General features: G+C 57.6%; 4 protein-coding genes across 6 annotated transcripts in view; 2 read left to right on the forward strand and 2 right to left on the reverse strand.

Moving 5' to 3' along the window:
* Positions 1–11,017: 11,017 nt before the first annotated feature.
* Positions 11,018–27,184, forward strand: TTLL12 (tubulin tyrosine ligase like 12). Its single transcript, XM_044228549.1, has 14 exons — positions 11,018–11,218; positions 14,558–14,730; positions 16,574–16,772; positions 17,404–17,563; positions 17,650–17,783; positions 19,836–19,912; positions 21,242–21,358; positions 21,449–21,643; positions 21,950–22,061; positions 22,753–22,904; positions 23,298–23,379; positions 25,231–25,299; positions 25,788–25,926; positions 26,183–27,184. The coding sequence occupies exons 1-14, from the start codon at positions 11,039–11,041 to the stop codon at positions 26,332–26,334; spliced, it is 1,941 nt and encodes a 646-aa protein (XP_044084484.1). The 5' UTR covers positions 11,018–11,038; the 3' UTR covers positions 26,335–27,184.
* A 3,830-nt stretch (positions 27,185–31,014) lies between these two features.
* On the reverse strand, positions 31,015–41,158 carry TSPO (translocator protein). Its single transcript, XM_044227951.1, has 4 exons — positions 41,087–41,158; positions 33,535–33,748; positions 31,792–31,930; positions 31,015–31,283 (listed from the first exon to the last, which is right to left on the reverse strand). The coding sequence occupies exons 2-4, from the start codon at positions 33,714–33,716 to the stop codon at positions 31,095–31,097; spliced, it is 510 nt and encodes a 169-aa protein (XP_044083886.1). The 5' UTR covers positions 33,717–33,748; positions 41,087–41,158; the 3' UTR covers positions 31,015–31,094.
* Positions 41,159–47,280: 6,122 nt separating this feature from the next.
* Positions 47,281–55,744, forward strand: MCAT (malonyl-CoA-acyl carrier protein transacylase). Of its 2 annotated transcripts, none has more exons than XM_044229337.1 (4): positions 47,281–47,709; positions 49,303–49,390; positions 52,067–52,284; positions 54,112–55,744. In XM_044229337.1, the coding sequence occupies exons 1-4, from the start codon at positions 47,290–47,292 to the stop codon at positions 54,523–54,525; spliced, it is 1,140 nt and encodes a 379-aa protein (XP_044085272.1). In that variant the 5' UTR covers positions 47,281–47,289; the 3' UTR covers positions 54,526–55,744. The 2 variants fall into 2 exon arrangements, with proteins under 2 accessions (XP_044085272.1, XP_044085273.1); XM_044229338.1 differs by lacking the exon at positions 54,112–55,744 and adding an exon at positions 51,210–51,407 and having other exon boundaries at positions 52,067–52,123.
* A 551-nt stretch (positions 55,745–56,295) lies between these two features.
* BIK (BCL2 interacting killer) overlaps positions 56,296–67,729 on the reverse strand; it is a 19,012-nt gene continuing 7,578 nt past the window's right edge. Inside the window, exons 2-5 of one of the 2 annotated variants that reach the window (XM_044229339.1) lie at positions 62,540–62,680; positions 60,986–61,093; positions 60,161–60,278; positions 56,296–57,728 (exon numbers count right to left, since the gene is read on the reverse strand). In XM_044229339.1, the coding sequence (XP_044085274.1) occupies positions 57,582–57,728; positions 60,161–60,278; positions 60,986–61,093; positions 62,540–62,673 (507 nt within the window). In that variant the 5' untranslated portion in view covers positions 62,674–62,680 and the 3' untranslated portion in view covers positions 56,296–57,581. Of the gene's footprint in view, positions 57,729–58,958; positions 59,503–60,160; positions 60,279–60,985; positions 61,094–62,539; positions 62,681–67,729 lie in introns of those variants that run through there. The other variant, XM_044229340.1, reaches the window with a different exon arrangement.

Consider the following 67,729-nt stretch of genomic DNA (forward strand, 5'->3'; position numbering starts at 1 on the left):
GATCTTTTTGTTACGGCATTGCAGACCCTTTTAAAGCAGAAGGGGTCTAAGCACTCAAAGAAGGCCTTACAGCAATTTTTTGGTGTGGTGTCTGATCTTTGTCCTTGGTTCCCTAAAAGAGGAACGGTAAATTTACAAATTTGGCAGAAAGTAGGGCAAGAAATTAAAAATCAGTTGAGAACTAGAGGGCCATGTGCTTGCCCTGAAGGAACCATGAAAGATGGGGAAAATATTCGAGAGACTTTAGATCCGCAACATTCTATAGAATTAACCTCTATAGCTTCTCATGATTCTCTTCGTAATTTGGCCATAGATGAATTGGAGAATGAGTATGAACAGCTCGGTGCAGGTATTTCTCCTGAGTTAGCTGCTGGCCTCGCCGATTCTCATCCCGATCCTTTTGATACTCGTGGAGACGGAGTGCCTCTGAACGATGATAAAGAAGTGTTCCTTGCCTCTGCCCTGTAGGCCCAAGCCATTCTGTTTGTCAGCCAGAGTATCCCCACTTTGGAGAAAATTTCGAGTCTATTGGGACTCAAACAACTTCTACGAGACGTAGACAAATTCAGACTGAATCCCTTAAGATTTCTGCCCCTAAGGCCTCGAGTGTAGGATTTCCAGTAATGCAGCATCCTCAATCTGGCGTACCTTACAAAGATGGGGAGCCTATGCCTAAAAGTACATCTCCCGTAAGCCCACACTCAATTGTTTATCCAAAACAACTTCCTGAAAGAGCTGAACCGCTAAAAACGACGCCGCTACAGTGGACACTTTATCTAGCCCAACAGGCAGGAGAGGATACCTCCGCCTTTTCCGCTTACCCTGTGACACAACTGCCTGATGCCCGAAGGGCTTATAATACTGTAAATTTTAAAATGCTAAAAGAAATTAAAGCGGCCACTTAACAATATGGGCCTACTGCTCCATATACCTTGTCTCTACTGGATAGCGTCGGCTTAGAAGCCTTGTGCCCTGGAGATTGGAAAGTCATAGCACAGGCATGTCTGTCAGGGGGAGATTATCTTTTATTGAAGACAGAGTTCTTTGAAAGGGCTAATGAAATGGCTATAACAGGAGAACTAATACTCCTATATCCCACGAAATGTTAACAGGAGATGGGGCTTATGCTGAGCTACAAACACAAACTGATTACCCCGAAATTGCCTATCAACAAATTTCACAATGTGCCTTAAAGGCATGGAAGCGTCTTCCTTCATCAGGAGTGTGAACTGAGGAATTGTCAAAAATTCGGCAGGGCCCAGATGAACCCTATCAGGATTTTGTAGCCCGGCTCTTAAAGGCTGTTGGTAGAATTGTGGTAGATGGGGAAGCTGGAACTATTATTGTCCAATAATTGGCCTTTGAGAATGCTAATTCTGCCTGCCAAGCTGCTGTCCTCCCATGGAAGAAAACAGGTACTTTAGAGGATCACATTTGCTTCTGTGCGGAGATCGGTCATCCTATATCCAAGGGGTAACTTTAGCGGCAGAATTGAAGGGTATTTCGCCAATAGAAATGCAAAAACGTATGATAACAAAGGGGCAATTACAAAAACGTCTTTGTTTTCAATGTGGACAACCTGAGCACGTTAAGGCTCAGCACCCACAATCGAGAGTAAGAGAGTAATTCCTTCAGGAACTTCTTCCTCCTTTAATATTGGAAGGAAGCCTGCTCCCAGTGCCTTATGCCCTCGTTGTCAATGAGGATTTCATTGTGACGAGGGAGCAGGAGGCTGGCTGAGGACAGAGCAAAAGCTGGCGCCTTGCACCCCCTCTCCACCTGCTCCCCTCCGTAATCTGTGTACCATTCCTCAGGCACCCCTGACTGCCATAAAACGATAAATAGTTAACTTGCAGAGATTACAATCCTGCAGAACAGGAATCTCCCTTGCTCTACAGATGTCCTAGATATCTACAAACAGGGAGGTTACCTTATCAATAGCACAAATTTCCAGAGGCAAATAACTCTCAGTTCCTGAAGCCCTAATGTCTCCCTCCCCACCATAAACTGGAGGAGGCTAAGGTAGAAGGGAATGCAAATGATCGCAGGATCATAACACCCCACCAAGAATCTCCCAACTATCTTGATGTTAATGCCTGATCTAAAGACATTGGTCAAGCCATAAGGGCAAGGCCTTCCCCCCAGCACCTTGTAGGCCCTCCTTAACATGTGAAAACTCCCCTTGAAACCTCCCTTCTCAGGTACATAACCTGCCAATCCCTCACAACCAGGGATAGCAGCTCTTCCTGCCCACGGGTCCTGTCCCCGTGCTTTAATAAACCACCATTTTGCACCAAAGATGTCTCAAGAATTCTTTCATGGTCATTGGCTCCGGACCTCAGCCCACCGAACCTCACCTAGGTTCTAGAACTTCATCAATTGGGCAAATGATTGTCATTCCCAAAGGGACAGATTTGGGAACCCTTTCTCTGCCTCCTGGTGGCACTTTGTTCTGTTCCTCACTGTCGGGAAACAAGAAGAGCGCCCCCCACCACCAGACCTAACACCACCCCCCACTCCAGATCTTCCCACCTGTGTCTCCGAGAAACATTCGAAACGGAGTGGAACCAGGTAGAACGTAAATCAGTATTTGAACTAAGTTAAGTTTATTGGGTTAATTAGGATAAACATGTCTTTTGAGTTAACAGTAGTAAAGGTGAAACTTCATAGTCTTTAACTCAAATAAGCTCATGTTATTTGTTAGAATCTGGGTTAAAATCTGTTAGCAAAGAGATGACTAAACTGATGATTAATTGTCTCAAAGTTTTAATGGGTAATTGTTAAAGTAGCTTTCCAAGTCTTTGCTAACCTGAAACTTTAAATCAAATGGGATAAAATGCAAGAGCACTGGACGCTGGAACTAAGTTTGTGCTTTTGAAATCTGTTGGTAAACATCTTTTGCGTTTAACTGAATTCTGTTGTAACAGCCCCGGGGCCACTGTCTGAGCTAGACCCATTCGTAAAGAAAGGAAGGGGAGACTGATCACCTCCCATTAGCCAGGGATACCCAAAGGGGATGGTGTCCAACCCGTCTGAACCTGCAGAGTGCCTGGCTGTGTGAAGGTGCCTGTGTGGCTCCACCGCTTCGGCTACGGAGTCTGAGCGGGCTGCACCCTGAGTCTCGCGAGGCGTCATACGGCATAACGATCATCTACTCCATCTACTCCACGGAGTAGCCTGGTCCGGGGTTTATACAGACAGACCTTAGCTAAGACGCTCCTAAGTTCCCGCGAGGGACGCGAGCAGGACAGCATCTGAAAGATCCCCCTCCCTTTGTCTGCGACATCATTTACGATGGGAGGGAAACCCAGAAAACTCAGTCTTAGGAAGAACAAAGGAAACACTAGTATAGAAAGGCTGGTTTTCTTTTTTTTTTTTTTTTAAAGATTTTATTTATTTATTTGACAGAGAGAGATTACAAGTAGGCAGAGAAGCAGGCAGAGAGAGAGAGAGGAGGAAGCAGGCTCCCTGCTGAGCAGAGAGCCCGATGCGGGACTCGATCCCAGGACCCTGAGATCATGACCTGAGCCGAAGGCAGCGGCTTAACCCACTGAGCCACCCAGGCACCCGAAAGGCTGGTTTTCTCTGTTTTAAAGGGCCAAGTTTTCTTAGGTCAGTTGATCTATAAATGGTTTTCTCTTTGCCCCCCCAGAGTTGTAAATGAGGCCTCTTTGATTCGAGGCTTTTCCTTGATATGCTAAGTTACTCAGTACTGCTAAACCAGGGATAAACCTCGCGTTACATTTCGGTAACCGCCCTAAAGGAAAGTCAAATGGGAGATGTTCGGGACAAATACAGGTCTTTGATATGTTAAAATCCTGGGAATTGAAATGGGTAAAAATTTCCAGAAGTAAAAGCTGCTTTCGGAGTAAAGCAGAATTAGTAACATGGGACTAGATGAACGGAAGGAAGTTGTAATGTTGTGTCTCTTAATGTTTGTCTTATTTTAAACATTGCTGGTTCTTTAATGTTTGCTCTTCCAGACTAGGGATATTTTTCTTAAGATATCTGTGACTTAAAAAATGTAAAAATACTTACTTGCAAACAAATCAGAACATTCAATGGACATCCCCTATAATTCACAAGGACAAGCCATTGTTGAAAGAGCTAATGGTACCCTTAAATAATATCTCAAAAAGTTAAAAGAGGGGGAGATAACTACAGGGAAAAGTAAAATATTCCCCATATATGCATTTAACTTTAACCCCGTATGTTTTAAAATTTTTAAATGTGGATGATACCGGTCGGACAGCGGCTGAGCGCTTCTGGCACCCTGATTTTTTCTCCACTTCATACGCCCGGTGGAAAGATCCTTTGACCAGAGTATGGAAAGGTCCAGAACCAGTGCTTCAATAGGGGCGAAAGTTTGTTTGTATTTTCCCACAGGATGAGGACACCCCGCGATGGCTCCCAGAAAGATGGTGCCGAATCCTCACGTCTCCGACAGAGGATGGCTCGCCTCACGTTGAACGGCCAGAACAGTCGGAGAAAAAGACGTCTCCCCCCTTACAGCCAGAGGGATGTTTCATGCAGAACTCTGGAAACTGGTTGCTGCCCTGGGACCAATCGGACTGCAAATAGCCAGGAGTGGTTATACCGCCACAAAAGACGATAATCTGACTTTGTGGGCCTGTGTTCCTGGGCCTTTTTTACTGGTAGTGGGCTCAGGATCAAAAGTTCTCACCTCTTTCCTAGGGGGACATCTATTGTATAATATCTATTGTGACCATTGTGTGTTAACAAATTGTCCACCTGTGTCCCTGCCTTCGGCAGGCGCAGGTCCCATGACAGTGTTTGTAACGATGCAGCCTCCTTATGTGCTCCTCCCGGTGGAAGTGGAGCATTCCTGGTATGCCAGTTGCGGGTATCAGTTGGCCTTAGAATTACAGGCACAGGTGAAAAGAGTTAGGTGCTTCATAGGGTTACTTACTGCTGTGATAACTATATATATATATATTTTTTTTAAAGATTTTATTTATTTATTTGACAGAGAGAGAGATTACAAGCAGGCGGAGAGTCAGGCAGAGAGAGAGAGAGAGAGAAGCAGGCTCCTGCCAAGCAAAGAGCCCGATGCAGGGCTCGATCCCAGGACACTGAGATCATGACCTGAGCCGAAGGCAGCGGCTTAATCCACTGAGCCACCCAGGCGCCCCTGGGATAACTATATTAATTTCTCTAATTGCTACGGCAACTGTTTCTACCATCCCTCTTTCGCAATCTGTACAAACTGCCACACATGTGAGTTCTTTAGCCCAAAATCTCTCTCACGCGTTGGCTACTCAGGAGCATACAGACCAAAAAATTTTAAGCCGGTTGGAAGGAGTGGAAGAAGCAGAATTTTGGGGAGGGCAATTATCGGAGTTAAGAACTCCAATGTCTTTAGTATGTCAGGGAGGATTTCAACATATTTGTGTCACTCCCTTGAAAGCCTTGAACTATTCTTGGGATGCCGTTAAACATCATTTGCAGGGAATATGGTTTCATAGTAATGTATGTCTAGATCTTGCAGAGTTGCAAAAGGAAATTGCTAATACAGGGCACTCACAACTAGATGTACAAAATCCTGCTACTATAGTATCTCAGATTTTGGATGGGTTGCACAGGTTTAATCCTGGAAATACAACGAAATAGTCCTTTCGGATTTTTATCATTATATTCATTGTCTTGGCTATATTGATTGTAGGATGGGGAGTTTCCTTGTTTGGTACAGGACAACAATGACTGGATACTCAGGCACAAATTCATATGCTAGCTTTATTTAAAAAAGAAGGGGGAGATGTTGGAGGCTACGGCATGGTCGGAGTCCTGGATCAAAACAGGCCCTGACTTGAGTCTCCTTCAAAGTCCGGACACCTTGATAAGGAGTCAAGGACCAGAAAGTAAAGTGACGTTGAGAAAGGGTCTGTGCTATGTGTCGTGCGCTCGTCTGTGTGACTTCCCACACCCTCTCCCTACAGAAGGGAACAATGTGGTCAGGGTCATGAATTCTTAGTTGGTCCTTGTTGGTCCTGTATCTCCATACCCCACTCCCTGGTTGACTGTCTTGCTAATGGCATTAGCCGAGACTACCTGGCTTCAGGAGGTTTGCTTGTAGTTCATGTAAACTTGTTACAGAAACTTGTGGTCATCTGACTAGGGACTTCTATTGTGGTCTGCCTTATAAATGCTTGTAGGATGTGGAATAAAATCGGTACTGTTGGACATCATCCTTAGTGCTTCTCCTGTTCCCATCTCTTCGTCTCTTAATTTCTTCTCATCATCCTCTTACCCTCACGTTTCCTGTTCGATTTCTCGCGCCGGCCGCGACAGAAGATGACGCTGCCTCTTCAGTTGAGCAGCAGATAAAGGGGCGCTTAGGCTCCTGGGTGTGCTCCCAGCACAGCCCTCCCCAGGAGAAGCTTTCAGGGGCCAAAGTTCACCCTAGGCTTCTGATTTTCCAGATAGAAGTTCCTTTTTTCCTATTTCTCTGTTCTTTTTTTTTTTCCCCTGGGAGTGAGGGAAGCAGAGACAGAAGTTAATGTCAACCAGAATGCACAGTTAATGGCTCTGTAAGGGGACACCCCTTCAGCTGAGACCCCAGAAAGGAGTTGGAATCCAGGAGGGGAGCGGAGGGCAAAGGCCACCAGGCAGAAGGAGAAGCACAACCCCCAAGACGGAGGCTGTGTGTCCCCCTGCAAGTGCTGGAGATGGCCAGAGCGGCAGGAGTCAAAGATAGGGAGGAGGCTAAGAGGAGGCTGGAGAGGTCAGCAGGGCCTCTGAGGCCCCACGAAGGGCTGGGCTTTTACTTCCAGGCACTGGGGAAACACAAGATTTCAAGTGGGGACCTGATACTGCTGGGTTTGCATTTGATGAAGAGAATGCGAAACGGGCCTGCCCGGTCGGGGGATGGGTCAGCGATGTTCATAGGACCCAACAATCATGCAAGAGAAACACAGACCCTCAGGCTCCCCTTCCCAGCAGGAGTGACCTCTGAGAGGAGACAGGCCAGGGCTGATGCAGCTGCTTTATGGCTCCAAGGGGGCAGCCTATCAGAGAGGACAGGCAGTGCACAGAAGAGCAGAGCTGAGAGAGGAGACAGAAAAACTGGATCCTTGTGATGCCTGTGTGCCCCTCGATCAAGCCGGACCTGAAGCCTGCATGAAAGCCTATGTGTTGCATGGTTCTGGCTGCCGTGACAAAATGACACCATGTAACGTAAACTATAGAAATTCGTTTTCTGGAGGCTAGGAAGTCCAATATCAAGGGGCCAGCCCGTTTGGCTTCCTGGCTTCTCACTGTGTCCTCACTTGGCAGATAGGCAGATACAGTTTCCCTTTCTTGTAAGGACATCGGCCCTGTCAGATAAGGACCCCACTTGTTTGACCTCATTTAACATTTATCACCTCCTCGCAGGCCCTTTCTCCAAATACCGTCACACTGGGGGTTACGACTTTAACATTCGAATCTATAGAGATACAAACATTCAGTGCATAACACGGTGTGAGTCAATAAATACCCTTTATCCTTAAGCCAGTCCCAGTTGGAGTTACTGTCCTTGGAGTAGATAAACTGCAGGCTAGGGGAGGGGGGCGGAGATGGAGGTATCAAAGAGGACAAGCAGGTTTTCAGCTAGTACAACGTACAGCTGCTCATAATATAATAACGTATGACACACGCTATCTACATAGGCACCAGACTGTAATGCACGATAAATAATACCATACAGTTGTTATTCATGATGATCAGGTCAGCGAAATGGATAATTCTTAGAGTTAAAATACCGTTATGTACTCAATCTTCACTGGGAGCTGCCCCCGTCGTCTATCCGCTGCCTCATTTGTGCGCTATCCTGTGGGCTGCAAGGTGCATGAGGCTTCGGGGAAAATTACAGGGTAGTTGTGCACGCACGAGACGGGCGGGGGAAACAGAGGCTGAGTGGTCCTGCCCCGGGGTGTGCGGAAGAGTCTGAACATTTTGCGGCAGCAGATTGGCCCGTGTATGGTAGAAGATTTTATTTGTATTTTGTTCCGATTGGGCAGTCCATCCTCAGGAGCAGGACACTTACAGAAATGGCGTCCATGTTTCATTTAAAAATCGGTTCTGAATCTCCATTTCTCAAAGCCAATTATGAAACCGAAACCTCCACAAGATATTTGTTGGCTTTTAGCTTCCACTGTGGGGGCCGAAGAGACGTCACTAGTCACAAGCCTCACCAGACGACACAATTCTGACTCCAAAGCGTCCTATTTTCACAAGTCAGTGATTATTTTCAAAGACGGTGTCCAGAAATGGGTAAACGGGTACAGCTGCAGTAGCTGACCCGCCCCTCCTGAAGTCATGACTTTGTTTACAGCATATGACTTGTTCTACACTCATTTCACTCGTTTTTCTAAAGTATTTTTAAGATTTTATTTATTTGAGAGACAAGAGCATGATCAAGGGGAGGAGCAGAGGGAGAGGGAGAAGCAGGCTCCTCGCTGAGCAGAGAGCCTGAAGCAGGGTTCGATCCCAGGACCCTGAGATCATGACCTGAGCCGAAGGCAGAGGCTTAAGCCACTGAACCACCCAGACGCCCCAACTTCCTTATAATTTGCAGCCCTTGATAAACCTGAGACAGCAGAGTATGACATTCTCAAGGAGTTCGCTACCATCGAACTTTTTGCTTTGCTAGAAGCAAAAAGCAACTTTAGCTGGACAACCACCAGAACTTCAGGATCCTTTAAGTCTTAGAAACACATGAATACCCATTTGAAAATTCCTTTACCTCTACTCCCCTTCCAACTTAAAAGTATATAATTCATCGCTCCTCAGGACCCCAGTACAGCTCCTTCTGCCCACAGGTCCTGCCCTGTGCTTTAATAAAAACACCCTCTTGCCCTGAAAACATCTGAAGAATTCTTGACCATTCACTCCTGGCCCACATCACATCACACAACCTTTTTGTGAATGCTAAGCAGCTAGGGGTGCCTGGGTGGCTCAGTTGGTTGTGTCTGCCTTCCGCTCAGGTCATGGTCCCGGAGTCCTGGGATCGAGCCCCATATTGGGCTCCCTGCTCAGCGTGGAGGCAGCTTCTCGCTCTGCCTCTGCCCCACCACCTGCTTGTGCTCTATCTCTGCCTCTCTGTCAAATAAATAAAATCGTTTTTAAGAAAAAATGCTACTCAGGGGCACCTGGGTGGCTCAGTGGGTTTTAAAGCATCTGCCTTCCACTCAGGTCATGATCCTAGGGTCCTGGGATCAAGCCCCATGTCTGGCTCTCTGCTCAGCAGGGAGCCTGCTTCCTCCCCTCTCTCTGTCTGCCTCTCTGCCTACTTGGGATTTCTGTCTGTGAAATAAATAAAATCTTTTAAAAAAAATAATTAAAAATAAAAAATGCTACTCAGCTAAATTCAGTTAAAAAGGTGAACACAAAAGCCTTTTTTTTTTTTTTTTGCAATGATAACGCTCATAAAAATTTCAATGGGGGTTTGCCTGGGTGGCTCAGTGGGTTAAAGCCTCTGCTTTCAGCTCAGGTCATGATCCCAGGATCCTGGGATCGAGCCCCACCTCCCGCTCTCTGCTCAGCGGAGAGCCTGCTTCCTCCTCTCTGCCTGCCTCTCTGCCTACTTGTAATCTCTGTCTGTCAAATAAATAAATAAGACTTAAAAAAAAAAAAAAGTTCAATGAGCACAGCACAAAGGGACCAAGGTTTTTACTAAAGTAAAAACCCCACAGGGGACGCCTGGGTGGCTCAGTTGGTTGAGCAGCTGCCTTCGGCTTGGGTCATGACCTGGGATCGAGTCCCACATCGGGCTCCTTGCTCCGCAGGGAGCCTGCTTCTCCCTCTTACTCTGCCTGCCACTCTGCCTGTGCTCGCTCTCACTCGCGCTCTCTCTCTCTGACAAATAAATAAATAAATAAATAAAATCTTTTAAAAAACCCCACAGACCAGAAGTGTACTTGGAACTGGATGTGGTTAATAATTTCATCCAAACAGGCTGTAAATTACAGCAATTGAATTTGAGATCGTAGTTGTCAAAATTCACATTTTTTCATAATTAGAGTAATTGAAGTACAAAATGTCCGTGACAAAGCTGGTGGCAGATACATAAAAGTACTTGAGCGCCGGAGGAACTTTTTCCCTGTGCCCTCACCAAGTGTGCTTTGGAAGTGTGAACCTTTGCACACCAACGTTACGTGTCCCAGTGGGATTGAACAAGTCCCTGGAACCACTGCATTTTATCCAAACACAACTTAAAACTTTTAATCAAAGTATTCAGAAACGAAAGCACAAAAAAAAAAAAAAAATCCGCCTTCTCGCTTTTTAGCAAAGGTTGCAAAGTTGCAAACATAAGTGAAACGCGGGACACCTTGAAAAAAACAGAACGTCCGAAGCCTGGTTTTGAAATTCTGCTAACTGCACTTAGAAATGCCTCCGCAACACCTCCCCGGCCAGGAAGCAGCGCGGGCTTCGCTGAATAAACACGCGCTGCATCCAAACGCACAGAAAGTAAGGAGGGCCGCGACTCTGCAGCTCCTAAATCTGGTGGATCATTCAGAAGCATCAGGGATCCCCTCCCAACCCCTGCGAGGGTCTGCGAGGCGTCAAAGGCGAGCCCACGCCCTGAACAGCACAGCTTCCAGGCCGAACTCCGGTCCCTTTTCCGGACTGTGCGTGGACTCTCTTCCGTTTCCGACCGCGTGGACGCCGCACAACCTGGCTCCCGGCATCCTCCGGGGCAGCCGCGGGCCGCGAGGGAGGAAGCACCGCCCCCAGCCGGCGCGCGTGCGCACAGGCCAGCAGCGCCAAGCTCCCTGCGCGCCGCACGCCCGCGCACCCCCCGCGCAGGCCCGCGCGTTCACGCATCGCGCACGCGCCCCTCGGCCGGCCGGGCCTCCGGGCTCCGGGTCCGGCTCCCGGAGCTTGGCTCCCGGCGGCCCGCGCGAGCCGGCGCCGGGCGGGCAGTGGGCGGGGGCCGCGGGGAGCTCGTGAGGAGGGCGGGGCGCGCGCGGGCGGGCCGAGTCGGAGGGCCGGGCCCGCGGGCTGCGGCGGAGTGGGACTCGGCGCTGGCGCTGCCGCCATGGACGCCGACGCGGGGTCGGAGAACCCAGAGAACGGGGAGCGCCGCGACCCGCACCGGACTGCGGAGGAGGACGCGCGGGCCCGGGCCGAGTTCGCGGCGCTGCACGGCCCGGCGCTGCGCGCGTCCGGGGTCCCCGAGCGGTACTGGGGCCGCCTCCTGCACAAGCTGGAGCACGAGGTGCGGGCGGGCGAGCCGCCGGCCGGGAGGACCGGGGCGCAGAGCGGGGCCGGGGGAGCCGGGGCGCGGGCGGCGCTGGGCCCTTCTCCCGGGAAGGGCGTGGCTGCGGGCGGGCCGCTGGCCGAGAGCCGCGGGGGCGCGGCGCGGGGAGGCCGGGCCAGGGGCGCTGCGGGGCGGCCGGCGGCCCCCGGGACGACTGGTGCGCACGGGGCTGGGAGGGTGTCCGGGGCGGGAGGGGAGCGCGCGCCTTGCGGGGCGCAGAAGCCTCGGCCGGGGTGCGACGCGCCGGGGGCGTGTCCGTGTTGGGACGCGGCGGGAGAAACGCACGGGGGTGGCTGTGAAGAGCGCCAGTGCCCTGGTGACCGACTTAGACGTCGCCTCCTCGGCGGTTTAGGAGCTTCTAGACTTTGGGGCCTAAGAGTGGCAGCAATGGCCCAGCACCTGTGGCCCCGGTTCCGCCAGTGTCTGGGGCTGGCCGGGCTGTGTGTGCGACTCCCCTGGTGTGTCGGGACCTACCCTGAGTTCTCCGCACCTCTGCGTCCCGCAGCTTTGTCATCCCCATTATGCGGTTGAAAAAACGGGAGTCCCAGGAAGAGGAAGTGAGTTTCCCAAAGCCTGTCTGAGTTGGGAACCTGTCCCGCGCTCTCAGCCACTGCCACCTCCAGGGAGAGTAGATGCCCTGAGAGTTTGTGTGGCTTTAACTGTTCGGGTCACAGAATTATTTCTTGTCTCATCATTTGATTGGATCCCCGGTCACCCTCATTTTTGCAGATGAAAGAAAACAGATTGTGGGAGACGGAAATCTAAAGAAAAATGTTCCCATGTTTCTAGACTCTGCCCTTTTGTGGGGACTGCTCCCTTCTGCCCACCAGCCTTCTCTAGCTGGGCCTCCAGGGGGGTGCCCCGTGGGTACTGGCCAATGAGCAGGCCCTGGTTTGGGGTCATTTGCCCAGCTGCTGAAGTCAGAACACATACACAGGTCCATTAGGGAGGCCTTCTTAGCTGGAACACGGCTCTTCTCGGGTGGGGGGCTGCCTTGGGGACCTAGACACCCTGGGACAGGCGATGAAGCGGAGCCCCAGAGCCAGGAAGAGGTAATAAAAAAAGACAGTGTCCGTGACACACAGTAGGTCCCTGCCTCTTGTGAATCTCCTTCCCGTATGGCTCGCCCTCCACTCCACCAGTGTTTGCTGAGCCCTTGGCTCTGGTCCCAGGCATATGCTGGGAACCTCCTCCAGTTTGTTAGGATGAGAAGAAGGTCCTCATTCTGGGTGAAAGGCACACAATGTGGGAGCCCCCCAGGCCTAGCCAGCCTCTGGGCAGTAAAACCTCATTGGGTAACACTGGTCCATCTGAGCTAGAGTCTCCTTCTGGAAAGCCCAATGGTGGAATAGGGCCCCAGTTCTCATAGTCTTAGAGGGGACCGGTTGGGGAGGCCTGAGACGAGCATCAGCCGGCACCAGCACATGGAGGGCAGTCACCAGAGGGCAGCGTCCCCTCTGCCTTGGCTGCTATGGCACTACAAGGGGGCAGCCAGTATTTTTCCATGACCCTCCCTTGCCGTGAGGGGTTATGGGCAGAGCTGTGAGTCATCACTTTACTAGACCCAAAACCTGTATCCATTGTTCTCGGTGAAACCTGCCACTCTCCTCTGGGCCCAGGTGTGGGGGAGGGCACCTGCCAACAGGAATGGGGTACCTCCACCTCCCCGCAAGGCCAGTGACCCTGGTACCTTGCCTCAAATCAGTTGGAAAGGATGGGGAGTGTTTGAAGATAAATTCCAACTCTTCCAGCAGGATCTTCCCAGCTAAAGCCATTCCCCTTCGATACCTCTTAGGGGCTTTTTCTCCATGGAGGGATTGTGGTCCCCCTCATTTCACAGCACGGGGAAGGGGGAGGCAGGCCCTCTGTCCCCAGGACCTTAGGCTACCTCACTGTGTGCCCCCTCCCTCCCATATGATCTGGGGATGAGGACTGGGGATTGGGGTTCTGGATTGAAACCCAGAGTGAGTTCTGGTCCTCTCAGCAGCTCTGTCCTGGAGGGAAGGTTGCACCCCAGCCCCCCACCCCCGGTTCTGACTGCTCAGGGATCCTGGCTTGAGGCAGCTCCCCTTGTCTTCGGAGGGCCCTGGCGTGCTCCACCGGTTCCACAGCCTTCCCTGCCCTCAGCGTCTGTACCCTGGCCTGGGGTCCTTGCGGGTCCTTGTGCCACTGCCTCCAGCCACGTGTTCAGATCTTCCCCCGCTGTGCCGCTCAGCTCCCGTCAGGCCCCAGCACCGGGGACCTGCGCCTCCCACCTTGCTCCGCCACCGCGGCCGGCTCCCTGGGCAAGATGGTGAGTGGTTCCCAGGCTGGAGCCCGGCACAGAGAAGCAGTGTGTGCCTGAGTAGGGAGCTGGTTTGCATCTGCGTGAAGCTTGCTTCCGTCAGGGTCCTGAGAAGTGGGTTTTGGGGAACTGGCTTTTGTTGAGTCCCTGCTCGTGCCAGGGACTGTCAGCGCACTGTTTGTCAATTGAACACTCAGCTCTCCCGGAAAGCCGCGGACGCTGCTTCCCCCGGGAGAGGCTGCTCTCAGCAGCAGGACCGTGGTGGCTCACAGGGCACGGGCCGAGCTGAGTTTCCTCCAAGCCTTGGACGTCTGTTCATCCTTTCATCCTTCCCACAACCCTGGGAAGTCGGTGCTGCTGTTCCCATCGTATGGATGGGGAGACGGAGGCACGGCGTGGTTCAGTGACTTGTTCAAGGCCCCACGGCCTGGCTCCAGCATCTGTCCTGAGGCCCCTTGCCAGGTGGCGGCAGACACGCAGTGCGGGAGTGTGGCTGAGGGAGGCAGGCCGGCTGGCTGCATGTGCGTGTGGTTGGCAAGGAAACTCAAGGACAAGGTCCTTATCTTTCTGACCCAGCACCTCAGGAGGCCAGACCAGAGCACACGCTGTACAGGCCCGAACTGCTTCTCGGCAGGGCCGGCGCCGAGGCTGTGGGAGGTTCTCAGCCACCTGTTTTCCTTCTGGGGCGCCTCTGCCGTCCTGCTGGAGGACTGGAGTGAGATCCCCGGCCCCGCCAAGATCCCAGCTCTTAGACTCACCTCTGGTCTGGCCACGCGTGCCTGCAGCCCGCTTCTGAGCACACCCGGGACAGGAGCTGGTGACCCTGGTTAGGTCGCGGTTCTGGCCGATCTCCAGGAGCCTCAGTTTCCCCACCCGGACGATGGGTGGTTGGTTAATAAACAGGTCCTGCGTCCCTGAGGAGTTGGATTGGTCCGTGAGGCCAGGGTGTGGCGCTCTGCGAGGCGGGGGTTCTGGCCTGGGGAGCCCGCCAACACCCCTGCTCGTGGCCGCAGGTTTTCGATGCCGGGGAGATGTTCGGGATAATGCAGGTGCAGGAAGTGGAGGAGGAGAGTGAGGGCGAGGAGGCCCGGGAAGCACGGAAGAAGCAGCCCAACCCTGGCGGCGAGCTCTGCTACAAGGTCATCGTGACCAGCGAGAACGGGCTCCAGGCGGCCGACCCCAACAGGTAGGAGCAGCAGGCCTGTGGTCTGTGGTCTGTGCCGTGGTCCTCAGTGCGGGCTCCTCTGGAGAGACGCAGCCATGGCAGGCCCTTGTGTTTGCCATGTCCCGGGTGCTCGTGGCCACCCAAGGTTCCAGCCGGGCCCTGTGGTCGGGTTGGCCCCGACAGCTGCTGACGTTCCCGTGTGAGTCATGTTTCAGGCAGACCCGAGCGCAGCCTCCCCAGCACCTCCGCCCCACCAGGAGGGTCCCACAGTTGGGGGGTGATGTGTGCCGATTTTCTCAGTGAGACGGGAAGGACCTGCCCAAAATCACAGCCGGCCGAGAGCCGGGATGTGGGACGCCAGGCGGCCTGACTCCGAGCCCGGACTGTTCGGAGGACCTTCCCCCGGGCCTGCTGAATCCCAGTCTCAGGGCTGCTCAGGGATTGTAACAGGTTCTCCCAGGGCTTTATGTCCAGGCTGTGAGCAGTGTGGTCTCTTTGATTCCTCGGGAGGACACCAGGGCCCAGAGCAGGCCTGGCGTGGCCCTGGGCCTCGGTGTACATGGGGCACAGCTAAGACTGGACCCTGGGATTCCTGCCTCCAGCCACGGCAGGCCTGCAGGCTCGTCTGCCAGACTTTGTTGGACCCTTGGAGAGGACACTTGCCAGCCTCTCAGGGTCCCCAGGCCCCTGTGTCCAGAGCTCTTCAGGGAACAGCAGCAGCCGGTCCCCTCCGCCAGCGGGCTGTCTGACTCAGAAACTTGCAGGCTCACCAGTCACATTCAGCTCAGTGCACCTGCTCTGGGGCCTGGGCCCCGCAGCCACCTCCGGGAGCTCGCTGCCCCTCCACACCCTTGAGCGAACACCTCCGCCAGGCGGGCCCCGGAGGGGACGCGAGCGGAGTCCTGCCTTTGGTCTCAGCTCCTCCCACTCCACAGCCCTCCCCGCTCCCGGGCCTTTCTGCCTGCAGAGCTTGGAGTCTGCCCTGATTGCCACACCCCAGCTTCATCCTCTCCCCACTCCTGCTCTCTACGGCACATACTCCCAAGCATTGCCCCACCTTGAAGCGCGGCTTCCTGTAGTCAGAACCACTGAGCACAAGCACTTGCTTTGCGCCTGCAGACGTACAGTCCTAGAAGCCCAGGGGAACAAGTGCTGCCGATTTTGCCCCCCAGCCCAAGAGCCGGAGCCTTTGCTGTCACCCGGGGGAAGGGAGGTGAGGGTCGCTTTGCTCGGCAGGCAGAACACACCCCTGGGTGCCAGAGCTTCCCGTTCCGGCAGGGCACTGGAGGGTGTCCAGGAGCCCTACCCTGAGGGGCAGGAGGGCAGGTGTGGCCCTGGGCCTGCCGTGGGAATGCCTGGCTGGTCCTCTGCGGTGGCCCCACCCCTGGGCTCTTCCAGAGGGACTGGGCATGTGGGCCACAGAGGTCCAAATGCGTGGGGGCTTGCTGTGCCCGCCGGGGCCGGAGCCGCCCCTTTGCATGCCTCCCTGCCACTGGCTTCCCGTTGTATGCGGCATTTGCTTGTCCTGAGCGCCCGCACCTGAGGTGGCAGGGTGGGGGGCGCGGCCAGGCCAGCTGGTGCAAATGCAGCTGGAGGCACTCACCGCAACAGCAATCGATGCTAACGATCAGCGAGAACACAGGGACTTGGTCCAGGCAGCAGGTTGTGTGTTTTGTCTCTTCTGAGTCTCACACTGGCCCCCAGACAGGAGGTATGGACCCCGTTGGTTTTTGCAGAAACTGGTAGAGGGCGTGGAAGCTCGCCAGGCCACAGCTGCAGGCCTTCCCCCTCTCCTCCCCCTCGTCACCCAGGCAGACCCCCCACCACCACCGGCCCTCACCCCTGCCCTCGGCTGTGCCCACAGCATCTTCCTCATCGACCACGCCTGGACGTGCCGCGTGGAGCACGCACGCCAGCAGCTGCGGCAGGTGCCCGGGCTGCTGCTCCGCATGGCCAACCTGATGGGCATCGGGTTCCACGGCGAGCTGCCCGGCGCCGAGGCCGAGGACCTGGTGCTGGAGGAGATGTGGCGGTTCAACCAGACCTACCAGCTGGCACATGGGGTGAGCAGGGACAGCCCGGGGAGCCAGGACCCAGCCCCAGGGGCCGCTGCCCCGGAAGTGAGCAGACTCTCCTCCTAGGGCCCCCCTTCTTCCCCAGGGCTCCCTCATGGCCCTGTTACTCAGCCTCGGGCCACCCGGTTCTCAGAGCCCTTGAGCTCACAGGACACAACCTCAGACCTCTAGACATGGGCCCAGTGACTCGGTTCCTGTGGCCCAGTGCTGTCGGGTTCTGTCATCCCCTGAAAGCCTCAGGGTTTGCTCACATCCAAAGAGTCCTGTCCCTTGAGCACACGTCCTCGGTGTCCATCACCACCTCCTGCCAGCCTCCCCAGACCCAGCCTCATGCTCTAGCCCCTCACCATTTTTAATGTTTCTCATGATCTCAGACGTCACCTCCTCCAGGAAGTGCCCCTCGCCCTCTCCCTGCCACACACACCCATGTAGCCGGTAGGCTGTGTGTCTTCGTCCAGACCCTTGTACTGTGTGACGTCCAGCCCAGTTAAGGGGCTTGGGTGCCTGGTAGGTGCTCCAGGATCCGGGAGTTGGGGGCATGGGCCGGTGGGAGGGTGCCTGAGAGAAGGGGCAGTGGCTGGACCGGTGGACACGGTTTCTGTGTGTGCTCTGCCTGCAGACGGCCGAGGAGAAGGTGCCGGTGTGGTACATCATGGACGAGTTCGGCTCGCGCATCCAGCACTCCGACACGCCCAGCTTTGCCACCGCGCCCTTCTTCTACATGCCCCAGCAGGTGGCCTACACGCTGCTGTGGCCCCTGCGGGACCTGGACACAGGTGGTAAGTGCCACACCCGCCCACCCCAAAGGACGGGCCCAGGCCCTGCTTTCCCGCTGCCCCCTGATGGGCCACGTGTCTCGATGCAGAGGAGGTGACCCGGGACTTTGCCTACGGGGAGACCGACCCTCTGATCCGGAAGTGCATGCTGCTGCCCTGGGTCCCCGCCGACCTGCTGGACTTGAGCTCCTCCACGCCCGAGCCGCCCGCCGAGCACTACCAGGTGTGACCGTCTGCCCCTGACCTCGGGGCCTGGTGGCTTCTGGAACGTTCTTTGGCCACCAAATGCTACTGGGCACCAGCTGGCTGCCCTGTGAGGGAGTGAAGCGTTTGTGAACATTCGAGAGACCAGGGTCTCCAAGCTCAGGCAGTGAGCCGGGGCCTCCTGCGGCCGCCCAGCCCAGGTGCCAGAGCCCGAGGCCAGGGACCGTGCTGTCCGAGGGTCAGAGCTGGGTGCTGGTGGTCAGTGCTGCTCTCTCCGTTTTCGGGGACTCCTTGCCAGGACTGGGGGAGGGGGGCACGGTGTGGGCTGCAAGGCTTGGTTACAAATCCCAACTCCGTACTGTTTCTTCCTCCCCGGGGATATGAAGACTCTGTTCGAGCATCACACGGCGACTTCTCTGGCACACAGTAGGACCCCAGCGAGTCCCACCATCATCGGTGCCGCGGTTCCCCGCACCAGCGGCACTTTTCATCTGTGGCAGCCAGCCTCTTGGGCAAATCAGGGCGTCCGGGTTCGGGGGCCCCGGGCCAGGGAGGAAATGGAGCCTCTAGGAACATGGCCACTAAGAGACCAGGCAGGGCTGGACAGGGAACACCGTCCCCTGCCTTCTGGTCTCCTGCCACCGCCTCCCGTTGGCTGCTCGCACTTTGGAGCCCGGCCATGAGCCTGCAGTTGGCACCCGTGGGCGTCTGTGACTCCAGGCCTTGTGGCATAAGGGCACGAGGTCCTGTTTGTCAGTCTTCACTGAGGATGAGGAAACAGGCATAGAAAGGTTAAGTAACCTGCCAAACGTCACACAGCTCATAGGAGAGCTGGGGTACAACCCCAGGGGGCCTGCGACGGCCCGTGGGCAGAGGCTACAAGCCTTGCCCCACTGTGAAATCTGCCTGCCCACGCGGGCACATCACACATTCGCTGAGGGCCTCGGCAGGTGATCGATCAGAGGAGCAGCCCAGTTAGCTCGAGCGAGAATGGGAAGCACCGTGGGGTGTCAGCCGGTCTGTGGGTGCTGTGGTTGGGGAGAGGCTGGGCCATCATGGTGGGACCCCCTGGCACCTTCCGGGAATTCCATGTAAGCCGGTAGTGGTTGGACTGTCCGCACAGGAAGCTGTGTGGTCGCTTGTCTTGAGTCCGTGGCCTGTTTCAGAGCCCCGTAGAGTCGTGGTACCTGTAGGTACTTAGTAAATGGGTGCGTGCCGAGGCGGAAGCCTTCGGAGTGGCTTGGGGCCGGAGGCTTTCTGATCTTGGGTGGCTCCAGCAGGCGGGGTGGGGCGGGGCCAACCCTGGGTGTCCCACTGAAGGCCGAACTCGAGTTGCCCGAGCATCCTGGTTGCTTGTCCCCATCTGACATCCAGCTTGGGCCTGTGCTCTGGGCTTGGGGGTCGCTGGTATGAGTTCGGGATCATGGGATACACAGCACACGTTTATCATCCCACGTGCTTTTTGTGGACAGGAGGGTGGGATTTGGCCTCGGAGCCCCTCTCGAAGCGTGGCCGGGCTTGTCTTAGAGCCCAGGAGCTGAGAGAGAGCTGCGGGGCCTTCCCCGCATAACGTCTCTGTTCCCGTCTCTGCACCCGAGGGAGCAGCCCCTTCGGCCCCACCCACACCCACGGGGAGATGAATTCCTTCCGCCTCCCGGAGTCGCACAGTCTGGGTGTGTTTTGAACCATCACATGGCGTATGTTGGAACCGCCCTCTGGCGCTCCACCAGCATCAGGCACCCGCCCCCCGCCCCCCGCCAGGCAGGCTTTACGCCTTCCCAGCTGCCCGTGTTGGAGCGAGCGGAGCGCGGAGATTTTGAAGATTTTGAACAGTGTTTCTGTTTTTCTTTGACACAAATGGGTCGCTTGGCACTTGAGGGGCCTTGAGCCCCAGAGTCCTGGGGCGAGGGTGGTCCGAGGGCGGTCCGAGGGCTCTGGCTGCTGGTGGGCCTGTTGGAAGGCTGCACCTGTGGTCCGGGGTGCCCCCTGATATGCCAGGATTGGGGGGTGGCATGTGTGCCCGTGCTCCTGTCTTGGAGGTCTGTTTCTACCTTCAGTGCTTTCTTTCTAGGCCATTTTGGAGGAGAACAAGGAGAAGCTGCCGCTCGCCATCAGCCCAGTGGCCTATCCCTGCGACCACGTCTTCAAGTGCGTAGCCCCCCTCGGCTCCTGATGAGCCTCCCCGCACCCCCCAAGCCCCCCCCACCAGCTCCGAGAGCGACGCCTGGCACAGGGAGGCGCTCAGAAAGCCTGCTGTGTCCCGGTGGCACAGCAGCAGTGGCAGGGGCCCAGGGCAGAGTCCAGGATCACAGAGAGAATGCTGTGAAGGTGACGGGCTGCTGGGTTTTTTCTGGTCCTGGGGTGAAAACAGCCAGGCCTGCCCCCGGACTCAGGGAGCCTGAGCCTACCGTGAAGGCGTGGGGCGCCTAGTGGAGGTGGCCAGGCTGCCGGGAGGGGCAGTTTGCAGGCACCAGCAGGTGTGGGCTGGCAAGTGAGGCAATGCCAGGCAGGCTGAACGCCAGGTGGAAGCAGACACCCCGTAGTATTGGTGAGAGGTGGGTGTGCCGTGCTCGCCCGCTGGATGTGGCACAGGCTCAGAGGCGGGTCCCAGCCTGGCTTCTGCCTCCATGGGAGTCCCTCCCTCTGGCTACTACGCAAGCCTGGTCCAGCCAGAAATGGGCAGCCCAGCCCGCTGCCCCTTCCCTGAGGCCAGCCCAGGGGTCCTTTCTGGTGCCCAGGCCCACTACCCAGTGTCCATCCACCCTCAGGGTCACAGGCCCCACTGAGGCCCACTTAGTCTTGGCCTCCGGCTCCTAGTCCTGCCCCAGGCTCCAGCCACAGACCGAGGGCTTCATGCCTGCCTTGCCCCTGGCAGTCACCTCAGCTCTTCCCCTGGACTGTTGTCCCAGGCTGGGCCCCCCTCTTGCCTTCATCTGCCACCCCCTGAGCTCCTGGGCTCTGTCCTCACCTCTCCCCGGGGCCAGTGGGGGCCGGGCGGGGCCAGTGGGGGCCGGGCCGGGCCAGGCCGGGCTGGCAGCAGTGAGTACTGGTGTGGAACAGGGCCTTGCCCGGGGCACCCATCTTGGCTACACACATCCACACAGGCCCCTGGACTCCAGCTGCCTTCCCAGCCAGCGGCGCTCAGTGTGTGAGCGGGAGGCTGGCTGTGTCCGTCCTGGTTCCATGTGGGAGGCAGGCTTGCACCTGTTAGACAGTCGGGTTATCCCGTGTCACCCCAGTGACAAGAGTGAGTTGGGCTGTGATCCCATCTTAGAGGCGGGGACGTTCGGGTCAGAAGGATCCTCGTCGCCCCACCCTGCAGGCCGGCAGAGACGGTGGGGCCAGCACTGCCTGTTGTGCCTCAGGGCCCGAGCCCATCCGTCCGCCCCCTTCTCCTCCACACCAGCCCAGGCTGGGCAGCGCCCGGGTCCCTGGGGCGCGGGGGGCACGGCCGGCTCAGCCCAACTCTGCCCGCAGGGTCTACACAGACATCCAGCAGGTGCTCAGGCACCTGACGCACCCGCGCTTCACCTTTGCCCAAAGCGAGGCGGACGCGGACATCCTCTACAACTTCTCCCACTTCAAGGACTATAGGTGAGCACCCCCCCGCCGGGCCTGGGCTTGGGGAATGCCCCCAGAGCCCCTACCACCCCTGACCCGCGTGCGTGTGCCTCGGCCCCACAGGAGGCTCAGCCAGGAGAGGCCCAACGTGCTGCTGAACCAGTTTCCCTGCGAGAACCTGCTGACGGTGAAGGACTGCTTGGCCTCCATCGCGCGCCGGGCTGGGGGTCCCGAGGGCCCGGTGTGGCTGCCCCGCACCTTCAACCTGCGCACCGAGCTGCCGCAGTTTGTGAGCTACTTCCAGCAGCGGGAGAGGCGGTGAGGGCCCCCGTCACTCCTGCAGCCCCACCCCCCCGCCTCACCCCACCCAGCTTGCACCTGCTGCGTGCTGGCCATGGCACCGAGAGCTGTGGGCACCGGGCACGGCCGGGACCACGGCCACGGACATCTCCATGTCTTGGCTGGAGCAAGTTCTTCCTCACTCCGTGAGGTCAGCCCCTGATGGCCCTGCTGTGACAGCTCCTGCTGCTCCCTGGGAGGGGTTGGGTGTCCTTCTCCAAAGGCGACCATGGTCCCCAGAAGGTGGGTGCAGGGCACAGCCTAGCCGAACCCATGTGCTCTCAGGGGCCAGGACAACCACTGGATCTGCAAGCCCTGGAACCTGGCCCGCAGCCTGGACACCCACGTCACCAGGAGCCTGCACAGTATCGTCCGGCACCGGGAGAGCAGCCCCAAGGTGAGGCCATGCGGCGGGGACTCAGGCGGGCCCGGGGCCGCTCGGCTCCTGGTGTCTCTGAAGCCCAGACCCTGCTCCTTCCAGGGCCCTGGCCAGCGGGGGTGGGGAGGGAGAAGCCCTTGTCCAGAGCTGTCCCAGGTGTGTCTGACCTCAGAGTCCTCACTCGCTGCACCACTCAAGACCGCCCAGCAGGAGGGAGGCAGCCAAGCCAGGGAGCCCCGAGAACAGGGTGCTGTGGTGACACGGAGCCCGGCAGGGACGGTATCAGGGTGGGGGGTGGGGGAATGGTTATGGGTCGAGGAAAGCGTGCCAGTGGGATGATGGCTGAGCGGGATTCCAGGCAGCGGACGAGGAGTCAGGATTACAGCGGAAAACTCGTATGCGGTTGTCAAAACCTGAAAACTGTTAGGACCTTTTCCTTCAGCTCAAGTGAAGGTGAAGATTCAGAACTTGCCGCAGCCTAGACAGGGTTTGAAAAGTCAGAGAGGAAAGAGCCCCTGCAGGGCACAGGCTCCTGGGGACGGAGCAGGAGCGTGTGCCTGTTTCTCCAGGATGTAGGGACTGTGTTTGGATGTCCCACAGGCGTGAGCCCCGTCGCCTGTGAGGATAGATGCCGATGAGGCGAGGTTGGGGTATCTCCGGGCCCAAGTGAAGGGAGAGCTGCCCGCAGCCCTGCATCTGTGTCTTCTAGGTTGTGTCCAAGTACATCGAAAGCCCAGTGTTGTTCCTTCGAGAAGATGTAGGGCCGGTCAAGTTCGATGTCCGCTACGTCGTGCTTCTGCGCTCGGTGAAGCCCCTGAGGCTGTTTGTCTATGACGTGTTCTGGCTGCGCTTCTCCAACCGGTAACTGGGAGGCTGGCTGGGGGGTGGGCGACTGGGGCCCCCTTTATCGGGGGTCGGAAAGCTGGTCCCGGAGCTCCTTCTCCGCCACACACCTGGCGGGCGGCCCAGCTGAGCCCAGATCTGTCCTCCAGTGGGAGTTCTCGCCCCGCCTGCATCAGCCACGGGTGGGGACCTGGACGGCACCTGTCACTGTCAAACGGGCACCAAGCGGAGCAGGTCGTGAGGACGTTCATGGGCCGTCTGGGTGTCTTCACAGACAAGCTCTGAGGGGCTGCGGGGCACCGCTCACTCCGATGGGGGGACCAGGCGTCCAGCGGGGTCTCTCAGAGCACTGTCCCTGCTGGGACGCGGCCGTGCTCAGGACCCTCCTGTGTCTGTGCGCTCCTCCTGCAGGCCCTTCGCACTCGACGACCTAGACGACTACGAGAAGCATTTCACTGTCATGAACTATGACCCGGAAGTGGTGCTGAAGCAGGTGGGTTCACTTGGATGCAGGCCAGACCCAGACCCCACACTCCTCGGCCTGTCTTCTGGGCAGACTGTGCAGACCAGCTGCCTTCTGGTACCCGTGTTAATCTCGAAGCAGGAGCCTCCCCACGTCCTGTGGCAGGTCTGAGCCGGGCAGGTCTCAGCTGGAGGCACAGACTGCCTTCCGTCCGGCACCCCCCGAGCACAGGGACCAGTGAGGGTGGGCGGCACAGGGGTGCAAGTCACATGGCCCCCGGGGCAGGCCGCTGCTGGACCGTGACCCTGCCTGGATCCTGGGTCCGTGCTGTCCCCCATGCTGTCTGGGCACTTTGGGCGAAGGGACATCAGGGCAGAGCTCCTTCCGAGGTGAGGGCCTCAGACCCTGGCTGGCCAGCAGTGCACCTGGGGTAGGTAGGCTCAGCCCAGGCAGAGGCAGAGCCAGCTCTGGGTGGAGGAGAGAAAGGCTGCCTCACACATCGTCCCAGAAGTGCTTCGTGGTTGTTTCAGGTCAACGGGAAGTAGGGCTCACCCTCCCCACCCCCTCACCGGCGCTGCTCACCCCAAGGCCTGCAGGTGGCCCTCTCGGTGGCCGCTCTCCGAATGTGAGAATTACCCGTTCCAGGCGTGTTTCGATTCTTTTCAGCATGAGTATATCCTAATACTGTTCAGATGACGATTCTGCTTATGTATGTAAGGTTTTGCGTGAATGCTGTCCTGCTGAGCAAACCTTTCTATGGTTTTATTCTTTTCTGAGCATCACATGTGTACATTCGTCCTTGTTCTTTTTATAAAGTTGTTTTTTTGTTTTTTGTTTTGTTTTTACATTGCTAGAGACACAGCGAGAGCGGGAACACAAGCAGAGGGAGTGGGAGAGGGAGAAGCAGGCTCCCCACCAAGCAGAGAGCCTGATGTGGGGCTCGATCCCAGGACCCTGGGATCATGACCCGAGCTGAAGGCAGAGGCTTAAGGACTGAGCCCCCCAGGCACCCCAAGATTTGTCATTATTGTTAAATGGGGCTGGGGGCATTCTTGTCCTGGGATGTTCTTGTCATTCACCTGTTAGTAGACATTCAGGTCATTTCGGGTTTTCGCCATTAGTATACATGCTGCACTGAACACTCCTGGGGACGCCTCGCTGTGCCTGTGTCTCAGCAGCCCTCGAGGGTGGAGCCCTCAGAGCGCCTGTGCCCTTGCTCACGCCCAGCCCCGCCGCTGCTGCTTGTCCTGGGCTGTGTTGCAGGCGGGTCCCTGGGGCGCTGCGCCACCTGCAGGGCCCTGGGACGTGGTTGGAAGTTGTCTCTGAGAGAACGGAGTGCCTCCCTCCAGCACCCCAAGGGTCGTGTTTTCCTGGAAGCTCCCGGGTAGGGGGATGTGTCGCCAACAGGATGTGAGCATCAGGCTTCCGCAGGGAGCCCGTCCTGGCTCCTCCTTCGAGGAAGGCCCCCCAGCTCGCTGCCGGCTCGCACCCATGTGTTTTGGGGAGCGGTGAGCTCGGTTCTGGGTCCAGCCTCTGCCTCTGGCGCACTGTTCTGAGACCCACGTGGTGCCGTGTCCGTCCAGCCTCCCGGTGGCCCCACCGATAGCGTGCCAGTCAAGGGGCACTGTCCCATTTCACAGATGATGACACTGAGTCAGACAAGTAAATCTGCTTGTCCTGAGTCACAGAGTAAGATCCAGAGCTCAGACTCCAGCTCCTGCCTCCCATCTGTGCCCAGCTGCGGGGCTGCTCGTAGGCTGCTGGCGCTGACCTGTGGCCCCAGCGAGTGCCAGAGCCCCATATGAAGGCAAGGCAGGCTTCCCCGCTCCCTGCCCCGAGGTAGCCCCAGGCAGAGCGTGACGGGCTGCGTGTCTGTCTCAGGTGCACTACGATGAGTTCATCCCTGAGTTTGAGAAGCAGTACCCGGAATTTCCCTGGAAGAGCGTCCAGGTGAGTCCTGGGCAGAGCTGCAGAGGCCAGGCCTTCCCTTGTGGGCGGGCGTGGGCTGTGGGGGGGTCTTGGCCTCGGGATGGTCCTGCTCCTCCCACACCGGGCCTCGCGGGGTGTTCTGGAGGGACTCAGAGCACGGCTGGGACCGCCCGCTGGCAGTAGGCCCTACCTGGTCCCAGAAATGGCAGACCTGAGGGGACAGGGGCACAGCCGGAGATCCAGGTTGGTCCCCGCAGGCGTGCACCTCTGTGCAGAGGAGACTGCGGACTCGGGGGCAGTAGCCAGGCAGCTTAGCAGTCAGACACCAGGACAGGTGTCGGAGAAGGCGGTGGCAGCCAGGGGTGCAGACATGAGGCTGGAGGAGGAGGGCTCGTGGGCTTTGAGGCCACAGCTCAGGTACAGGCAGGGAGGCGCACAAGGAGCTGCTGGGGGGGGGGTGTCCCGGCCTCAGACCCGCGCAGCCCCCAGCCGGCCTCCCTGTCCTCCAGGCTGAGATCTTCCAGGCCTTCAGGGAGCTGTTCCAGGTGGCGTGTGCCAAGCCGCCGCCCCTGGGCCTCTGCGACTATCCCTCATCCCGGGCCGTGTATGCCATCGACCTCATGCTCAAGTGGGACGACTGTCCAGATGGTGAGGGGTGCCCCCGCCCCGTAATCCAAACCACGCCCCCCGCCGCTTAACCCAAAGCCGATCATCCAGCCCTCCCCAGCCCCCGGGCACAGAGACAGATCTGAGATGGTGTCTGCCTCGGGTCCGCCAGAGATCTGGGGCGGGGGGCACACCGTTAGGGGGTGGCCTTCAGGTCGGGACAGAGCGTGAGGGGGAAGGGCAGCGAGCCGCGGCGGAGCCCAGGGGGAGCTCATGCCCCGTGCTCTGGTGCCCTCAGGGACGCGAGTGATGCAGCCGCAGATCCTGGAGGTGAACTTCAACCCGGACTGTGAGCGGGCCTGCAGGTACCACCCGGGCTTCTTCAACGACGTCTTCAGCACCCTGTACCTGGACGAGCCCAGCCACTGCCACGTCACCCGCCTGGTCTAGGTGCTCGTGGCTCCGCGCTGCCTGCCGGCCCCTTCCGGCCTCAGCGGGCAGAGCTGCTTCCGCGAGCCCCTCCCCTCCTCCCTCGGGCACAGCCTCGTCTTGGAGCTGTCATTCCCGGTGCCACCTTGGGGGGCTCAGGGTCCTGCTCCCTCCGAGGTCAGGAGCAGGGCCAGGCAGGGTGTGCCAAGCACTGAGTCCCAGGCCCCTGTCCGTGCTCCCCTCACCGCCATCCGTGCTCAGCTGAGGGCTTTTTCTGGAGAGTCTGGTTCCTGGGCTGCTGTTTCCCAGGGGATTGGCGGCTGCAGGTTCTGGGGAGCACGAGGTTTCCCCCAGCAACACCTGCGGAGCCCACCTACGAACGGGGAGCTGGGTGGGCTGCTTCTCCAGGGGCCCTGCTTGTGTATCGTGACTCCGCTGGGGCGGGGGTGTCCGCACCCCTGCCCCTCAGAACAGCTGGGAACCTGCTTCCCGGACTGCGCCTTCTTGGTTCCCACTCGACCAAACCTTTCCCAGCAAGCTTCCCGTGAAGTTCCCGGCCAGGAGGGCCGTGGCCTTGGGCTGCTGTTGCCTTTCCACGTGGCAAGAGCAGGCTGTCCTCCTCTGACCTCGGCAGACGGGGCTGCCCGCCGGGCATGGCAGAGCTGTCCCCTCGCCTGCCGTCGGCTGGGGCCTCAGGGACAAGTGTGGGTGGCGGAGCCCGGCAGCGGACGGCCAAGGAAGACGATTCCAGGGAGAACTTGATGTTACCGCCAGGTGTCACCTTTCACCTGAGTCTAGCGTCAAAATGTTGGATTTTTGTTAGTTTTTCATTTATGGGAGGAATATATAAAGATTCTTGTTATTTCCGTAACTTTGTTTCTGAAATTTGGAGTCAGATGCTGGTGTGTTTTGTGTAGCCCCAGTGGCCCCAGGCCCAGCTGACAGTGGGGTGGGGATAGAGTTTGACCCCCCTCCTTGGGGGGTGGGGGTGGGGCACGGAGCTTCATTCACTGTGAAGCCAAGAAACAAAACTGGGCTGGGCTGTGCTTCCCGTCCGTGTGTCCACTTGGCTGTGTGTGTCCATCTTCTTTGTCACCCAGAACCTCAGCTGTCGGCTGGGGAGACGCCCCTTTCCTCCAGCCAAGCCGTGATGTCGCGAGCAAGACACACGGTCTCTGGTTTTTCCCCTGGAGAGCTGCTGGCATCCTGCCCTCTCCTTGACGCGACCTGTACCGTAATAAACGAGGCCTTCTTGACCTTGGCCTCCCTCTCTGTGGAGGCCCCAGAACCACAGGTCCGGCGCCGTGTGTCAGCTGTCTTCCTGTTCGGTTGTCGAAGAAAACCAAAATATCTAGATGTCCTCTTGGAGAAACGAGAGAAGATGGCATTTGGGCTGCCAGGTGCCCGTCTGGGCCGTTAGGGCTGCGGTAACAACACCACAACCCCGGACCTCGCCCGACAGAAGTTCCTTCTTCACAGTTCTGGAGTGGGGGCGTCCTGGGATCGGGGCGGCAGACTTGGCGTCTATAAGGGCCCTCTTCCTGGTTCGCGGATGGCCACTGTGTCCTCATGTGGGAAGGGGCAAGGGAACTTTGTGGGGTCTCTTGTAAGGACACTGGCCCCATTCTGAGGGCGCCACCCTTGTGACCTGATCCCCTCCCGAAGTCCCCACCTCCTGTGACTGTCACACAGCGGGAGGGTAAGATTCAACATAGGGGTTTGGGGGAACACTCAGACCACAGCAGTTTCCTCCCCCAAAGCTGGATTCCCCAGCACTGGTTCCATTTCAGAGCAGAACACAGCAGGGACAGATGGGGAGCTGAGGCTCCCCTCCGCATCACGGGCAGTGCCCAGGAGCCTCGTCCTGGTGCCAGCCCTGAATCCTGGCTCAGCTTACACTGTTGGGGCCTCAGGACACGGGATTCTCTTCCTACCTGTTTCCTCACCCTGGGGCTGGGGGTACTGGGAGACCCTAGCTGCTCTGGACAGCCAGAGGGTCCAGGGGGCGGATGCAGGAGGGGCATGAGCACAGTACGCCAGCCCAGTGACGCCCCCTCGTGGTGGGCAGAGGCCCTGCAGGGGACCGCCTGTGCACCTCTGGACTGGCACTCACACAGGGCACTCATCTGCACGCCCAATAGGGAGGGTGGCCCTGCTCATTGCCAGTTCACTTCAAACCCGATTACCCAGGATAACAGTGATCCGAGGACCACATGATCCAGGCTCTTAATTGTAAACGGGGTTTTCCCCGATTCTAGACGTCCTTGTGCCTCTCATCAGTGGAAATCAGACGGCGCCTGAGGAAGGGCATCAGGCAGGGCCCCCACTGTGCTTAAAGACCAGACCGCTTGCAGTGGAAATGCTTCTTTCTGGTATTATCTTCACTGGAGTCAGTTTGTGTTGAGAATTTTTTTTTTAAAGACTTTATCTGAGAGAGAGTGCATGGGGGTAGAGGAAGGAAGGACAGAGGGAGAGGGAAAAGCAGACTTGCCACTGAGCAGAGAGCCTGATGCAGAGCTCAGTCCCAGGACCCTGGGATCACAACCTGAGCCAAAGGCAGACGCCCAACAGACCAAGCCCCCTGGGCGCCTCCGTGTTCAGAATTCATCAGAGTGCAAAATCTGTAAAAGCTGGACGTCTGGAGTTGATCAGGGAGTCACAGCCATAGTATTCATTGTACCAAAGTTCTACAGAACCACACAAAAGAAATCCAAAAGGTAAAGCTTGAGAGGCTGACAGCAAAATCTAGAAAAGTCCTCAGTGATGATCCATGGCCACATAAACACCACCAAACATGGCAGCTCCTTCCTGGAGAGGCACCAATATAGTTAGAACCTCTTGGTACCAGAGATCCACAGTGGCCAATGGAAACATTAAAGCACTCAGCACATGCCTGACAGTCACTGCTGTGTCCCTGCCGATGGCCGGCCGGCCGAGCCCTCCTGAGCTGTGTGAATCACCTTGTTTGTGTCCTTTGTGGCCAGCTGGCTACAGAGGGAAGCAAATGCCCGGATTTAAGACTTTAACAGCTTGAAGTAGCTCCAGGAAGGAGTGCAGACCAGAAGGACTTGACATCTGTGAGGTAATAGACTTTCCTATCAAACCAACGTGGACATGTCAGGAGCCTCGGGTTGCTAGCAGAAGCCAAAGCTCAGAAAATGAGAGTAGCCCGTCTACTTAGGAAAAACTGGGCCGGGGGGCAGAGCCCCACAAGAAAGCGGCAGACGCAATGGCTAAGTACATCTGTCCCGTCCATTTTTCTAGCCATTTCTGTGGCTACGCGTGTCATGTGGCCAGGAGGAGGCATGTGGGATACCGCTAGAGAGGAACAAAGCCACAGCGAGTGGGACAGACAAAAAAAGAACCTGCATGAGCATCACGGAAAGGATTGCAGAAGTCTCAGGGGCACCTAAGTGCTAAGTACAGCACATCTGAGGGGCCCACGGGAGCCTGGGATGACACTTCGGGCCCCCCACCCAGACCATCTTGGAGAACTTTAGAAATAATAAAAGGAGGGACGCCTGGGTGGCGCAGTTGGTTGGACGACTGCCTTCAGCTCAGGGCGTGATCCTGGAGTCCCAGGATCGAGTCCCACATCGGGCTCCCAGCTCCATGGGGAGTCTGCTTCGCTCTCTGACCTTCTCCTCGCTCATGCTCTCTCTCACTGTCTCTCTCTCTCAAATAAATAAATAAAATCTTAAAAAAAAAAAAAAAGAAAAAGAAATAATAAAAGGATGATCAAAGAGTCCCCCCATCAGAGCCCTGTCCTCTGGGGAGCATCGGAGAGCGAGCCTGGGAGCTGGCCGAGGTGCTGCTGGCACCACCCGCAGCACACGACCCGCCAGCATCCAGCCCCCGCGGAGGTGACAAGCCCTGGGAGAGAGCCACCCCTGCTCTTGGCCGAGTGTGTGGTCTGCTGTCCCTCCCGGAGCTTTCCTAATGTTGGAAGTGGGTCTCATCTGAATGTGAGAAGGCAAAGGTCGGGGAGCCGGCAGCAGAGCACCCGGCCTGCCCAAATGACAGTGAAACACAACACCTTTGCCTGTGTGAGTGACCAACAACCAAACAAAACAAGCCGCCCAAGGCCCACAGGTCCCAGGCTCCCCGGTGCCCCAGTGCCCGGCGGCGATACGGCGGAGGCCCAGACCACGGCTTCTGGCTGGAGCAGGGGTGTCGCCCCAGCGGGAGCCTGCCTGGGTGACAGGCCTCCACCAGCCTCCCCTGCCCCCAGCGGCTGCCTGCAGAGGACCTGGACTTGGACAAAGCTGGGGGGCTTAGGGAGTGGACAGGACTAAACCCCAGACCTGCTGTGCACCAGTCTACACAGCAGAGCCTAGGTGTGGACTCTGGGCCGAACCTGAGCTGCTCTGCTCCGGGAAGGCCACCCCGCCTCTCAGAGGGTCTTGGGAGGGACCCGAGAAGCACTGGTGAAGCGCTGACCACATCTGGCAGTGGGGTAAGCACCCCTCCCTCCCCAAAGCCAGGAGTCCCCACCCCCCCCAAGTGAAAAGGCCACGGCCAGGAGGTTACAAACTTTATTTGGCTTCTAGCCTCCCGTGTTCCGAGAGCGCACTTTGGGCGGAGCAGGAAGCGCAGGACGAAGCACAGGACACTGTTCCTGGCATAGAGGCTCGGCCTGGGGCACCTCTGTAGCCGGCGGTGACCCCTGGGGCCGAGACCCAGATAGACCCGCAGGCTGGGCGGCCACAGAAGCACATGGGCCGCCACCCCAGGCAGCATCTGATCGGCAGCAGCTGGGGTCCGCGGAGGACGGTGCACTTTCATTCGCCGAGCCGCCGGCCCCCGCGCCAGCTTCGGTTGTCCCGCCACACGCAGTAGTTGAGGGCGGCCGCGAAGGCCAGCCAGGCCAGGTACGGGTAGAGCAGGCGGGCGGCCGGCGGGCTCACCCGGTGCCAGGCCACAGCCGTGGCTCCTGCCAGCCCACCCGTCAGCAGGAGGTCCACCAGTGCCTGCAGAGACACGGACAGTGGGGCGGGGGACAGGGAGGCCTGAAGTTCCTTGTGCTCACTGGGTGCGTGTCCCAGCTGGCCTCTCATGGGGTGCACTCCAGGGAGCACTCCGTCCCACCCCGAGTGACCCTGCCAAGTCCCTCCCTTGTTCTCTGCCTCGGTTTCCCATCTGTAAAATGAGGACAATCATCCCCGCCTGATCCATGCCATGTTAGGGACACAGGGCACCAGGCGTCATGTTTCCCCCTACGATGGCCCTTCAACCAAGCCAGTGAGCGCGTCTGGTGCTGTCAGAACCCCACAAGCTTCCTCCACTGGAGGAAAAGCAGCTGGGGGCTCCAGAGGAGGCTACTGGTCCCCTAAAAGCTCCTGCGAGATGCTTTTTGCCATCCCCTCCCCTGGATCTTCAGACCCTCACCCCACCTAGGATGTGATGCCCTGTGTCCCCCAAGGAAGGGACCGCAAGCCATCTCCAGGGACCAAGGAGACTGGCCAAGGCCACACTTACCCAACCCATTTGTTGGCTGCCAAAGAAGATGGGAGGCCATGCCCAGTTCAAGGCCAGCTGCCCGGTATAGAGACCCAGGGGAACCACAGCCTCTTCCGAGAAGCCTCCCAGCTCTTTCCAGACCATGTAGGAGCCATACCTGAAACAGAGGCCACCAGTCAGGGCACCAGCAGGAAAGAAACCAAAAGCCTCCCTGAGCCATGCTCACCTACGGGACAGCACAGTGGTGGCTCCGCCATGCTCTCCCACTGACCACCGTGTGCCCTCAGGTTAGTTGCTTGACTTCTCTGGGACTTTTTTGCTCCCAGGACTGCTGCGAGGATTTGAGTTAACATCCTGGCGGGCCTTAGGTCAGCGCCTGGCATGTGGGACACTCAGTAAATATCTACCATTATTATCATCAGGATCTGGAGTGAGAAAGAGGCTCCTAACCTAGATGGGGCACCCACACAGAGGACAGGACATTTCAACTGGGCCTTAGTGGGCAAGTAGGAGTCTGCTAGGGGGAAAAAGCAAGCGTTTGCAAACGCTTAGGGGCAGGTTAGGGGCCTGTGGGCCAGGAGGCTGAGGTCTAGGGGGCAGCAGAGAGGCAAGGCTGAAGAGGCAGATGGGGACCTGGTCATGGGGGTTCTTAGAACCACGAGGGGGAGGCAGTTACACCGCTAATAGGAAAGAGTGGCCCCCAGCATGTACACATGGGGTACTGCTCTGGCTCTTTCCAAGTATTAACTCATTTCACTTTCATGATAATGCTGTGAAGTGGGCAGTATTATCACCCCTGTGTTATAGGTGGGGAAACTGAGGCATGGAGCGGCAAAGTGACTAAGATCTCTTGGCAGGCAACCGGTGGGTAAAGGCAGGATTTGAACCTAGGTGGCCGGGGCCAGAGTCCGAGCTCTTTACTCCGTGAGAGATTTGACCTTATCAGTATCACTAAGTGTCTGCAGCGTCCCTCTAAGGAGAGACGAGGGTCACATTTGGGCTTTACCAGGATCTCACCGGCGGAGGAAAGCCAAGAAGGAGTGGAGAGGTCTGGAGGCTGAACAAGGAGAGGCAGAACCAGAGGTGCCTGGGCCAGGATCAGGGAAGAGAAAGCAGGACACAGAAAGAGCTGGGAGCCTGGCTGGGCAGTGCCCGGGGCTGGCTGGGGCTGGTGCCCACATGACCCCCAGGTTGTACAGACTATTCTCATCAGAACCCCATGGCATCCAGCCTGGTTTCTGCTACCTGCTCCCCAGGTGCCTGGCATCTGCAGCCCCACCCTGTACTGGGCTGGCATTAGACCCAGGATGCAGGGAACATTCCAGAAGGAGGGCAGGGAGCTGGCCTCACAGGCTGGGTGCAGTTCCCACTAGAGCCACCAGGGGGTGCCCTCCCCATCCTACTCTTCCTCTCCAGGGGTGTAGTCACAGGGTTTCCTGCAGGAGGCCCCTTGTCAAGTGGGTGGTCTTGAAAATTAACCCAGACCCTGGCACTGAACTCAACAGCGGTAGCTAAGAGAATTGTTACTGTTGCTGCCACTATTGGTCTTGGAAGCTGCCCAGGTCTGAACTTGACACACTGAGCCCGCCTACCCCTGGAGTTGCGAAAACAGCCAGGGTGCCAGCCATCCGGCCCGCCCCTCCCTGGACGCCCTGGAGGAGAAAGTTCTGGCCCTGGAAAATGCCTGCTGCCCCAGGAGCACATGGAGGAGAAGCTCTGCCCCCGGGCCTCGAGAGGGAGAGGATGGCCCAGCCCACCTACCCCATGGCTGAGTAGAGGGTGCCCCAGATGGGGCCCAGCGTCCAGCGGGGCGGGTGCCACGTGGGCTTCTGCAAGCTGGCGTACCAGCGGAGCCTCTCCCCGCGGACGTAGTACGAGCCCAGGAAGCCCCCCAGGCTGGGCACCAGGGTGAAGCCCATGGCGGGCACCCAAGGCGGGGCCATTGCTGCTGTGGCGGTTGTTGCTCTGGAAAGTTCTGCAAGAGAAGACAGGGGTGGGGTGAGGGGGGAGGTGCTCCAGAACTGGGGCGAGGCTTCCCCCAGCCCTGGGCAGGGAGGGGCTGGGCACACCCGGGCAGATCCTGCCAGCCCCGTGCAATGGCTCCAGTGAGCACATTTCCACCCAAAATCTCCTGCCCCGCCCACCCCAAACCCAAAGGCTGCCCGGAGAGGCAGGAGCCTCTGGGTGACCCCGCCCCCACAGCCCGACCCACCTCAGCTCCTCTCCCAGCTGCCAGCATCCTGTACTCTCTCTCTCACCCCCACCCTTGACCTTGGGTCTCCTGTCAAGTGACCCCTCCTCTGATTCAAGGCCAGTTCATGTCCCCTCCACCCAGAGAGCCTCCCAGCCCTTCCTCCCCGGCCCAACTGACAGCCCAGCGCTCGGAGAAGCCCGCATCGGCCCACACCCTGTGCACTACGTTCTAGTACCTCTCATTCCCACTTTCACCATTCATTCATTCAATAACTTGCATCACAGAGCTTCGCTCAAATCCTGACTCCCCACTACCTCCCTGTGACCTTAGGCAAGTCCCTTCGACTCTCTGGGCCTCGGTTTCCCCCTCTGTAGAGTGGGATAGCAACACTGTCTACCTGGGCCCCGCCCGATGGGGGAGGGTTACCCAGGCGCACAGGTATTTTACCACCCCCCTAAAGGCCCACCCTAAAATCACCTTTCCTTCCCTCTGTGTCAGAGAGGGAAAGCAGCCTGCTTGGAGTCACACAGCACTCTGGGGCCAGGCTCTGCCCAGTCCAAAAGCTGCTCCCACCCTGCAACCCTGGCTCACGGAGGTGGCAGGTGGGAAAGAACAGGAGTTTGCAAGAGTTCAAACTAGCGAGGGCCCCTCGGCCACCCTGAGAGGCTCGCCAGGGGCTAGGCAGAGAAGGGCCCTGTGTCCATCCTGGGAGCTGCCACCCTGAGGGCTGGGGACCCAGTCATCAGGTCTGTCCATCGCGCTCATCAGCTATATCCCCTTCCCCAGCGGCCCTAAGGTCTGCTCGAGGACCTACTAGGTGCCCAGCAGAGAGTGAGGCCCAGCAGGCTGAACTGCCCAGCGGGGCTGAGAGTCCAGAGTGATGGCGGGTGGGGGGACCCTGGCCCAGCATCTCGGGCCAGCTCTGACTGGACCTGCTGTGGGACCCCTGGCCTGTGAGCACCCCGACTGGGACTCAGGTTCCCCACCATAAAATGAGGAGGCTAGGCCCCCACTGCCACTCTGATCCTACCTGGAGAAACTGGAGGTGTTTGTTTGCATGAGATAGGAAGCCATCCAGATCAAGTTCAGCAAACCTGCAGCTCAGCCTGCTAGGGTGAGGGCTGGGGGCCCAGGGCAGACGGAACGGGAGACTCCCTGCGAGGACCTCAGAGCTCAGAAAGGGCACCCCCGGATGCGGGGTCAAGGAAAAGATGGCCCTGGCCAGGACCGTGAGCACCTCCTGCACAGGGACACAGGAAGCGAGAGCAGATCCAGGGGAAAGGCTATGCAGTCATCAGACCTTCGGAGCAAAGGGTGAAGGCTGCCCTGGGGACGGGGGCAGCTGCCAGCCGGGGGCCCCGGAAAGCCCCATGAAATGTGAAGCAACCTTCATCCCCAAAAAGCAGGGACCATGAAGGCCTGCTCAAACCCCCAAATCCAGCTTTTGAGACTCTAATAATGTAAAAATTATCTTCAACATAACGTTAAGCAAAGAAAGAGGCATATAAAGTGGACTACAGAATCACCCCAATTTAAAAAAAAATAGATGACAGAGACAGGCATTTTAAAAACTAACATTCACGAAGGTGTTCTAATCACAGCCTTCGTGATCACAGAGCTAACGCCGCTTGCCCTGCCAGGAACTGCCCCCTCTTATCCCACCGGCCAGCGCAGACCCGAGGCCAGGAATGGGGGAGGCATCGGCCCAGGGCCCCTCAGCAAGCGGGCAGCTGGGGATTCTAAGGGCTGCCCTTGGCAGTGGGAATTCTGTTTCTGTTTTGTAAAAATAGAATAAACAGATAAAATTCTGTTTATCGTCTTCCAAAAGGTCTATAATGAGCATCATTTTATTTTAGAGATTTTATTTATTTGAGATAGAGAGTGACAGAGCACAAGGGGATGGGGAGGGTCAGAGGGAGAAGCAGACTCTCCACTGAGCCGGGAGCCCGATGTGGGGCTCGATCCCAGGACCCCGGGATCATGACCTGAGCCAGAGGCAGACGCTTCACCAACGGAGCCACCCAGGCTCCCCAACGACCATCATTTTGAACAGGACGATGGGAGATGCAGATTCCAGCTCTGCCCTCTAGTGACTGACTGACTCTTCCAGCCTCGGTCTTCTCACCTGTAGCATTGGGACAGTCCCTCCATCCCCCAAGGCCGAGACCCAGGTGCGCTGTGAGGTGACTGTCGAGGGCTGGGCATGTGATGCGGGCGCCCAGCAGTCCATGTTCTGTGCTGCCCTCTTGCCCTGCCCGCCGGCTTCCGGGGTGCACAGGACTGTCCCTGGGTGAGCGGGAGGGTCTGTTTCACCACCATCGGAGGCCGCTGGCTCTGTGCTCCTGCCAGGTGGGGGTGCGTCTCCAGACACATCCCCAGGACCCGGCCACCCCGGTGGGCTCACCACCGGGTCACGTGGCGCGGGCTCAGGCCTCCTCAGCAGCCACGGGGACCCAGCCCTGCCCACCCCGCCTAACAAATGTCAGGTCCACAGCGAAGTCACAGCGTTCGGGTCACCACTGGAGCTGTGGTCAAAGCCCGAGGCCTCCCCTGGAACATGACAAGGCTGGGCAGGTGGGATGTCTTCACGCCGTCCTGACCCTCACATGCAGACAGGGAAACTGAGGCCCACAAGCTGAGAGGAGGGGCTGGAGGGTCAGGCACCAAAGCGGGCCAGACCTCGAGTCTCCTCAGTGTCACCCTTGGTCCCTTGTCCCACAGCACGGGACGGTCCCACTTTATACCCACTTTGTTTCAAACGGAGGGTCCCCTTCACGCTCTGAGGCGTCCCTCCTACAGGCGCTCAATGTGACTGCCGCCAGGGCAAGACACACGGGCAGCCCGAGCCCCTGATAAGGTCTGCAGAGGCGGACAGACACGCTGTGATATTCTCGCCGAAAAGGCAAAACCCCACCTGGCGGGGCTCCAGGGGGCTGTGGGGGTCAGGGCCACACCACGGTGACTTCCCAGCGGCGGGGAGGACTCTCTCTACTACTTTGGAACCTTCTCTGTAAGTGTAAAATTGGTTCAAGGTAAAACATTAAAAAAGAAGTGTCCTGGTTTGGATAAGAGTTTGCACTGTCCCTGACCTCTGCCCGGACCCCAGCCCCAGCCCCCGCTCCCCCTGCCCCCGGGGCCCTCCGAGCCTCCCACTCCTCCCACCACACCACGCCTGCTCTCAGACTGCCAGTGGCTCCTATCCCGGGACTTTCTTCTTTTTAATCGAGGTAAAATCTGCGGAACATGAAATTAAGCATTTAGAGCACACGATTCGGGGACATTTGGCGCACTTCCGATGTCTTGCCATCACCGTCCATGCCACGTTCCAAACCATTTCCATCACCCAAATGAACGCCCGCACCCACTGCAGTCACGCCGTGGCCCTCCCTCCCCCAGCCCCCGGTTACCAGCAATGTGCCCTCGGTCTCTGCCGATTTACCTTTTCTGGACATTTCATGTAAATGGAATCAAACAGTATGTGGCCTTTGGGGTCCGGCCTCTGCCACCAAGCCTGTTTCTGAGCTTCCGCACCCAGCAGCACCAGCCCAAATTTTTCCACAAGGTTCCGTGGGCAGGAGCGCTCCTGTCCCAGCCCGTGCCCAGGAAGTGCCACACAGGACTTGCCCGCGGTGCCCGCCAAGTGGGCCCTAGAGCCCATCAACCGAGCCCCCTGCTGTACAGAACAAACCACAGCCTGCAAGAGGGCGGTGGCTTTCCTAAGGCCTCGGTGACAGAGCAGGGTCTGAGCCCCGTGTTCCTGCCCCCATTCCCGCTGCCCTTTCTAGACCCTGGCTGTGTTTCATGTTTTACAAGCCTCGGGGATCGGAAAGTCTGCCCAGCTTACAGGTCAAACACAGAAAGGCCAGATGCCTCACCCAGAGAAAGCCCTGACGGGGAGCTTCCTGTGGCCTCTGGGGGACTGCCCAGCTTCTGAATCACCCCACTGCGGGGCCCACCAGGCTGAGTCACGCTCAGCTGGACTGGGCTGGGCTGGGCTGGGCGAGCCCAGGCAGACCCGAGAGAGATCTGCTCTGGGATGGGGTCCCAGGGAGGGCTGGGGAAAGTAGGGAGCACCTGTGACTGGGAAAGGACTCGGTAGAAGGGCAAAGCCACCCACACACCCTTGACTTCCATCAACAACAGCGGTGACTGTGAACCCAGATGCTGGCTTGCCTCCAATTTGTTTTGCAATCCCAGGCCAAAGCTCCCCTCTGGGCCTCAGTTTCCCTCACATCAGGCAGGTACAACCTGTCCTGCCTGCTTTGTGGGGTCATCGGGAGGCTCAAGCAAGGAACAGACAGTGAGCGGCTGTGGCTGTCCGTGCTGGGGCCACTCGCCCCATTTCCTCTGGGGGAAGAAGCGGCCCCGTGGCACAGACCCAAGGCTGGAAGACATCAGCCAGGCGGGCGCTCGTCGGTCAGTGGGGCAGAAGCCTTCACACACGGCTCCACCCCCAGGCCTGGGGCCACTCACCGAGGAGCACTTCCAAAACAGAGGCCGAGAAGAGCCAGAGCAGAGGGCTCAGGACCTGGGATCAGGAGAAGGTTCTAGGCCTCTGGGAAAAGAGCAGTGACCGTGCTGGCTCACCCTGATGCTCGGACTTCACTCACTCCTCACGGCGGCGGCAGGGGTGGCCACCAGCTGCTTCTCTCTTGGGGGCCCCGAGCCACACCCTCCTGACCTCCACAGGGGACACTACTAGTCCCACTGTCCAGATGAGGAGGCTGAGGCACAGGGAGTCCCAGAATTTTCCAGGCCAAGAGATTCTCAGGACCAAAAGGCTCACTCCCTCCAGCCCCAGCACCAGTGTCCCAGGCCCCATAGGGCATTAGACCCCTTCTCAGCCAAGGGCAGCAGTGACAGGAACTGAATCCTCTCCATCCTCCCAAGGAGGTGGGGGCGCTTAGGATCTCCTGTCCTCAAGCAGTTGCACTCCTGCATCCGGGCAAGAGACTCCAGACCCATTTCTGGCCCTACGGTCCCACCTCCCAGGCCTCTCTGTCCCCATCTGTGAAGTGGGGGCTCGGCTAGTGAGTCCCTGGGGGCCCCTCCTGTTCCCCAAGGCCTCCCCTGCAGAAGGTGGCAAAAACTGCCCCCCCCCCATAAGCACACACACAGAACAAAGAGTTTCTTTCTCTGATTCTCTCCTCCTCCTGCGCTGTACCCGGCCCTCCTAGGCCTTATCTCTCACTCAAGCCACGCGCTGTCCCCGGACTGGTGTTAAGGCTCCTTTTTTTTGTTGTTAAATTTATTTATTTGACACACAGAGATCACAAGTAGGCAGAGAGGCAGGCAGAGAGAGAGAGAGAGAGAAGCAGGCTCCCCACCGAGCAGAGAGCCCGATGCGGGGCTCGATCCCAGGACCCTGGGATCATGACGTGAGCCGAAGGCAGCGGCTTTAACCCACTGAGCCACCCAGGCGCCCCGAGGCTCCTTTCTTTTCTAAAATGACTCACAGCTAATCATCTGCGTTAGAGCCTCTGTGAATCTTTTTCATTATGCAAGTACCCAGTACACCAGCCAGCAGGTCGGGAAGGGTCCACTGCCAGCTGGTAACCAGGAGGTCTGGGACAGGGTGGGGCTGGGAGAGACAAGGGGGAATTTGCTCCACGGAGAACAACTCCTTTTCTAAATACAAAGAGCATATTCAGGCATGGCTGCCCAATCAGAAATAAGTAAATGGAAGTACAAATAAAAGAAACAGATTCCGAAACAAAATAATGAAGATGCAAAAGTGTATATAGGGAAAGGGAGGCTCCCTCCCTTGGAGCCCCAACCCCTCATCCCACCCCGAGCAACCCATGGTCAAGGGTTTCTGGCTGATTCAGTCCCTGAAACAGCAGCACACAGCCCGCGGAGGCTGGAACCCTAGTGGTTCAAGCCGTGCCCCCCCCCCTTGTCACTATATCACCTGGACAGGGGCTCCTGGGTTAGCCTCAGTTTCCCTCAGCTCAAAGGATCCCCTCTGAGCCCCCCTCTGGGTGTGCTGCACAGCCATCTGTAAACAAGCCTCCTGCCCCCCTTCCCCTTGCTCCTGGTGTTCTTCCAAGGCAGTGGACAAACACCGTTTCTCCATGAAGCAGACGTCCAGTGCGATGCCCCGCAGGGCTCCCCACTTCACCACACTCCGCCAGCCAAGTCTTTTGGTCCACGGCCTGCTGCATGCCAGGCACCCTGGCACCCTTCTCGTACCCTTTCGGATCAGCCGCAGCCTGGTCCCTAGGGGAGGCCCCAGCCCAGCACCGCCCCCCGCCCCCGCCCTCGGCTGTAGAGCACACGGCTGGTACGCGTCCCGCGACGCACCAGCAGGCCAGCCAGACAAGCTCCCCGGCCGGCCCGGCCAGCAGGCGGGTCCCCAGAACTCTGCAAGGTGTTCACGGCCGGAAGCCCCAGCGCCCTACCGCTGCAGCACGGCAACGGGCAGGCAGGTCCCAGACCACCTTCTGCCCACACCAGACCCCTGTCCAGGCGACGGCGCACCCCAGCACTGACTGGGAAGCTCGGGACCCGGTTCTAGGACACTCGGGGGCCTTAACTGGCTGTGCGCAAACAGCCTGCCCAGGTGTTCTGGGTTTCCCCGCCTAGAAACGGAAAGTCTCAAGGGGACCCGGAGCCAGGGCACTTCGTGACCTTCTCGGTACCCCGTTCGGCCACCCCCGCCCTCCCCCTCCACCGCCATCCGGCTTGCTCAACGGCAGAATGGGCGGGAATCGGGACTGTCGGGTCCCTCCCGGTGGCTCAGCTTCCCGCCAGACCCGAGCGGAGGGGCGGGGCACGGGGGCGCAGGGGGCGGGGCGCGGGGGCCGGAGGAGGGGCGGGGCGGAGCCGGGCCGGATTGCGCCCGTTCCCCTCCTCCGAACTCCCGCTCGCCCCGGGAATTCCGCGGCACAGGAGCCCGGACCGCGGAGGTGAGGGTCCCGGCAGCCCGCCACCCCGGCACCGAGTCCCCTGGTGCTGCTCCCCTGCGGCCCGCTAGGGTCCCCGCCCCGCAGCTCCAGCCTGCCCCCTCCTGCCTCCGTTTGCCCCCGGGCCCCGCGCCGGCGCGCGGGCGCTGTCGGGGGTCGCACCTGCGCGGGGCCGCCCCGCCCGCCGCCCCCTCGGCGTCGGGTCCCCACTCACCAGCGACGAGGACGCGCTCCGGGAAGCCACTGCGCGGCGCGAGGTGGCGACCCAGGTCTCCGGCCTGCCCCGCCCGGGCCGCGAGGCCCCGCCCCGCGCCGACCCCGCCCGGCCTGGCTGGAAGCCGCGGCGGCGGGAGAGCTCGCTCCGCGCCTGCTCCCCACTGCCTCTACCTCCCCGGCCAGCCCCGAGCGGCTCTGTGGCCCTGGTCCTTCCCGTGGCCGCCGTCCCGGCCGTGTCATTGGCAGGTCGCTTCTTCTTTTTTTTTTTTTTTTAAGATTTTATTTATTTATTTGACAGAGAGAGATCACAAGTAGGCAGAGAGGCAGGCAGAGAGAGAGGAGGAAGCAGGCTCTCTGCTGAGCAGAGAGCCCGATGCGGGACTCGATCCCAGGACCCTGAGATCATGACCTGAGCCGAAGGCAGCGGCCCAATCCACTGAGCCACCCAGGCGCCCCAGCTCGCTTCTTCTTGAGACTCACTTTTCCCGTTTGTAAAATGGGAAAACAGGGACCGACCTCAGAGAGGGGAACTACAGCGCTCGAAAGCAAAGCCCTGAACGCGGTCCCACACAATAGCCCTGGGCTCCCATCGCCAGAGGAAAACCCCAGTCACTTGAACTGGGGCCCCGGGAAGAAGGCAGGCGGGGCTCTGAGTCCCGGCTCAGACACTCTGTGACTGGTTCTCTCCGCCTCCATCTGCTCATCTGTGAAATGGGCACAACATCGTGGGACTAATGAGGATGCCACAGGATAATGGGGCAGGCCGCCCTGCAGATGCTCGGCACTCAGTGAGGGGAGACTGCAACCGTCACGGTCCAGAGGTGGCCTCCAGCTGGCCGGGACACACCTTGATGGGCATGGCACCTCCAGCAGCAGGCCTTGGACCCCTCAGCTCGCCTGTGGGTGCTGCTTTATCACTGCAGCCCGGGGTCTGTTCTGGCCACCTTGGACTAACTTGGTCAAGCAGGGCCGCTCAGCCTGCAGGAGCCAAAGTGACCCAAACCGCTCCTTTGGGGACCATGTGAACTCTTGTCCCCAGCCATAGCGGCTAGCCTCCTGGGCGGCAGTCGGAAAAATTAAGCCCTGCCATGTTGGCCATTGTGAGCCCTTCCTGCTTCGACTGCTTTGATAAAAAGACAAGCATAATCCAGTCTGGACTGTTTCTTTTTCTTATGATTTTATTATTTTTTAAAGATTTTATTTATTTATTTGACAGAGATCACAAGTAGGCAGAGAGGCAGGCAGAGAGAGGAAGGGAAGCAGGCTCCCCGCTGAGCAAAGAGCCCGAGGCGGGGGGGGGGGGGGGGGGGCGGGGGGGGGGCTCAATCCCAGGACCCTAAGATCATGACCTGAGCCAACAGCAGAGGCTTTAACCCCCTGAGCCACCCAGGCACCCCTTTCTCCTAATTTTAAAAGAAATGAAAACATTTCCCTGGGTCCCTGAAAGTATTGTGGCCCTAGGCACTGCACCCGCCCTACTGGATGAACTCGGTCTGGCCACACCTCCCAGCAAGCGGTCAGCCCTCACCCTCTTCCTGTACGGAGGTGCCTGTGGCTTGGCCAAAGGGCACCCTTACCTCCCCCGGAAGACCCGGGGGGTGGGGGAGGAGACAAGGCAGCTTCCTCCAGCCTCACCCCTACTACACATGGGGCTCAAGGAAATTTCTGCCCCCAAGTGTCTGCTGCATGCCAGGGCCAAAGGGAGGGGCCGAGAACAAACACTCGAGGCTCCCTGCCCTCCTGAAGCCCTCCTGAAGCTCACACAACCTCAGAGGGGTTCACACTGGAGGTCTGCATGCAGATGCTCCCCCCACTGGTCTTGGAAGCTTCCCCTTACTGCTTTCTCCCTCCTGTCCAACTCCATGGACCCCTCCCGAGCCTGCGGAGCAGCCACTGTCCCTCCTCTGAGCAGCAGCTGCAGCCCCCAGGGTCCTGGGATCGAGCCCCGCATCGGGCTCTCTGCTCAGCAGGGAGCCTGCTTCCCTTCCTCTCTCCCTACTTGTGATCTCTGCCCGTCAAATAAATAAATAAAATATAAAAACAAACAAACAAACAAAAACCTACCTGTAGACTTGGTTGATCTAGGAACAAGGCATGGCAACACCCTCCCAAGCCCCGGAGGATTAACCCCACTTCACAGGCTCAGAGAGGATAGGAAACATCCCAGGATCACTGGGTCAGCCTTGGAGTCAGGATTCCCATTCAGGCACCCCCAGGATCTGCACTCTTAACCGGTGGGTCATTCAGCTTCCCGTTTCCAAGTGTGATTCAAGTACAGTATATCCTTGTATTTCATTTATGTATTTCATTTATTTCATTAATTACATGAGTGACTCAAATTTATTGCAAAGGAATTGGAAAACATGGAGGAAAAAAAAAATAAAGCAACTTCCTCTCCCACCGCCTAGAGCAAAGTACTGTCAACACTTCAGTGAGTGTTTGCATGACTTTTTCTTTTTTTTAAAAGATTGTATTTATTTATTTGACAGAGAGAGAGCAACCATGAGCATGGGGAGAGGGAGGGCCCCAAGGAACGGGAGAAGTGGACTCCCTGCTGAGCAAGGAGCGCAAGGCAGGGGCTCAATCCCAGGACCCTGGGATCATGACCTGAGCTGAAGCCAGACACTTAAGGACTGAACCACCCAGGTGCCCCTGCATGAATTTTTCTAAGCATATCACACCTATCTTTACAAGAATGCCTTCATGCTACAAATGATTTTATAATTTTTCTTCCCCTTACAATAAATCAGATGCCTCTTTCTACAGTAACAAACATTTGCTGCCTTGGTTTTCTTAATTGTGAAATGCTCCATACAAAGAAATGTATATAAAACACGGTAAGCTTTAAAATAATACTTAAAAGACACTTGAGTGTCCACGCCCCAGGTTAAGGAACAGGTGATTGCCAATGGCCCAGGGGCTTCCTGGTATTCTCTCTGATTCCTCCCTTTACCCCAAGGTCACCTCTCATTTAACTTGTGAGTTAAACATGACTTTGCTTTCCTTTAGAAAATTTTATTTTGAGGGGCGCCTGGGTGGCTCAGTGGGTTAAGCCGCTGCCTTCGGCTCAGGTCATGATCTCGGGGTCTTGGGATCGAGTCCCGCATCGGGCTCTCTGCTCAGCAGGGAGCCTGCTTCCTCCTCCTTCTCTCTACCTGCCTCTCTGCCTACCTGTGATCTCTCTCTGTCAAATAAATAAATAAAATCTTTAAAAAAAGAAAAAAGAAAAATTTTTTTGAGATTTCATTTCTTTATTTGAGAGAGAGCGCACACAAGCAGGGGGAGGGGCAAAGGGAGAGGGAGAAGCAGGCTCCCTGCTGAGTAGAGAGCCCACTGTGAGGCTCAATCCCAAGATGCTGGGAACATGATCTAAGCCTAAGGCAGATGCTTAACTGACTGAGCCACCCAGGCACCCCCCTGCTTTAGTATGTTTAATTTCCAAGAGATTCTTATTTGCTTTCTAAATGTTCTTTTTAAATATACCTTTCTGTTCATTTTTCATGGTTACAGCCAGTTCTCTTACCTCTCAACTATCTGTGATAGTTTTCTTTAAAAAAGTTATTTTCTGGGCGCCTGGGTGGCTCAGTGGGTTAAGCCGCTGCCTTCGGCTCAGGTCATGATCTCAGGGTCCTGGTATCGAGTCCCGCATCGGGCTCTCTGCTCAGCAGGGAGCCTGCTTCCTCCTCTCTCTCTGCCTGCCTCTCTGCCTACTTGTGATCTCTGTCTGTCAAATAAATAAATAAAATCTTTAAAAAAAAATTATTTTCTTCTCAGTATCTAAATCCTATGCATTGTGGTTTTTTTTTTTTAAAGATTTTATTTATTTATTAGAGAGAGAGAGGGAGAGAGAGCAAGCACAGGCAGACAGAATGGCAGGCAAAGGGAGAGGGAGAAGCAGGCTCCCTGCCAAGCAAGGAGCCCGATGTGGGACTCGATCCCAGAACGCTGGGATCATGACCTGAGCCGAAGGCAGCTGCTTAACCAACTGAGCCACCCAGGCGTCCCCATTGTGGGTTTTTTGTTTTTGTTTTCTGTTTGTAAGAGGCTTTCCTCAGATGCTTGGGAATTCTTGGCTGGCTGCTCATGATTAGGAGGGAAGAAAATATGTCTATGCACGGCATTTGTTGGTTGAGCATCACTGTAAGTTGGAACCTGGGGGCCCATTTGTCTGGGTACTTCCAGGACTGTCAATGTCTTTCAGATTTCTTGTTGGACTAGTCAGATTCCCCAGGGTCCCTTAGTCACTTATGTGGAGGGTAAGGGTCTAGCTTTGGGTTTCTGGGAGCTTAGTGGGGGAGAACACCCCGCATTCAGTATTCACCTATTTTGGCAAAGTACCCACATTCAGCTCTGTCCCTGGCCCATCCAGCCCTTTCCAGAGCTAAACCCCAGATGTTTGCCATAATGAAGGAGGGGCATCACTTAGTAGCTAGAGACAGCGGTCTAAAGATCTGTTCTTCAGAGATACCTTCAAACAGTCCTCTTTATTTTAACCTTCTTTCACCCTTAGCTCTACAAGCGGCTAGAGCTGCCGGTCCCCAAGCTTTTGAGAGGACAAGCTTTTGTATGGAGGACGGTGGCTTAGCTCTCCACACTGTTCAGAAGAATTCGGTTGTCCGGGGCGTCTGGGTGGCTCAGTGGGTTAAAACCTCCGCCTTCAGATCAGGTCATGATCCCAGAGTCCTGGGATAATAAAATAATTATTTTATATTATTATTTATTATATTATTTATTATTTTATTATTAGCTCAAAAGGGTTCTTTCCTTTCCTGTTCTCCCAGTCCTTGTGGATTAAGGTCTTTAGAAGTTTCCCCTCCTGCGGATTTATGGGCTTCCGCAGGCAGAGTGAGCTCTGCTCACGTCTTAACCTGAGAATCTCCTCCGCGTCTCTGATGACCACAGAGTGGTATAGGTTTGCCGGAACCCCGTTTAACGAATCTCCTCTTGTCCAATATAGGGCTTTCCCCCACTTTTTCCTTGTCAAAAGCAAGGCTGCATTGGCTGTTCCGAGTTAGGACTCTGCGCATCGGATTCATTTTTTTTTTTTTAAGATTTTTATTTATTTATTTAACAGAGATCACAAGTAGGCAGAGAAGCAGGCAGAGAGAGAGAGAGGAAGGGAAGCAGGCTCCCAGCTGAGCAGAGAGCCCGATGCGGGACTCGATCCCAGGACTCTGGGATCATGACCTGAGCCGAAGGCAGAAGCTTTAACCCACTGAGCCACCCAGGTCTGCGATTCGGTTTCTTAGACAAACTCCCTGAAGTCGCTTTGCTGGTGTAATTCCGTCTAGGTCTCTCTCGTTATGTGTGTGTTGGGGCGTGGGGGTGTCTGTCGGTCTCCCCGGCCCGCAGGCGGGCAGGCAGGAAACGAGAGAGGAGCAGAGGGCAGGTGGGGGTCGGAGGGGTGAGGCGTGAGGTCGGACCCGCCTCCCGCCCTGCGCCGAAGCCCGGAACCATCTCGGATCCCGCTTCCGTCTCTAACCACCTGCGCCTCACGTCTCGGAGACTTCGACCAGGGCTGGAGGATGGCGGCACCCGCCATCGCGCGGCTGGGAGGCATCAAAGAAGCTGATGTCGGGCGCCTGGGTGGCTCAGTGGGTTAAGCCTCTGCCTTCGGCTCAGGTCATGATCTCAGGGTCCTGGGATGGAGCCCCGCATCGGGCTCTCTGCTCAGCAGGGAGCCTGCTTCCTCCTCTCTCTCTGCCTACTTGTGATCTCCCTCTGTCAAATAAATAAATAAAATCTTAAAAAAAAAAAAGAAGAAGAAGAAGAAGAAGAAGCTGATGTCTGAGAAATGTCCGGGGGGCGGACTCGAACCGGCGACTTCCGCGGGCCCGCGCGGTTTGCAGGGGAGACGGGGGCAGAGCTGCTCGCCGGCGGACGGCACGGCGCCGCTGAGAAACCAGACGAGAAGCAACGCGGGAGCGTCTCACACCCGCGCACGGGCGAGGTGGAAAGAGCGAGACACCGCGTTCGCTGTTCGTTCAGGATCTGCCGGAGGACGGCGGGGCGGCGCGGGCTTTGCTCGCTCCTGCGCGGGTTTCCCTACGCGCCCGGGGCCGGAACTCGTCCGCGCGGAACCTTTCTTCCCGCCCCCGGGTGCCGCTGCCCGCCCGGCGGGAAATGCGTCAGGGACCGCGCCGCGCCGCCGCCCCCCGGCCTCCGTCGCCGCGGTAACGCGCGGCGGGCCCCGGCCTCACCATGAGCCTGCGGGCGGCGCGGGCCGCGTGGGCCCGGGGCTGGGGCGCCGGTTGCCGCCGCGGCGCCGCGGACTTCCCGCTGCCCCCGCCGCGCGCCGTGGACGTGGCGGAGCTGCTGCGAGACGCCACGGCCGCGGAGGAAGAGCCGCGGGAGGCGGCGGCGCGGCGGCCGCCGGGCCAGTGCTCGGTGCTGCTCTTCCCGGGCCAGGGCAGCCAGGTGGTGGGCATGGGCCGGGGGCTGCTCCGCTACCCGCGCGTCCGCGAGCTCTACGCCGCCGCCCGCAGCGTGCTGGGCTACGACCTGCTGGAGCTGAGCCTGCACGGGCCGCAGGAGGCCCTGGACCGCACGGCGCACTGCCAGCCCGCCGTCTTCGTGGCCTCGCTGGCCGCCGTGGAGAAGCTGCATCACCTGCAGCCCGCGGTGAGGCCCGCCGCCCGCCGGGGAGGACGCGCTGTGCCCGGGCTCCCGCCTGCCAGGCGCGCTCTCCCGCGGGGGACGCAGTGGGCGGAGGCTTGTCCAGGTCCCGCCGAGGAGGGAACGGGGTGGGGGTGGGGGCGGCGCTGGGGCAGCCCGCGCGTTAGGGGAGGGGTCTGGGCACTAAAACGTGGTGTGAGCGGCGGGGCGTGTTAAGTGCGGTGTCGCAGAGCGGAAAACAGCAAGGAAAGCAGCTGAGGAGTCGGGGCTGGACTGCGATTTTATTCTACTTATTTTTTAAAAGTTACTATTATTATTATTATTACTACTACTACTACTATTCTTTACATCCACCCTGGGGCCAAACTCACGACCCTCAGATCAAGAGTCGCATGTCCCACCTACAGAGCCTCGGCTGCGATTTTAAAATTTTTATTTATTTTGTGTGTGTGTTTATTTTTTTTTTAATTTGAATTCAGTTAATTAACATGTAATGTTTTATCAGTTTCCGAGGTAGAGTTCAGGGATTCTGCAGGTGCATATAACACCCTGTGCTCGTTCCATCAGTGCCCCTGAACGGTTTTTTAAAAATATTTTTTAAGATTTTATTTGTTTATTTGACAGAGTTCACAAGTAGGCAGAGAGGCAGACAGAGAGAGCGAGAGGGAAGCAGGCTCCCTGCTGCCCAGAGAGCCCGCCCGGGCTCCATCCCAGGACCCTGAGATCATGACCTGAGCCGAAGGCAGAGGCTTTAACCCACTGAGCCACCCAGGCGCCCCGCCCCTGAACGATTTTAAATGATCCTCAGTCATTTGTTACTAAATGATTTTAGACGGATGAACTCCAACCTTGAATGAGGGCCCATTAAGAGGATGGTGTGAGTATGTCACTGCACTTGAAGGTGTGAATTGGTGGCTGTTATCATTTGATAATATCAGAACAGTAAACCTGAAGCTTCTGCTGTGAACCCTGCACTCCATTCTCACAACAACCGCCGTCAGGGAAACAGTTATTTTGTGGGTGAGGCAAGGAGACTCGGAGACGTAACGGAATTAGTGAAGTGGTGGGCATTCACAGAGCCCTAACCCTCGGCCAGGTCTGTGCTTAAGCTCTTGAGAGACCTTATTTTGGTGTCATCCCAGGAGCCCTGTGAGGTAGGTCCTGCCCTTTCCCCATCCCGCAGATGGGACAGCCGAGGCTCGAAGTTAGGGAACTCTCCCAAGCTAAGAATCAAATTCAAGAGACTGAGTCACTCTCTCCTCTGCGTAGTTCCCTCCGGCTCCCTGGGCCTGAGAGGCATCTCCAGGGCAGATACAGAAGGATCCAGAGCCCTGCTTTGGAGACTCGGCTCCACCAGAATCAGGCAGCGGGCTTCAACCTTGCCGGCAAAGTTCCTCATCAGTAAAAGGGCTGGTTCAGGGCTTGTCAAGGCCTCTTCTGTTTGTATCCTCTTCTAGCCAGAGCCCCAGGCTGGTGGCTCCCCACTCCTGGCTCCCTGAGCCTCTGAACACCCTGCCGGCTTGCAGTGCAGAGCCCTGGACTGAACCCCTTGCCCCTACCCCTAGACTTTGGCCTCATGTCCTGCATCTGTCACTACAGGTGATTGAGAACTGTGTTGCTGCTGCTGGATTCAGTGTGGGAGAATTTGCAGCCCTAGTGTTTGCTGGAGCCATGGAATTTTCTGAAGGTACACAGGAAGGGTTTGGTTTTGTGCCGGGGTGTTTTCTTGCTGGGTTCGCTGGGGACCAAGGACACTGCCAAAAATAATTCTGGAGCCACTCGGGTGATGGAGAAGGGAGCACATGGGCGAGAATGACGTTGGGAGGACCAAACTTTACCTTTGAATCTCTTTTAAGCCTGAAGGGTTCGCCGGGGATTTTCTTTTCGTAGTCTCCTGAACTCTGCTTGCTTGACTGTCCCCCACCCTGTCCTGGGCGCTCTCAGTCCACTCCCACAGCACCAGTGCCGGTCATGGGACAGATGGCCAGCAGATAGTCCTGGAGTGAAAAAGTAAATGAATGTTTGATCGTGAGCATACTAGTTTCACTTAAGATTTTTGCTCATAGTGAAACCAGTTAAACTGTTTTGCTTATAGTTAAATAGAAGCAAAGGATGTGAACAGACCCTTCTCCAAAGAAGATCTATAGAAATGGCCAACAGGCATGCGAAGAGATATTCAGCATCACTAATCATTAGGGACGTGCAGATCAAAACCACACCTTATACCCACTAGGGTGGCTTCGATTAAAAAATATATAATAAGAATAAGTGCTGGCAAGAATGTGAACAAATCGGACCCTCAGGGACACCTGGGTGGCTCTGTCGGTTAAGCGGCGGCTGCCTTCAGCTCAGGTCATGATCCTAGGGTCCTGGGATCGAGTCCCGCATCAGGCTCCTTCCTCAGCGGAGAGCCTGCTTCTCTCTTTCACTCTCCCTTTGTGTTCTCCCCTACCCCAAATAAATAAATAAAAATCTTACAAAGGAAAGAAAACAGGACCTGCAGACGTGGCTAGAGAGTGTAAAATGGTGCAGCCACTGTGGAAACCAGTTTGACGGGTCAAGCCGTTGCCCACAGAACTACCGTACGGCCCAGTGGTTCTGCAGAATATGCCTAAGAAATAAAAACATACGTCCACACAGAGAAACCTGTGCACAAACATTCCCAACAGTGTTCAGAATAGCTCCAAGGTGGAAACAGCCCAGATGCCCCTCATCAGCACAAATCGTGCTCGGTCCGTGCAGTGAGTGTCCTTCCGCCGTAGCAGGGATAAAGGGCTGTTGCGCGCCACCACCCAGATGAGCCTTCAAAGCCTGCTCGGTGAGACAGGAGGCCCCTTTTGTGTGAAATGTCCTGAATGTGCAAATCCAGAGACAGCGGCTAGAGGTTCCAGGGGTGGAGGGCAGGGGAGAGGAGAGATGGGGAGTGATACGGAGTGTTTATGGAAGGAGGGCAAGCTTTGAAACTAGAGCCGGCTGGTGGTTTACCAGTGAACTACACATTTGAAACATTGTATTTTATGTATTTATTTTACTTCAGTGTTTTATTTTTTTTACTTCGGGTGCTTTTAAAATAACAGCATTATGGCACCGTTAAGGAAATGCTAAAAAATGCTGCATATGCACATCTCCAAATAAAACTTTTATACACACATAGTTTTCTGCGCACGTAAATGCATAGCTAGAGCCTGTGTATGTCCTTTGTTTTCTCACTTGACATTTTGCAGTTGTTAATGCCTGCACAGGAGGACTTCCCCGTGCCCTCTCCACTTTCCTGTGGGTTCTCGGCTACTTCCGAGACATTGTATTTGCTGTCATTGTATTTGCTCTGCAGTTTGCTCCCTGTCTGTGTAAGGGGCCAAGAGTCCAGTACAAATGTATGTAGGTGCTGAGGGAAAGCAGGTGTGTTAGGAGGGGAGCAGGCTGTGCCCTCAGAGCCTCTCTGTGGTCCCAGGAAACTCTGGACTAGTCCCTTAACCTCTCCTTGGCCCCGTCATCCCCTCGCCCAGGAGCAGACCCAGGACCGGGAGGACAGATGTCCAGTCGTCACAGGACTTCTTACATCATGATCGTGGGAGCTGCCTGCCCCGGGCACAGACCTCTCACCTTGCACTTGAGCTGCACGCACCAGGGGCTCTGCATTGCTCTTCCATTGCCCTTGGCAGTGGCAGCTTCTCCAGCTCCAAGTGGGGGCAGTAAAGCCTGATGTATGGGACTGCTGTGGTATTGAAACTTTCATTCCCAGTTTTTGCAACAATCCAGGCAGATTAGATAGTATCCTCCTCATTCTGCTAACTGAAAATTTGACCGGAAAGGGCATGACTTGTCCAAAACACTGTATGTGGCTCAGAGTCTGCTCCTGTGCACCCCGCTCCCCGCACCAGGCTTTCTCACCGGCAGCCCGTCAACATTTTGGACCAGATACTAACTTGGTGGTGGGGCCCTGCATTGTAGGATGTGGGGCGGCATCCCTGACTTCCCCAGATGTCCGTAGCAAACGTACCTGCCCCCTCCACGCACACACACACTCGGCTGTTGTGACAATCACAAGTGCCCCCAGACCTTGCCTTGAGGCAAAATCACACCTGGCTAAGGACCCCCATCCCACAGCAAGCCAGCTTTAAGGCTGCGAACTCCGTGTTTTCACGTGTATAGTGCCAAGGACGGCACCTGCCTCTCAGGATGGTGGTGCCGTCTTGGCAAAGTAGATAGAGAGAGGAAGAACCATGGCCCTGGGGACTGCTGGTAACTACCAGGTCCGCATCTCCAGCACGCTGTGTGAACTCGTGCTTTGTCTCGCAGATCTGGGCTTCCCCCACTTCCCCACATGCCCTGATTTTTTCCAAATGCACTTCTTTCTGGATAGGTTTATATGCAGTGAAAGTCCGAGCTGAGGCCATGCAGGAAGCCTCGGAAGCTGTCCCCAGCGGGATGTTGTCTGTCCTCGGCCAGCCTCAGTCCAAGTTCAACATCGCGTGTTTGGAAGCCCAGGAGCACTGCAAGACTTTGGGCATAGAGAGCCCCGTGTGCGAGGTGGCCAACTACCTCTTTCCTGATTGCCGGGTGATATCAGGACATCTGGAGGTTGGTGCTGATGGGAACAGCCTTCCTAGACCCCAATCCACAGAGAATGTTGGAACTGTCCCACCCACACTAGGAAGCCCATGGTGGTGTGATGGGTGCTGCACTCCGTCTCCCATCCCATGAGGCCTTGCCCGTCTGCCCGGTGTCTGTGTGAATCTCCTCTAACCAGCGAGTCTCTCTCGTGACAGTCCTGGGAGGATAGGACGGTGGGTGACAGTGGCCCCACGCTGCTTGCGGAGCTCATTGCTCGTTCCCATTAGTGGCCTTGGAAACCCCGGAAGTGGGTGGGGAGGGGCCCCAAACCAGGGCTGGCATCTCCTCGCGCAGCCCCCGCACAGCTGGGTGCGCGGGTGGACGACCCCTCGGATTCTCAGCGTCCGCCTTTCGGTGCCAAAGCAGAGAGCTCAGGTGAGGGCAGGGCTTCCCTGAGCAGGAGGGTCCCTTTGCAACCACGGATGATGGGACAAAAAACCCTTGGCCTTTGCCTCCTGGGCCCTGAGGCTGTGGCCTTGGCCTTGATTCCTGTGGGCCCCGCCTAGGGTGTGGGCTGGATGAGTCCACAGGCCTTAAATGTGGAAGGCACTTGGAGATGCTGAAATGATGCGTTGGCCTCCTGCAGGGCGGGGCCCACAGAGACGGGTGAGCAAGTGCCATCCAGCCGGACACCCGAAACCTTCCTGCCCTCTGGGGGCACATGCGGCCATCGGGGCACACGCAGCCATCCCATCACATGGTTTTTTTCCAGTGGACCTGGATGGGCTCGGCATACAAGACAATTGCTAACCGTCACGTAGCACTTGGGCACCGGAGTTTACCTTGATAACCTGTGAGATAACTAGGGTGCTCCCCTTTTTCTAGATGAGGGAACTGAGGCAAGGAGAGGTAAGGCACAATCACCCAAGGTCAGGCAGCTGCTGGGACCTTGACTCACTTTCAGTCGTCCCGGGAACAGCAGGCCCAGCCCGAACGCCGCTGCGGCTGGTGACAGGCCAGAGACAGGGTCAGAGAGATGGCGACAGACAGATCAGCCACAGGACGCCCTTCGGCGAGAAGGGCCATCTGGATGGCAGGCCCCAGGCCGTGTCCTGGAGGCCTAGGGTCTCTTAAGAATATCTAATATTTTAAAAATATTTGTGAATTGTGTTGTTTGCAAACAGGGCCCAGTTTGGGCCTCTTAGCCTGGGAGGCCCCGTCTGAGCTGAGACGCCCCTCAAGGCAAGGCTTTTGGCTTCCAGGAGACAGAGCTCCTTTCTTGTCTAGAGTAAGCTCAGATGATGGGCTTCTGATCAAAAGACACGAGGCTTGGAGTCTCCAGAATTTTCATCTCGAGGGTTACGGCGTAGTAAGAAAACGGGCTTGTTAGAAACTGTGAAGGGTAGCGGGCTTATAATTGAAAACTCACACTAGACAGTGTGCTCTCACGTTGTCAGACTCCTTCACACCTCCCGTCCCATCGCTTCCCAGCAACGGCGCGAAGCCGCTGCGATCATGCTCATTTTGTGGATGACAGACGGCGAGAGGCTGAGTTAGAGTGGGGAGCTGGGGGGGACACGGCTCCCAGCCTCGGCCTTTCAGCCGCCTGCCCGGGTGGGCTGTGTGAACAGTCACGGCCCCAGAGGAGGACTTCTGGGCCACCGTGTACATGACTGGTTTGTACTGGAACAAAGAGGGAAGGGAGCCCGTCCTCGAACCTGTCTGCGGGGTGAAGCATGTGGAGGTGCCCATAGCATCTTCTGTCCGCAGAACCGGGGCCAGGGGAAGCCGCCTCGCCATGCGTTTCCTCCCCTAAGATGTCCTTGGCTGAAACTTCCTTTCTTTTCCTTCTAGGCGCTGCAGTTCCTGCGGGAGAATTCCTCCAAGTATCACTTCAGGCGCACCAAGATGCTGCCCGTTAGCGGGGGCTTCCATACCCGCCTCATGGAGCCGGCCTTGGAGCCCCTCGAACAAGTTCTAAAGTCGATCGGTGTCAGGAAGCCTCTGGTGTCTGTCCACTCAAACGTCGACGGGAACAGATACATGCACCCCAGACACATCCAGAAGCTGCTGGTGCGGCAGGTGGTCTCCCCGGTGAAGTGGGAGCAGACGATGCATGCCATTTACGAGAGGAAGAGGGGCACGGAGTTCCCCCAGACTTTCGAGGTGGGGCCCGGGAAGCAGCTGGGAGCCATCCTGAAGAGCTGCAACCTGCAGGCCTGGAAGTCGTACCGGCACGTGGAGGTGCTGGAGGATGGCGGGACCTAGACCGGGCCCCTGCCCCCGCGGCGGGGTGGCAGGGGCGCAGCTTAGGAGGGAGAAGGGGACCCAGTCGGCGCTGCAGCGGGCTTGGACCTGCCCCGTCTGTCCCTAGGCCTCCTCGTCCAAGTGACTGGAACACTGTTTGCAAAGTGCTTTGAAGGCCACATAAAAAGCCCAAAAGCGAGTATTTCTTGACCTGCCGAGGCCCGTTTCTTCCCCTGAGATATGTTTCAGGGCTGGGGGGAAGCTGCAGCAGGGCCAGAAGAGTCCCGGGGACCCCAGAGGCAGATCTCACACCTCTGGGCCTGTCGCGCCCTACCCCATCACCACGTGGGGACCATCTGCATACTGGAGTGGCCACCAGGCAGGCTAGTGCCAGAGGGGCCCCCATTGCCCCGTGAGCCCGTGTGTCCCCACAGCCGGAATCTGAGCCCTTTAGTCACTGGAAGCAAAGGGCTTCCAGACGTAGCTGGCCTTGGCAGCCATTCTGTCCATCCCACACTCTGTCGCTGGGAGACTCTGTCCCGCACCAGTTTATCTTCCCAACAGCCAGTACTGAGCACCTGCCAGCTACCTGTGAGTGAGCGGCCTCCCCCCTTGGGGGGAAGAGGTCCTTAGCCAGGCAGGAAGCGTGTAAGGAGGCTGGCTGAGGGCCTGGTTTCCCTGAAGACGATGATCGCTAAGGATCTGCTCGGTGCCTGTGACCTCCCATGGCACAGCCACACCCTGGGAGCAGACCAGGGTTCTGGACATGGGCGGCCCCGCTGATGACAAGCAGAAGTCACGTTCTGGACGTCTCGGTGGCTTTTTTCCTTCCCATCAGCGATAGTGGGAAACTCGTCCGGGTATGAGATCTCTGTGTTTGTCCATAAATGCTGGCTGTGGTGTAGACGCCTTGTCAAATCAGGGGTAGCTTTCGCATTTTCAGTTCTGCAGGGTTTCTCAGCAGGGGTGCCGTCAGCCTCTGCACAGAACTGGCCTTCTTTGCATGGGACTATCACGCACAGCGTGGGCCGCTGTCCTGGCTCCCGGCCGCTCTGCGCCAGGAGCCCTTCCAGATGTCATGACCCCCCCAACATGTCCACATGTGTCCACAGCCCTGGCCGAGAGCCCTGCATAGAACGAGGGAAACTGATCTGTCCCATGGCCTGAGTCTGTGTTCTCAGACAGAGTTCAGTGGAGAACAATCTCTTAAAACTTCCATTTTAAGAAATTTTCAAACATTTGCAAAGAAACTTGCTATTATTATTATTGTTGGTGGTGGGCAGCAAAGTGAAGTTTGGGGAGTAGTACAGAGCTCCCCAAGAGGGAGGGGACCCAGAGGGTTGCCCGAACCTTGCTATTATTTTGAAAGAGTGCGGAGTCTGTTGGAACCCTCTTCCAAGCGCTGCGCTAGCCAGCGACCCTGGGACTCTGCAGTCTGGGCTCAGGTGCTCTGGCTGTGCTGTGGGCAGGACAGCATCGCAGCCACACTCTGCAGAGCGTGGTCCCACCTAAGGGAGCCCCGGAGAAGCGGCGGAGGGTGAGTGTTCCCGCGTGGCAGGCCTTTCTGCTTCTCTGGGCATGGCCCTTCTCCTCAGGGTCCGGCCAGGCTCCAGGCCAGAGGAGGGAGAAGGAACAGCAATCAAAGGGCATATGGTGCTGCCTTAATTTAAGGTTGGTTCCAGAAAGCTGACGACTGTCTCTGCCAGCACTGCAGGGGCCGCCCAGCAGGGGAACCCAAAGGTGCGGGCAGGCAGTGCTCACCTCCACTGGGGGAGCCCTGGGTGGGGTAGATGGGCCCTCGCCCTCCCCACCCCTGCAGACTTTGAGTCTGGGTAAGTGGCAGAAGCACGGGGTGGGGAGGGGAGTTCTGGGGGGAGCTCAGGGTCCGGGGTGAGGGCCTGAGGGGCTGTGGTGGATCCTATATCCGGGTCCTTGGCAGAATCTGGGCCAGCATCTGCCCCCTTGAGGAGACTACCCCGTGCCATCATTGTTCCCAAGGTGCTGGCCCACCCTGAGGTAGGAATCACAGCTGCTACCACGTTTGTGCCCCACGCCTGTGGAGACCCTGGGCCCGTTTCTCTTCCCAGCAGCTTGCCTCCCTCAGCCAGCCTAAGACCTGGGTGCCTGGAAGGAGTGGCTTTCCCTAGGCACGTGCTCTCTGAGAATCCACTCTCACCTCCAGAAATCTTGACTGGACCAAGGGCCGTGATCAAAAGCCTCTAAAACCTCGAAGATGATGGGCCCCTCATGACCCTGCAGCCTTGTCACCTCCTCTGGGAAGAGGCTTCACTGTTTCCAGCGGCCTCCACCCCAGGCCCCCAGAGGGTAGGGGTCTGTGTCCCCCCCTGCCCGGTGGCAGTGTCCCTGGGCCCCGCTGCAGAGGGGCCGCAGGAGATGGGAGCATCCTGAGCAGATGGTCTAGGGATCATGAGGCTGCTGGGTGACCATGGCACCCCTGCCCCCTTCCTAGGAGGGATGAGCCTCCAGTCCTTCCTTTTTGGGGTTGGATGATTTCTGCTCTCGCTCTTGCTGAACACCTGTTTGCAGCTTGTGGGAGTTGCGACGCGAATCCGCCAGACGGGTCTGACCATGACCCTTTCCCCATCTGGGCCTTGGTCTCACCACCTCCCACAGGCTGGATTGGGGCGGAAGATCCCAGTGCCACTCTGGTCTGACCCTTTTCTTCTCTGGGCCTCAGTTTCCCCCTTGCAGGCTGGGCCATCTTGAGCAGATCAGTCAAGTGGCAGCTCCACGTCGGCTTTGGAGGTCAGGAGGCTGCCCCTCGTGTGGGGGCGCAGAAACTGGCAAGTTCCTCACGGCCCCAGGGTGGGCATGAACAGACAAGACAGTGGATCAGGCTCCAGCCCAAGCTGGCTTATCCACCTTCCTCATGCGCAGGCAGGTCTCCCACCCCAGGGCCTTTGTATGTGCTGCTCCACCCTAGCTGGAGGACACTTGTCTATCCTTCATTCTCTCCACAGGCCTGGTCCTCCAGTCTCACCGCCCCCCCCCCATTTTCTCAGTCCTTTATTGCTCTCAGAACACAGCCCCCAGTTCTTAGCTTCTTTGTGTGCTTTTTAAATAGAATGTGAGATTTGAGGGACCATATCTTCACAACCCCAGCACCTGTGGCCAAGCTTAGCAAAGTAGGGGCTCCTCTGACATCCACGGGCGGGAAGAATGTTGCAAACCCTAGGACACTTGGGAAGAGGGTCCCCAGATTCCTGCCGAGAGAAAACATGGTTTTAGCATCTCCATTCCCTCCGCTCTGAAGAGCCCCAACCTCCTTGAGAAGCTGCAGGCGGCCCTAGCCACACTGAGAAAGGGGTGGGCAGTTTGACCCGAGTGCTTGGGAGCTGCTCCCGGGTGGTTAGAGAGGACTTCCTGGAAGAGGTTCATCTGGGTTTGGCCTCCCCACATCCCCAGCTATGGAATCTCCAGTGGAGCCCCAGGGCCTGGGGTCAGTGCAGCCACACAGGAAAGCCCTGGGTCACTTCCAGGTCTATAAACTTGGTGGGTATCTGTCCAGGGGTGGAGTGTCCTTTGGGTGGAGCAGGATGTCTGGATGGAACATTCCCAGCAAGGACCTGGGAACTGGCAGGCTCTGGGCTCGCCCTGGGAGGCTTGGGGAGGGCCTGACAGCCCCACGGGGCCACTTGCACAGGGAAGGAGGTGAAGTCAGGCTGTGAAGGGCCAGACTCTGGAGCGCCGTGACATGGAAAGCCCGGTGGCGGCTGGGAGGGTCCCTCCAGTCACGAGGGTCAGAGGGGGCAGCTGGGAGCGGGCAGGACCTGACTGGCCGGGCTGGAGGGTAGCGAGTCACTGTCTGTTGCATCAGCTCTGGGGCGGAGTGGAGGGCAGGGACGGCTCTCCGAATCCAGGACCTGAAGGGGACAGTGAGGAGGCTGCAGAAGGTGGGGACTCACCCCAGCCCAAGGATGGCTTTTGAGACAGGGGGACTGTTGGGGCGGGGTGGGGGGCTGAGGAGTCAGAGCTCTAGTTCTGGAGAGAGGGCCTGATGGGGTCTGGGAACAGCACTAGGCCCAGGTCTGGGGCCGCTGAGCCCGCGCGGTGGGTGCCCCTGGTCTAGCCCCTGGTCTAGCCCCTTCTCCGCAGCACACCTGTGTGAGTGGCCCCCCAGGCTGCACTGCTCCAGCAGGGAGTGCCGGATGGCAAATGTGGGGAGGGGAGGCAGCCCAATTGTCAGAGCCTGACAGCCCAAAGGAAATAATCCCTAATGGTACATCTCCGGCACGAGGCATGACAGGAGGCGGCGTAAGCCTGATGGTGTCGGGCCAAACTTCGTGACAGCAGGTGCAGGAAAGAGCCCGCAGGTGTGTGATCGCGCACAGGTGGCTAGGCGCGCGCCCTGCCCCTTTTCTCCCCTCCCCCTTGATTCTCGCGCCAGGGGCAAGAGGCAACCCATGCGACAAACCCCCAGAGAGGACCAGAGACCAGCTGGAAACCAACATTTTATTGAGCTCTCCTCACCCCTCAGAAATCTATTCCAGCAGATTTTCCCTTTGCCCCGGGGCATCACAGACGTGGGGGTGTGGCCAGCACTCCCCCCACGGCCCGCCACAGGGTCCCCCAGCCAGAGGAAGGCTCCTTCCTGGGACAGGCCACCACACGTGGGCTGGGGCCAGGAGAGCAGGCCCACCCAGGCCTTGGCACGGGCAGTTAACCAGCAACGACCCCAGAGGTATAATGAATTCATTTCTCTTACAAAAAGAAAAAGAAAAAAACTAGTATGAAACCTCAGTAGTGTCCCAGCACCCTGTTTTAAATATAAAAAAGGCATCATCAGAAAATCGTTAAAAAGACAACAAACCCAACAAGGCCACCTCCAGGGTGGCGGCCAGGGGGGCGAGGCCAGCCCCGCCCCCCGCCCCGAGCAGCAGCCGGGCGTCACTGGAGGACCTGCAGCCCCCAGCCTAGCAGCAGCACCACCAGCAGCAGCAGGGACAGCACCAGCCCGCGCCCGGGGTTGGGGGACACCTGTGGGATGAAGGGGGGGGGAGAGGTGAGGCCCTCCAGCCCAGAACAGGGGTGGCTCCTTCCGCGGCTCCTCCTGTGCCCGCCCTGTGGACACAGGGATGAGCCCGCGAGGCTGAGGCCGGACCGGGGTGGGGAAGGACGAGTCAGGGAAGGTGGGGGATGCAGGAGCATCTCCGAAGCAGACCGGTCGGGGACAAAAACCAGGAAGAGCAGCACAGGCAGGTGGGGAGATGGCCGAGGATGCGACAGAGGACAGAGGAGGAGAAGCCAGCCCACCCAGGCTGCTCATGGGCTGGGGACTGTGGGAGCATGAGCTGCCGGAGGGACCGTCCCCGGCGCTGGTGGGAGGGAGGACAAGTGGTCAGGAAAGCGGCTCAGGAGGAGACGCATCTGCCGGGCAGATGAGTGAGGAGCCGGTCCCTTCGCCAGCGGAAGGCCTTCCCAGGGGAGGCAACAGCAGGGAACAGGCGTGGAAGCAGCCAAACACATTGAAGAGTCCCAGCACCGAGTCCGTGAAGCACGGCTCTCAAAGCCCGAGCCCAGCAGAAGGGGGGAAGCGGGCAGGACGACAGGGAGGGGTAGGGTCTGCAGCAACCCGCCACTGCAGAGCTTCACAGCACCATGTACAGGAGGTAAGTCAATCTCAAGGCTTAGTTACCCTGTTCCTGAAGGTCAGGAAGCTCCAGATCCGTATGTGCTCCCTGAGGTTAGTGAGACCGTCCACGAAACTTCGGAGAACACCTCTCAGGCGCATCTGGTTGTAGGTCAAAGCCCAGCTGTGACAAAGGGGAGGGGGAGCAGCGCCATTACTGCGGGAACCGGGACAGGGCTGCAGCCTTTCCTCTAGGGGACCCCTGTGGGTAGAAGAGGGCTGTGTCGTCCCCACCCCCCCACCATTGCCACTCTGTCCCCTTGCTCTGGTGGCTCCGCCAACGAGCTCTCCACGGTCATCTGATTTCCTGTTTCCTTCCTCCACCCACCAGTCCCCGCGGGTTTGGTCTGGGGTTCTGAAGCCGGCCATGGCGAAAAGGCTCCACTGTTCACAGGCCCAAGAAGGCAGGTCCTTCCCCCTGGAGCACCTTGCTCTGATGGAGGCCTGGGCACCCCAGCAGAAGGCTGCCTCTCTGGGGACCAAGAGACCACACTGCTGCGGCCCTGGGATGGGCTCGTACACCCCCAGCCTGAGTGGTCCTGTGAGCATCTGGAAACCCACGGAGATGCTGGCCAACCATGAAAGTACAGTGGGCTCGGGACAGAGGCCACCAAGCAGGACACACAGCTCCGCTGAGCTCGCCACCTTCCCGTCAGCATTTGAGCTCAAGACCCTTTGGGAAAAGTTCGGTCTTGGCTTGATGAAGCAGCAGAGAGAGGCACTGGGGTTCTGCTGTGCAGCCGCGGTGCAGGGGGCTGGGGACTCCCGGCGGAGGGATGCAGGGCTGCCCGGGAGGGGAGCAGTCTCCTCCCAGGGCCTGGGGCCGCCCACCTGCGCACGGCCATCCCGGGCAGCTCGCCAACGCGGGGCAGCGTCCATCTCACTTCCATGTCGTCCCCGATGACGGCCAGCCGCGTGGCCACATCGTCGGGGCTGCTGCTGCGGGAGGGCATGGACAATTAGGGGTGACGCAGGGATGCCCCACAGACCAGGGCCCGCCTGGCAGATCGGGCCCCAGGCTTCTGGGAGGCCAGGTGTGGCACAGAGCGAGGTGGGAACCTTCACGCACCCCTCCTCCGGCTCCTGCTTTGCTTCAGAAAAGACCAGCGAGGTCCCATCCCTGGGGGGACTCCGCTCCTCTCGTCTTGTGGGAGGGCAGAGACACATGCAGGGCCCGTGAGCAGCAGATGCGCCTCCCTGTCACAGCCTTCCTCTCCCTCCAGGGAACACTGAGGGTTGGGGGGCCCTGGGAGAGGCCACCCACCTGGAGGCTTGCCGGGAAAGATGGCAAAAGTGGGCAACGGAGCGGGGCGTGCTGGAGCTCCTGAACCCCCCCGGAACTGGGACTGGTTTCCCACAGGGTCTCGATTTTCCCTCCTCCTCATGGGGAGGGATTCTAAGACCTGTTCCCTGCGCCCTCAATCGTGAAACCACCTGCTGTCCTCACCCTTTTCACAAGGGAGGGGCTCACCAGGGCCTCCTCTCACTGACCGAATCCTGGATGGGAAGGAGGTCCGCACACTCCCACCTGACCCCCAGATCCTACAGCCTCCAGGCTGGCTTCAGTCCTGATCTCAGGGCTTTGCCCACATTTCTTCTGGGAATTTCCAAGTGGACAGGCGTCCCAGTGGCTCCCAGCTCAGCCCCAGCCACCTGCCCAGTCTCTCTGGGGTCTGTGCTGTCTAGTCCAGAGGTGCCGGAAGGTTGGATGGGAAGCTGGGGAGGTCTGGCTGGCAATCCCAGGCGGGGGCTTGAGGTCCCACCTCTATCTCAATACCCCGTGGGACCTCAGGAAGACACTGCCCCACGCTGAACGTCCCCTGTTGTCATCTCCAAGTGGAGCAGGCCAGGGCAAGAGGCAGATTTTCAGGTCCCTCCAGCTCTAAAATCCCAGCCAGCCCCAACCCCCAGGTCCAGGCCCTAATGCCTACGAGACTCCCGAGACCTAAAGCAGAAGGGAAGCACCTGGAACCTGGGGCCGGCCCTGGGAAGATCCCCTCTTCACTGTCCCGGCAGCCTGGGCCCCAGACCGTGTGTGAGAAGGGGCTTCCTCAGGCTACTTCTGATTTTCTAAAATCAGAACCATCTCATCAAGAGGCCTTGATGAGACATCATGGTCCGTGAGGGCCAGGCGATACCCAGTCCTAAAGCCAGAGGTTTAAGCCATTTTGGCAGCAGTGCCCAAGGTCCATCCTGGGAACGTGCTGGAACCCGAGGGCCTCTGTGGGCTGACAGCAGCGCCAAGGGGCCGTGCCCGGGGCACCGGCCTCCATGAGCACACCTGGGGAATTTCCGCCCTGGGGCCCTGCTCTTCCAACTGTACCCCCAAGGTCACTGGCCAGAAATGGGAGTGGGTGGGGCCCACGGAGTGTTGATGGGACCTACCTGTTAGGGGAGGGCCCTGGACCATAGTGCTCCATGAGATCAGTCATGCCGGGGACGTCCAGCGCTTCCGGGCCATGCTCCTGCAGAAAGGTGCTCAGAAAGAGGTTCCTGGAGAGGGGTCCTGTGTGGGACATTTCTTCTCTGGGGGAGAAGAAAGAAAGACCGAGACTGAACCCTCGTTCATCAAAGCCAACGGTGGCTCTCCTGCTCACTTGCCCAGCAAGCCTTGCAGCTGGTGGTGGGCATGCAACCTGGTTCTGGGCAATGGGGTCTCAGAGTCCGACGTAGGGGTTTTAGCCAGGGCAGCTCCTCTCCCCGCTTGCTGCCTTCAATACAGGAGGGAAGGCTGGAGCTGCAGCAGCCACTTTGTGACACCAAGGTGCTGAACATTAAGAATAACCAAGACTCCAAGAAAGCAGAGGAGAGAGGGACGGAGCCTGGCTCTCTGATGGCCTTCTGGAACACTTGTATTTTTGCAAGTCATGGCCACCCTCGCTGTGTAGGAAAAGTAACACCCAACTCAGTGAGTTTCCAGTTCCTTGCAGCCAGAGGCTCTCCTATTACAACCATGGATTCCCACGTAGGAATTGTTCCCATCATCCTGAGATAGCAGGGTAGGAGAGTCTGTGACCGAAGACACCGCAACTTAGCCCACACCATGCCAAACAGACTTAGGGCTAGAATATAATGGCGAATATGGAACCCACAGACCTTAGCTCAAATCCCAGCTGTTACTTAGCACCTGTGTGATGCTGAGGGACCTCTGCACATCAACCCACTGTCTTAAAAATTTTGTAATTCTTCACATTAGTCTGAGTGGATAGGACCCTCTCGTTATCTTGTTGGATCCCTAACCTTCAAGGTAGGTATTCATTAAGATGAGACCTGGAAAAGTTCACGATGAAGCCAAGAAGGGCCAGAGCCAAGTCCCCCTGCTCCCCAGGCCAGGGTGGACAGTGTTCACGTTTGGCAGGACATGCACAGGTGCCCGCCGGAGACTCGGGGTGTAGGCAAGAGTGTGCACATGACGTGCTTTCCCCATTAAAGGGTGGTGAGTGGAGACACAGAGCCAGGGCACAAGCTCACGGGGGCGCAGAGGTAAGTGTGGACCCTCCAGATATCTTGGGGCGAGACGAGACAGGATAGTCAACAGGGGATCCAAAACACGATCAAGAGAGATGGACACGCGGTGATGTCATCGAGGGCACAGACAGGTATTTGAGGGGTCTTTGAGAAACGGTACAGAAGACCACCACTGTTCTGGAGAGAATATGTGCCCAGAATTTGTCTCAAGAGAAATCAGACACGTAAACAAGCCACGACAGCCACAAAAGGCCCGACGCCACCCGCACCTGTGAGGACAGCACCTTCCCCTGCAGGGTCCTGGCAGTGGCGGGGGTCTCACCACCTGCTGAGGGTTGAAAAGCGTGCAGGCCTGAGACCCGGCAACAACACCACCTCCAAAACCAACAGACCAGCATGAACCAGAACCCCACGGGGAGGATCGGGTGGCATTTCTAAAAACCCTCGAATGCCGCTAGCAACTTTACTGCAGCACAGGTACCGCGGGGAGCGCGTAACCCTTCTACCTCCGTCCCAGATGCCTAGGCAGCAGTTAAAAGCTAGGACCCCAGCCCTAGGGACCCACCTCCAGCCACCCCATAGGTGCTGACACCCTACCCAGCTGTCAGACTTCAGTTTTGCTTGTTTAAAAACAGAAAAGGAGGGTGCCTGGGTGGCTCAGTCGTTAAGTGTTTGCCTTCGGCTCAGGTCATGATCTCAGGGTCCTGGGATCAAGCCCCGCATCGGGCTCCCTGCTCCACAGGAAGCCTGATTCTCCCTCTCCCACTCCCCCTGCTTGTGTTCCCTCTCTTGCTGTGTCTCTCACTGTCAAATAAATAAAATCTTGAAACATAATAAGGGGCACCTGGGTGGCTCAGTTGTTAAGCATCTGCCTTAGGCTTGGGTCATGATCCCAGAATTCTGGGATCCAGCCCCACATCGGGCTCCCTGCTGAGCGGGAGGCCTGCTCCTCCCTCTCCCTCTGCTGCTCCCCTGTTACCTCTCTTGCTGTCTCTGTCAAATAAGAAAATAAAAATTAAAAAAATAATAATAAAATAATAAAAATAGAAAAGGGAGCCTCCACACAGGAGAACAGTCCGGGGTCAGGGCAGCGGCACCAGCACAAATGGCAACAAGCTGACTTCAGTCAGACGAGGTCTCAGCAAGTTAGAGGAAGCCGCTCGGAGAATAAAAGACGGAGAACATTCAAGCCGCCGGAGAACATGTGATCAGTTTGATGAGACAGAAGAGGGATTTCTAGCAGACATGCAATGAGCCTTTATGTAGAAAACACAGAATCACCTTTTGTACTTTTTTTAATAAGATTTTATCTATTTATTTGAGAGAGAGAGCAGGTGCATGTGCACTAGCGGGGGGGGGGGGGGGGCAGAGGGGAAGAGGGAGAAACAGGCTCCCCGCTGAGCAGGGAGCCCCTGTGGGACTGGATCTCAGGACCTGAGCCAAAAGCAGACGCTTAACAGACTAAGCCACCCAGGAGTCCTGAGAATCACTTTTTGGAACCACCAAGAGTTTCAAGGTTGCCAGATACCAGATGGACATAAAAAAATTGATAACCACAAGGCGACCAGAAAATACGGTAGCAGACAGACTACGCATGTACAGGTACAGAGGCCTTTAGTCAGGAATGAAATCTGATTTAAAAAAAAAAAAAAAAAATGCTCTGGGGCGCCTGGGTGGCTCAGTGGGTTAAAGCCTCTGCCTTCGGCTCAGGTCATGATCCCAGGGTCCTGGGATCAGGCCCCCCATCGGGCTCTCTGCTTGGCAGGGAGCCTGCTTCCCTTCCTTTCTCTCTGCCTGCCTCTCTGCCTGCTTGTGATCTCTGTCTATCAAATAAATAAAATCTTTTTAAAAAAATGCTTTAAAACTTACGGAGAAAAACATAAAACTCTACTGAAGGATTTAAAGGTTATAACGGAGCCAGACAGAAACTGACACTGCACAGGGAGTGCACGCTGGGGGTCTGGGTGCCCTTGAGCTCCAAGGGTAGCATTTAAGGATTGGGGACAGAGCTCCCACCTCTGCTGCCCCCAGGCCCTAGGAGGCTTGATAACTATGCAAATGGCAATTTCCCAGGAAAAGCAGTCCCAGCCCTCCTTTGCAAGCGTCCCCTGACCCCCGCCCCCGCCCCCGGCCCTCCACACCAGCCCCAGGCTTTGGGCCTGGACGTGGCCTCTGAGCCTCCCCTTGACTTACGGTACAAACATCCCTCAGCCTCCAGCAGAGACAGTCCCAGAATCCCTGGACACCAAGTGGGAATGGGGCCTGAGACCCGTGTCTGACAGGCCCTGGGGCTGGGTGAGCGGTGGGGTGGTGCCTTCCCCATCCACAGCCGGGGGGATCCTGCCTGGGTTGACCTTCTAACCCAACCACTCACTTGAGCTGCAGTGGGAATCTTGGGCGAGGCCTCCAGTTTCGTCCGTTAAATGGGAAGAATAATCCCACACTAATGGGGTTCATTTTTCTGGTAAGAACCAGCATCAACCACCTGTTCTGAACCTGGCTGAGGTTTTTGCACCCACCTCATTGGGCCCTAATCCAAGCCCTGGGTAAGGTTCTCACAAAAGACTGACCAGCCCGGCCTGGGCTGGCCTTGGGGCTCAAGGTCTGAGTGGGAGAAATCAGAGTGTGGCCACAGAGCTGGCGGCAAGGTCCCTGCAGCCGGTCCACCACGCCACGGCAGGCCAGCGCCGGTCGCTTCCTGTCCAGCTCTGCTGCAGCTGCCCGGACTCCAGTCCCCGCTGGACCCTCTCCAATCTGACCTGGTCACTGCTCCACTCGGGGGTCATGTCATGCTGCTGTCAGGGCCCTTTTCCCCTGGCCACCTCCCCAGCCCCAACCCTGCCCAACCCCATCTCAGCCCCCGCTCCCACTGCACTCGGGGCACGTGCTTCTGTGAGCCAAGGACAGGTCAGGCCCCCACCCCTGCTGCTGGCCGGCCATCCTGTCCCCTTTGTCCACGCCCTCCTATTGGTCACCAAGGAACTCAGCCCTGGCCCTGCCTTTCTAGCTCACCTGGGCCAGGCTGGGGGGCTCCCCCTCCCATCTCTAACCAACCCCACGGTGGGGCGCTCTTTCTCCCTCTGTGGTGGCTTAGAGCACGGACACTCTCTGTGCACCCCTGCCCCCTGCTTCTTCCCTTCCACGTGAGGACACCAGGAATGCACGTCCCAGGAGCTGGGAGGACGACGTGACGGAGCCTGTCTCAGCGCCCCCACACCCCGGTAGGCAACGAACCAGGAGCTGCCGCTGTTACTCGGCTCCGGCCCCCAGCCCACAACACAGAGCATGTTTGTCAAATGACCCAACACGGCCCAGTACCGAGGAAGTTGCTGGCCCGGGAGCCCGCACTGCTTTTAAGCATTTTTTTTTCCCCCCAGCAGATTTGCAAAGAAGCAGTTTCAGACCATTCTGGGTGAAAGAAGGCGCACGTAGTCACATGTCCCCACCCCGGCTGCAGCCCATGCGCGCACCTGCTGACACACTGTGGAGAGAACCCACGGGGGCGCCTGGGTGGCTCAGTCGGTTAAATGTCTGCCGAGGGCATGGGATCAAGCCTCAGTCAGGCTCCCGGACTCTCAAATAAGTAAAATCTTCAAAAAAAAAAAAAAAAAAAGCCATCAGGAACACGCTCTTACCCACAGAGCTCAGGATGCCCACCCCACCTCTGGGCAGAAGAAAGTCGCCCGCACAGCCACAGGGACACCTGTGGGGCTGGGAGATGGAGAGAGAGGGGGCAGGCTCCCAACCTCCTGGGTGCACTTTCCCATGACGTATGACCTCCCCCACATGTGACAGCGTGGGGACAGGTGCACGCTCTGTCTCCCCCAGCCCAGCCTGTGTGTCCCTGCACGCTGGCGGCCAAGCAGGAACAGCTGGTGACACCGGGGGGCTCCAGCAATAGCACCTGGTCCCCAAAGTCCTGGGTGCCAGGCCAGCGGCTGCTGGGTGGACCCAGCTGAGACCTAGCCACCAGATTTTTCCATGGAAGCTTCCCACCCACACCTGCCCCCCCCACCAGCCTTGCCGCTGTGGGGGACCGGGGTGGTGCACTGGTTTACGGAGCACCTGGTGTCACAGCGTAGGTGTGCTCGAGCAGCAAAGCCCAGA

This window comes from Neovison vison, chromosome 12 (assembly GCF_020171115.1).
Source record: "Neovison vison isolate M4711 chromosome 12, ASM_NN_V1, whole genome shotgun sequence".
NCBI lineage: Eukaryota > Metazoa > Chordata > Mammalia > Carnivora > Mustelidae > Neogale > Neogale vison.

Coding starts and splice junctions, on each gene's coding strand:
- TSPO (XM_044227951.1), bottom strand. CDS start 33,716: ATGGCCCCGCCTTGGGTGCCCGCCATGGGCTTCACCCTGGTGCCCAGC. Junction 31,931..33,534: donor ACCCTCTACTCAGCCATGGG/GTAGGTGGGCTG, acceptor CCTCTGTTTCAG/GTATGGCTCCTACATGGTCT. Junction 31,284..31,791: donor GCAGCCAACAAATGGGTTGG/GTAAGTGTGGCC, acceptor GTGTCTCTGCAG/GCACTGGTGGACCTCCTGCT.
- TTLL12 (XM_044228549.1), top strand. CDS start 11,039: ATGGACGCCGACGCGGGGTCGGAGAACCCAGAGAACGGGGAGCGCCGC. Junction 14,731..16,573: donor CAGGCGGCCGACCCCAACAG/GTAGGAGCAGCA, acceptor CTGTGCCCACAG/CATCTTCCTCATCGACCACG. Junction 17,784..19,835: donor CGCCCGCCGAGCACTACCAG/GTGTGACCGTCT, acceptor CTTTCTTTCTAG/GCCATTTTGGAGGAGAACAA.
- MCAT (XM_044229337.1), top strand. CDS start 47,290: ATGAGCCTGCGGGCGGCGCGGGCCGCGTGGGCCCGGGGCTGGGGCGCC. Junction 47,710..49,302: donor TGCATCACCTGCAGCCCGCG/GTGAGGCCCGCC, acceptor CTGTCACTACAG/GTGATTGAGAACTGTGTTGC. Junction 52,285..54,111: donor TGATATCAGGACATCTGGAG/GTTGGTGCTGAT, acceptor TTTTCCTTCTAG/GCGCTGCAGTTCCTGCGGGA.